Below are 72,089 nucleotides of genomic sequence, written 5' to 3'. Positions count from 1 at the left end.
ATTCATGCAGTAGGGGACAATCTACCCATACAGTTTAAGTAGCATGGGAAAAAGAATAAAGGTGTGCTCTGTGTGCATCTTACTGCATTTATCCTAGCAGAAAGTCAGTACCCTGAAAACATTGCTGTTAATCTGGTGATGCTGGTAATCATTTTAGTTATAATTTTGACTGAAGGAAAAAATACCAATTTTCATGGTGATGTCAGTGTATAGTTCCAGAGAAACAGAAATCACTCCAGCAATTTCATATAGAAAGAGATGTAATAAGGGTAACTATGTGCTTGTCAAATCACTGGAGAGCTGGAAGAGCAGTCTCTAAACTGAGCCTCCAGAAATAACTCCCAGGAGATAACCATCAAGCTGATTTGCTAGGGGAGCTATATCTTCTGTCCCAGTCCTAAACGTGTGAAATCAGGAGTATGCCATGGAAACTTTTGGATTCTTGAACACACTGCTATAGTTGCAATCTGAGGATGGAGAAGCCACTGTCATCCTTGCGGCTACTAACTCATAACACTCATAAAGCTGGGCATTGGATATTGGAATGCTATTGCAGAAAAACCCATCGCTTGCATGGTCCTGCTTACCAAGCAGCGACAAACATCATAGCAGGCAGGTGGCCCTAGTCTCACTCAAAGCTATTTAATTGGAAGTATGTCACTTACAATCAGAAAGTTAGCTACGAAGGAGTCAGAGAAATCTAATTTTGAGCTTTTCAGCCTCTGCAATACAGGAAAGTAGTATAGAAGGTGTTCGGAATGGTTGCTAAAAGCTAGGGTTTTATATCCATCACTATGGTCCCATGCATATAAAAAGACACATTATGCCAGTGGCCCCAGCCTCTGTCAAAGACCAAACACTAGATTCAGCTGGGCTTCTCAAAAATCAACTATATGGAGGTATAATATGCATATGATAAAATGCACCTATCTTAAGTGTACAATTCAGTGAGTTTGACAGATATGATGTAAATGTAATCACCACCATAATCAAGATATGAAATCTTTCCGTCATTCCAAAAAGTTCCTTTGTGTTCCTTTGCAGGCAATCCCCTCATTTCTCCCACTCCAAGAAACCAGAGATCTGATTCATGTCACTATTGACTAGTTTTTTCTGTTCTAGAATTTCATATAAATGAAAGCCTACAGTAATATGCAGCTGTTTTTAATATTTGACAATAGTTTCTTCTCTCTAGCCAAGAATCTAGCGTGGCACAGTGGATTAAGGAAGGTCTTTGAAATAAGGCAAACTCAGAGCTGAATCCCAGCTTTCTACCTACAAACTTTGACCTTGTACAAGTTGCATGTGCTGAGCCCAGATTTCTTATCCGTAAAATGGTCATTTAAAGCAAAAACATCTGTGAGGTTTAGAACTAATGTATGAAAAGCACACAATTGGCACTACGTAAATAGTAACTATCATTATTCTTCTTGATGACAGCCTATCATTTTCTGTTTATGCTAGTTTTCCAGTCAAATTCACGAAAACTATAGTGCTTCTATGGAGCATTTTATTTCTGACTTACATGCATTGCTGCCACAGCAGTAATTAGAAGTTATTCTCTGGAGTATCAGATTGCCTAGGTTCACATGTGGATTCTACCACTTGCTATTTGACCTCATGCAAATTCTGAATCTTTCTGAGCCTGTTTTCTCTTCCGTAAAATGGGAATAATAATAATACCTAGGATTGGTGTGGAAATTAAATGAGATAATACATATTACCTTAGTGAGTGCTCCATAAAGGTTAACTATTATTAATATCATTATTATTGCACATTGACATTTCACTAAGATCCCACAAAGTGCACTGTGTCTCTTTACCTTCACTCAAGCTCCTTTCCCCAGAAGTATCTCTCTCTGTTTGGCCAACTAAAGTCTCTCATTTCAGCCTCTGGGGACTTCTTCCTCCTATGAAATACACTTGTATCCTCTCATTTGACACTTATCCCACACTTTCTATTATCATTGAACCATAGAATGTTTGAGATGGAAAAAAATGATTCACTCAAACCTGTCATTTTACAGCTGGTGTAACAGAGGTCCCATTAGGATAAATTATTTCCCAAGGCCATATCTTTAAAACATAGACCAGGTCAGAACTTGGTCTCCTAACTCTCAGTCTCTATGTCTACAACGTGATTTAAAGTACTTAACAGAATTCCTGCACATAATTCTCAGTAGTTTACTGGCTTCTTGCATGAATTCTTAAAATATACTGTGCTCAGTTAGTAATTTTTAGAGCCAAATCCAAGAACTTTGCTTGTCATAGTGCCTAAGCTCTTGTCATTCTCCAAGATTAAAGAAACGATACTCAGACCTGTCAAAATATAATCACAAAGCTTATCAGGAAAATCATCTGAAAATAAGTCATGCATATTGTATGATGTGAGAAGGATATACTACATAGCAGGAGATGCTGTGTAGATTTTATGTAGTAGACATAAATTCCTGCTTTAGTTCTTTTAGAGATTAGCCAAAAATATAAGAAGGCTGCTATGTAATTGCAAGGAAAACACTTTTTATCATTAGTCTTTGGGTAAATGCTTTAAAAATAAATTTCAATATCTTTAGCCCAATAAGATAAAGGTCTGTATACTATACCCATACAAAGTAAACACAACTAGATAAAAAGTAAAATACAGGCGAAACCAATCTTGTATTTGTATGCAAGATAGCAGTTACATAGCTTTTCCAGGGCTGAGGAACTGAGTGTTGTCTCTGAGAGTTATGTTTATGTCCACAGGCCACTGTGGACTTTGGTGGGGAATAAATAAGGAAGTCCAGCATGCATATTCTGGGAAAGAAGAAGAAAAGAGGAAGAACATGGGAAAGGTAGGAGAGAAATCTCCTTTTGTAAAAAGAAAGTAGAAGAGCAATCTCATTTCTCCCAACTTTTCTCTCACAATTTTTAGAATGCTGTGTGTCAGGGGTTCCCAAGACCACCCCTCATTTCCAATGATTTGGTAAAAGGATTCAAATAATTTAGCATATATTTGTACTTATGGCTGATATTATTACCGTGAAAAGTTAGAAAGCCAAATCAAAAAAGGGAAAAGGCACATGAGGCAAAGCCAGGAGAAAACCAGGCACAAGCTTCCAAGGGTTCTTTCATAGTGGAGTGGCTTAATTCCTTCAGCAATGAGTTGTGGCAACACATGCAAAGTGCTTTCTACTGGGCCAGCTCAGAAGAGACTTGGTGTCCAAGGTTTCTTTTATTGAAGGCTTGTCAAATAGGAACCCTCTTCCTACCATATACCAAAATTCCAGGCTCCCCTCCCAGGGAGGTGTACACCATAAACATACTGTTTACACAAACGGTATAGCCATAGTGAGTCACCTTTGTTATTTAGGCAAATTTTTAAAGGTGTGCAGGAAACTTTTTACCAGCCAAGTTCCCAGATGCCAGCTAAGGGCTGATCTTGTAAGTGGGCCTTTCTAAGGACAGCAGGCTCAGGCCTGCTATGTTAACTATTCTGCTCACACTATTTTCTTCATTCCAGCATTCAGAGAGACATAAGAATGACAACTGACATAATCTCATTTAAGATAACTCATCTGTAGCACAGACAGGCTGACTAGCTTGTTTTAAGTCATATCTAGTTAGTTGGCTAGGATAGTTCACCTGGGACCATAGGTGTGAACCCTTGGTTCTGGCTGTTAGTTGGATTCCTTGGTTCTTCTCTACTTCATGTTCACAGAGGTAGCCAAGATGCTGCCAGACAACTTCTTCTCACATGTCTGATGTCTTGGTTGGGATGGCTGGAATAGCTAGGCCTAGTGCCATGTCTATGCAGATTTACCAGGGGGATATCTTGGGCTTCCCTATACATGGTGGTCCCAGATACCTGGAGTTCTTACATAATGGTTAGTTTCCCCTAGAGCAAGCATTCTAAGAGACACACTGGAAGTCCTAGAGGATCACTTGTCACATTCTATTAGTAAAGCAAAGTACTAAGACTCGCTCCAGATTCAAAGTGAGGAGAATTAAACTCAATAGCAGGAATAGCAAATGATTTGCAACCATCTGTAATATATTGCAATAAATAATGTATCTGAATAGCTTCACATATATCCATTTCTATTATTCTAGTTATGTACTTTGCATGTTTTATTTCTCTTACTGGATTGTACATTCCTTAAGACTAAGAAGCCAGTCTGCCTCAGTGTTCATTTCCCTACAGTGTTTAACAGTAGTTCGCTCAAAGCACACATTGAATAATTATTTGTTGAATAACTGAATATTATTAAATGCTACTTCATGCCAAGCACTATACTAAGCTCTTTAATATTTTCTTTAACCCTTACAACCTTGAGAGGTAGGTATTGTTATTATTCCCATTTTCATGTGAGAAACTGAGGCACAAAGTGGTTAAGTTATTTGCCTAAGGGCACATGGGTAGTGTCAGGATTTGAACTCAGACTGCCTCTAGAGCATATGCTAAATCATCAGACTCTCCTGCTTTCATCACAGGCTGCACTTTACACAAAGAGAAATCCTCGAAGAATTCAAATTATGGTACTGATCTATGCAAATATTGGAGAGGTCTTAGATCCTTTATTTAGTTTATTTAATTCCTTTTTCTATTTACTTTTTGGAGAAGTGGAGTGTAAGTATGAAGAGAATGACAAAGAATGGTAATAGACCTAAAAGGCATTCTAATGGGTAAAGCCATGTTATGTAATCTTAAATATTATGTAATTTTGAGGCATTTGTAATCTTGAAAAACTGTTTTTTTAAAAAAAATTGTGAAATTAACACAAAAGATGAGATTTTTTTTCTTTTTTTTCTTTTCTTTTTTTTTTTATTATACTTTAAGTTTTAGGGTACATGTGCACAACGTGCAGGTTAGTTACATATGTATACATGTGCCATGTTGGTGTGCTGCACCCTTTAACTCGTCATTTAACATTAGGTATATCTCCTAATGCTATCCCTCCCCTCTCCCCCCACCCCACAACAGACCCCGCTGTGTGATGTTCCCCTTCCTGTGTCCATGTGTTCTCATTGTTCAATTCCCACCTATGAGTGAGAACATGCAGTGTTTGTTTTTTTGTCCTTGGGATAGTTTGCTGAGAATGATGGTTTCCAGCTTCATCCATGTCCCTACAAAGGACATGAACTCATCCTTTTTTATGGCTGCATAGTATTCCATGGTGTATATGTGCCACGTTTTCTTAATCCAGTCTATCATTGTTGGACATTTGGGTTGGTTCCAAGTCTTTGCTATTGTGAATAGTGCCGCAATAAACATACGTGTGCACGTGTCTTTATAGCAGCATGATTTATAACCCTTTGGGTATATACCCAGTAATGGGATGGCTGGGTCAAATGGTATTTCTAGTTCTAGATCCCTGAGGAATCGCCACACTGACTTCCACAATGGTTGAACTAGTTTACAGTCCCACCAACAGTGTAAAAGTGTTCCTATTTCTCCACATCCTCTCCAGCACCTGTTGTTTCCTGACTTTTTAATGATCACCATTCTAACTGGTGTGAGATGGTATCTCATTGTGGTTTTGATTTGCATTTCTCTGATGACCAGTGATGATGAGCATTTTTTCAAGTGAAAAGATGAGTTTTTTAAAAAGTACCTGAAAAAATAAGGAAATACTCTATCGTGTTATATGGGCTTTGGATTATATTTGATCCTGAACAACTGATCATTTTTATTTTTAAAGTTATATGTGGTAAGATATAGAGTCTAAGGGTTAAAAATCTGACTTCTGATATATCTGTCATTGGAAAAATAATTAGGATTAGAAACTTTTTTCTTTGATGGCCGGGCGTGGTGGCTCATGTCTGTAATCCCAGCACTTTGGGAGGCTGAGGCAGGTGGATCACTTGAGGTCAGGAGTTTGAGACCAGCCTGACCAACATGGTGAAACACTGTCTCTACTAAAAATACTAAAAATACAAAAATTAGCCTGTGTGGTGGCGGGCACCTGTAATCCCAGCTACTCAGGTGGCTGAGGCAGAAAAATCGCTTGAACCCGGGAGGCGGAGGTTGCAGTGAGCTGAGATGGCGCCACTGCACTCCAGCCTGGGTGACGAAGCTAGACTCCATCTCAAAAAGATGAACAACAACAATAACAACAACAACAACAACAACAAAACTCTTTTCTTTGAAATAGTAATGGTAAGTGATTAAGTCCGCACCAAGGCAGCAATGTTACAGAAGATCCTTCCCTGGGAGAGTAGATATTTCCGATTGGAAACATTGAAGGGGAATGCAGAGTATCTGAAAGTAGAGGGAGGGAGGGGCAAGAGAGAACCCTAAACTAAAGAGGAGGACAAGCTTGAGGAAGGGGGAGGTTAAATCATGAAAGTTTTCCATGGGAAGTTTTCCCTGTGATGGTGACTGGGGCCAAAAGGACTATCAGATAGGTTCTGCTATGAATAACAGAAAACATAGGATGATAAAGGTTGGCACACATTGGAAATTTATTTTTCAGTTTGGACACAACATGGACACAACAACCTGTCTGGAGGAGAGCAGTCCAGAGCATTTTAGGAGACCTATCTTTTTCTACCCCATTGCTCTGTACTGTGGACTGACACAAGCCCATTTGGTCCCATACAACTCTTAGGGTGTTTTTGGTAGAATATACTAGATTTGAGATGAAAGTATCAGCTGCTTCTTCAAGCTTGCTATCAGGCTGTACGGAAAGCAAGTCACAGAACAAATTCTGCCACAAAAGCAATCATTTATAACAAAACATTTAATTATAAGAAAGCATAAGAATAGTTTAGTATTTTCTTTCAATTGAAGGTAGCCTTGGCTCTCCTTCCTCCAATCTCTAATCTCACCTGACATGAAAAATTGAAACAAGGCAGTTATGACAACATTCCAGAAGCAGGAATCTCTTATCTGTGTAGTCAGCATCAGGGAGCTAAAAAGCCCTTAAAACCAAATACTGAACCCAGGATCATTTAGAGATTAAGCCACGGGCATTTTTCCTAAAGGTACAGACCATAGGCCACAGGTCACACTGGATTCTTTTATTCTACTCCTGCAAAGGTGGAGAGTGTCTCTAAAATATTTTCGCTAACCTTATACCTTAAATATAATTAATTTAGCCAATGACAATTCCTATCTAGCATTCATTAGTAGATTGTTAATTTTATTCACCCTTAAAAGCCCATTTCTGAAATTCACTGAGAATGTTAGCAAAGACCCAGATATGAATGACAGAAACAGTCACTTCTATGATATAGGCTTTTTAATTAGAACATTAATGCCACCTCTGGAGTGCAAACTTTCAGCTGAAATTTTAGCTGACTGCCCTTGGGTTGTAACTTAACCTGAATTGGACAAACAAAATATCTTAATATAATTGCCATCCTAAAACATGGCTTGTACACATGCTTCTGCTTAGATCCCATTGGCAGCAACTTGGTAACGTGGCCACATCCAGCTTCAAAGGAAGCTGGGAAATGCCAACTTTATTCTAGGAAGCTACGTGCCCAGAGATGATATGTATTACTACCAAGGGAGAAGAAATGAACAAGTATTTTGCGAACCTTGGAAGGTTTCCTGTGCAGAGGGACTCACCATAGTTGCTCAACACTTTCACTTGCATTGCAATAAATAAATCCTACTCCACCCTCAGACTATGGGAAACTTTCCAGGTATGAAAAATACTCTTATGTATTCCCAGAAATGGGTTAGAGTTGGGGTAATTGCTTAATGGTAGATAGATGTATTAAGGCAAAAATTTCCATCAATTATCCTATATTCTAGGTTAAAATGCCAACTCTGCATTTTAACAAGATTGCCAGATGATTACTAAGTGCAGAAAAATTTGAGAAGCACTGTTTTTGGATGCTTCCCTCTCTTTCCTCAACATATATATACTTGAACATCCTGTGGTTGAGGCCAAAGTGTTTCCCTCAGCAGGGCAACTGTAATCTAGAACACAGAAGTAAGTCTGGGAGAATCCACGAACAAGTGGTACATTGTAATTTAGATAATCAGTTACTCAACATTTCATGCAGATTAGATTATCTTATGAAAAAAGCAATTCGTGTATTTTTTGGACTGTAATAAGGAAATAATAAAAAGAATATATTAAAAGTGGATCTAGCTGGAGAATAAAACTCTAGATAATTTCTTTTTCCAACTTTGTCATACTTTTCAAAAATTTCTTTTATGAACGTAAACTATTTTAAAGTGGAAAAAATTGTTGTTATGAAAACACATTTGTTTTAGCTTTAGCAATCAGTTAGATAGTCGAATAAAAAATAAATCTCTCACTGGTTTGGAAGTTAACAGCTATGGAGTGGGACATTATGAATCCACCCAAGACAAGCTTCTGCCATTGCCAAAGTAAACTGCTTATTCACAGGAGATGAGACGTGCTTATTTTGGAGCACTCTTCTTAATTGCCAACTTTTGCAACTCAAAAATTTTAATGTCATTTCCAAACATTGCTTTAAAAGTATTTTCAAATTGAAACTTGGCACGGAAGTTTAATATAATTTTCTTCTGGTAATCGAAGTGATTCGATTCAACCACATTTATTGGACAGCTGAAAGTTGCATAACTCTGAATCTTTTTTTGTTTTTTCATTTTGGAGGGAACACACAAAGGAATTAAAAGACATGGTCCCTACATTTGGGAACTCACTTTGGAGGACTTTTGTAAAATTATTTTGTAACCCTCTTTCAAAATTAAGATTTGTTTAAGTGTGTTTAAATAATTTTATCCTGGTTGGATATTTTTATAATTCTATATATTCTTTTAAAAACCTATAATATATCTGATTGATCTGATGTAAAAACAAGAAGAAATTCTAGCTTCAAAGGCCAAAATGCATATAAAGGTCATAATTTCACAATAGCAACTATAGAAACACATTGAAGGCATTGGGTCTTTCTCCTGTTGCTTCTGGAGAAAGAAGAAGAAGGATAAATGAAGGAAACGGAGGACGCATGGCATTTCCCTAATCCATTTTTTGTAGCAACTCTGACAGGCGAGCTTGCAATGGAAAATTTGTGCCTGATCCTTGATTCTTGAAACAAATTTCCCCAAAATAAACTTTTACTTTAGTGATGGGATTAAACTCAGTAAAAACAGTCAAGGATTAGTGAAGAAGATTCCATATTCTATCAGAGGATTTGTAAAAAATTCTAATTCTTTGACACTTTAATTTGTGGAATGGGCCAGGTGTGGTGGTTCACACCTGTAATCCTAGCACTTTGGGAGAAAGAGGTGGGTGGATCACCTGAGGTCAGGAGTTTGAGACCAGCCTGGCCAACATGGTGAAACCTTGTCTCTCCTAAAAATACAAAAGTTAGCTGGGTGTGGTGGCATGCACCTGTAATCCCAGCTACTCAGGGAGGCTGAGGCAGGAGAAGCACTTGAATCCAGGAAGTGGAGGTTGCAGTGAGCCAAGATTGTGCCACTGCACTCCAGCCTGGGCGAGAGAGCAAGACTGTCTCAAAAAAAAAAAAAAAAACCAAAAACTGGAATAATTAGTATAGATGTTAATTTTTATGCACAGTTTTGTTAATAAAGAATTCTTTCCCTTTTGAAAAACAAAAACAGGAAATTAAAATCATAAAATTAAAAGTTGAAAGGTTTTTTTATTGGTTGGAAAGAATTAGGAACTCACTCAAACTAGCTTAGAAAAGATGATTAATTTCAATGTTACAGATATATCACAGAACTGTGTGAAACTGGGCCTCATACAAACTAGAAAGCTGTTTAGAACCAATATTAATTGTCTCTCACTTAATCTCAGCTTCTTTTTCCACAACTATACCACTTTCATCTCTCTAAAAATCAATTTCATTTGCTTACTCATCAGCTTGCAGATGGCTTCCTCCACCACTAAGCTGACTTTGCCACTCCAGTGTCCAACCCTGACTCGTAACAATCTCTGTATTTTATAGTTTAAAATAATGATGGAGGGAATCTGATTGATGCAGATCATCTGTTCTAGTCAAGCCATACCAATCAGAGGTCTCTGATAAACCAACAGATTGGCTGCCCCTTTGGAGCAGATACCTGACCTAATCATCCATGGCTCGGGGAAGAAGAGGTAGCATGTAATGTGTTGGACTGCTTATTCTTCTGGGTATATATTTACTTTAGGTAAAAGAAAGGAATAAATAATGTACTTGACGTTGGGCTTAGCAAACTTATTATCTATGAGGTGAAGCTAAAGAAGACAATGCACATGAAAGAATTATATAAGTTGACTAAATGGCCCAATGAATAATAATATGACAAAAAGTACCAAGGGTGAGAATCCAATATGATCCATAGTGATACCATATTATGACAATATGGAATGTTGAAAAGCTGAAGGATTATCAGATACACCAAAAAAGAAAAAAAAGTATGCGTTCATAAATAATGAATAACCAGTTACAGATAAAAATTAACATTAAATTATCTAAAGAATTCTGATTCAAGATGGCTGATGAAACACATGCTTAGGAATAAAATTATATAAAGAATAAGAACAAAAATAAAATATATAAAGAATAAAAACAAAAATAAAATTATATAAATAATAAAAATAAAGTATATAAAGAAAAAAACAAAAACAGCACAATAAAAAGAATGAGGGAATAATTGGTAGACAAGAGATTGCAATACATTTCTGGAAGTTTTCTTAAAATTGATGAAGCTGAGTAGAGACAGCCATAGCCAAGGGAGCACCATGAAGCTGACTGTCCTGGCAAACACCCAGAAAGGCTGTAGTAGATAGAGTGGGAAATGGGTTTGAGAAATTGGACTGAAAGGATTTGCAGGCAGCCATTTGCCCCAAGCCAAAAATTAGAGGGTTTAAATAATCTTAAGACATTGCCCAGGAAAAAACTGGGCAGATGGCAAGGGAAAGCACTCTTAGAGTAAATACCTCTTAAGTCTGGCATTTAAAGGTTCCCAGAGTTACAGCTGGCTTCATGCCTGCACACACACACACACACACACACACACACACACACACAATTGAAGCCTGTCATTAACCAGTCCTGACTATGCCCACAAAGCTCCCAGAAAATCTTTATATGGGCCATATTCTTTTTAAAGGGCTTCATTTTGGCATAATTTTAGATTTACAGAAAAGTTGGAAGAAAAGTACAAAGAATTCCCATATACAGTATACCTAAGTTTCTGAAATATTGACATTTTAACATATGTACTTTATCGTTTTCTCTCCATAGATAGATAGAGAGATAGATGGATGAATAGATAGATATGCAATTTATTTTTGTGGAACCATTTCAGAGTTGTAGACATGATGCCCCTTTATACTTAGATATTCCAGTGCTTATTTCTTAAAAACATTCTCTTGTGTAATTAGAGGAAGAATATCAAATGCAGGAAATTAATACTGATATAATACTATTATCTAAATATAGACCTTATTCAGATTTTGCTGATTATTTAAAAAGTCCTTTTTAGGAAAGGAAATTTCTAGATCATGTTGCATTCAGTTGTCTTATGTCTTTAATCTCCTTTAATGGGGCCCAATCTCCTAGTCTTTGTGCTTCATGGTATTAATATTTGAGATGACAAGTCAATTATTTTGTAGAATGTCCCTTAGTTTGAGTTTGTCTAACGTTTCCTCATGATTAAATTCAGGTCATGCACTTTTGGCAGGAAGACCACTGAAGTCAGTGTTTTCCTCAGTGCGTATCTTGTGATAAGACATGTAATGTAAATTTACCCCATTATTGTCTCATTCTTAGTGTGAGCAGTAACCAAGGATCAATAAACATCAGATGAAAGTCTGTAACATGAAAAGGAAAACCCAAGATAAACCAACGGGAAAAATGTGACATCAAAGGAAAGAATTCAGAGAACAGAAGTATACTTCAAAATAGGACAGACTTTCCAACTAGTGACTTCTGAGATTTGAAAAGCTATTGCATACACAAAACAAGAAAATACATGCTATGAAAAAGAAATAACTCTTAGAAAATGAAATTATAATTGCAGAAATTTTTTAAAAAAAGTTTTAAAGATGAAATCAAGGCACTCACCTGGAAAATAAAAAGAGAGAGGGATCAAAAGATAACAGATACAATACATAACAGATCACTGTGAGAATTCTGTATTAGGAATGGATTTGACTGCATACAACAGAAAAATCACAAAATGATAGAAGATTGAAAAGACATAAGTTTTTCACTCACATAAAAGAAAATTTTGAGGTGGATGGGTGACTTCAGTGAGGCATTAGGATCACCAGGCTCTTACCTTCCCATTCTATCATCTACCAAATGGTTTGTTTCATTCTTGTGTTTAAGACAGGGTTTTGCTTTCTTGCCTAGGCTGGACTGCAGCAGCGTGACCATAGCTCACTGTAGTCTTGACCTCCTTGGCTCAAGCGATCCTCCCACCTCAGCCTCCTAAGTGGCTGGGACTACAGGCACAAGTCACCACGTCCAGGTAATATTTTTATTTTTTGTAGAGAGGGTCTCACTATGTTACCCAGGCTGATCTCAAACTCCTGGGCTCAAGCGATCCTCCCACCTCGGCCTCTCAGAGCGCTGGGAATACAGGCTGAGCTACCACTCCCCGCCCTAAATGGTTTCCATGTGCATGGCAACCTCATGGTTCAAGATGGCTGCTGGAACTGCATCCTTTAAGTCTCAATCCAGACGAGAAAAAGAAGCGAAGTCAGGGTGACGTGGGGAAAGGCCCTTCTAAGCTGTGGGAGCTAACTTTAAGAAGCTTTTCATTAATTCCGTTTATATCTCACTGGCCAAACTTAGCTGCAAGGAAAGTTGGGAAATGTAGTCCTTTATTCTGGGCAGCAATATCATGTTAAAACGATCAAGATGTGCTTATTAAGGAAGGGAGTGTTGATATTCAGCTAGGCAGCTAGCAGATTCTGCCACAGTGTTTACTATGCAAAATAATTTCCAGTGTGGGAGATATAAATCATTAAATTAAAAGTGTTTAACAAATACCAAACAGGACATATTTTTATATGCATAGTCATAGTATAACTATTAATAGTTTGAAATTTTAGAAATCTAAGGACTTTTACAAAACGGTGTAATTCCAAATAAAACAGAATGTGTTAAACAAATATATAAAGGATGCTCAACCTTGTTAAAAAATTAGAGGCCTGGCCTGCAAATGAAAACAAAAGTGAAATATTTCTCAGGATCAGCTTGGAAAAATCAAGATATTGAAAATATCCCTTGTCAGTGAAGGTTTTGAGGAAGAGTTTTCTCATCACCTGTTGGTATACGTATAAATAAATTTAGCTTTGGGGGATGAAATTTTGGCAGCATTTATTTTAAAAAGTGGTTTTCTATTGCTGCTGTAACAAATTACCACAAACGTGGTGGCTTAAAACAACACATATTTAAAGACACACACAAACTTATTAATTTAAGATCTGTAGGTCAGAAGTCTGGTACGAGTCTCACTGGATTAAAATCAAAGGGTCATCAGGACTGTGTTCTTTTCTGGAAACTCTATGATCTAGTCCTAGGATCTAGGGTTTCTAGGCTCTAGAATCCGTTTCCAGCTTATTCTGGTTGCTAGCAGAATTCAGTTGCTTGCAGATAATATGTAAATCCAAATTGCCTGTGGTCCTGCTGACTATCAGCTGAGGGCAATTCTATCATTTAGAAACTGCCTGTACTTTTGGCTCATGGTTACAGTCTTTTCTCTTCAAAGTCAGCAATGACAGCTCCAGTCCCTCTCTCGATTCAAATCTCCTCCTTCTGTTTCAAGTTTGATCCAGACAGGAAAGTTGTCTACTTTCAAGGATTTGTGTGATTAAATTGAATGCACCCAGGCAATCCAAACTAATCTCGCCATCTCAAGGTCGGTAACCTTAATTATGCCGGTCAAATCTCTTTTGCTGTGTAAGCTAGCAAACTCACAGGTGCTGGGAATTAGGACATGGACATCTTTGAGGGGTGTGAGGAGGAGGCGCATTATTCGGCCCACTACAGTGAAATATACACATTCCCTTTTATCTAGCAATTATACACATAAACCCAACTCACATACTCTAAAACCTGAGATGAGCGAGAGGGGAACAGAAGACTTAATTACCAGCATCACACTTCTCATCAGCATCATGAAATGCTAAGAAAAATATGGAGCAAGGCTTTCAAAGTTCTGGGAAAAATAATTTAAAATACAGGTTGCGATGCTATTGTTTTAAATAGTAATTTATATAGTAATTTAAAATACAGGTTGCTATGCTATGCTATTGTTTGGCTAACCAAACAATCAATAGGAGGAAAAAGGCATTTCAAATATTTAAGTATTAGAAATTTTATCTCCAATATACCCTTTTAAAAAATGTTCCTTGAGGATGGATTTCAGCAATGACAGAATAATTTAAGAAAGAGAAAGGTAGGGGACGCTGGAGCAGTCGCTCCAACCCAGGGGAGCAGGGCGTTGAGGCCTCAGGACATTTGCTGGCAGCAGCAGGAAGAGCAATAGCCTACATTGGAGCAGGAGGATTGAGGACTCCAGATGGGAGCTGTTTGGGCGAAGACTGAGGTGGATTGGCCTGGTTTATCATCGAGAGCTTGAAAAACTTTAGGATATAAGAAAGGTACAGAATACGTGGTACAAAATGAAAAGTCATGTCCTGTTTAAAGCAATTGGTGAGGGGTAAAACAAAGAAACAAAAAAACCCACAAATTTTTGAAATTTTTTAGCTGGAACAAGGAATAGTCTGTTTTCAGCAATACTGCAGTCATGGCACTGACCCTGTAAAGAACAATTCCTCCACATAAGCCCGGTCCCAACCTGGATATGTCTATATGTAATGGCTTCATGTGAGGAAAGATCTTGAAGGGTGTGTACTGTGATGTTAATAGTGACTGTAGTTAGAGATGGGATTCTGAGTGATTTTTTTCTTTCTGTTTATCTGTATTTTCTAAGTTTTTGAAAGTAATCCTATATTTTATTATTTGCAATCTAGATTGTGTCATTGTCTTTTAAAACAGTGTAAAGAAAATAGTGATATTATTATGGGGGGGAACCATGGGCTTCAGAGATAGAAGATGCCTTCAAGTCCTGACTGTAGTACTTAATGAGCAGATCACGCTATATTCTTTTAAGATCTTGCAGGACCAGCTAAGAGGCCAAAAGCTTTAAAAGGAACCTGAGGCAGACATTCAAATTTGCTGGGCCCTAATGTGAGAGGAACTTGCTAGGCATGGGAGACTGAGGGAGGAACAAGATACAGTGCCTAGCCTGAAGATACTCCAAGTCAGAATGGGAGCTAACCAGGAAATCTGTCATCACTTCACAGTAGCAACGGCTGTGCTTAGTGTAAAACACGGAGTGCCCTGGTACTCCAGCAGAGCCCTCCTCAAACTAGGCAGGGTCCAGTGTGGTTTCTCATAAGAGATGACCTACGACAGATGTATTCTGAAAGACGACTAGTCATAAGCTGGATGGAGGACCTAGGAACAGGCATTCCCGGCAGGGCAAAAGGCATTAGCTGGCTTCCATTCTTCCTCTTTCTCTGGGCTGATTCTGGCATTGAAACCTCACTACAAATATTTGTTCTCCTCCTTTGCCACTGCCGTGCATGTGTGTTACTTGGGCTAATATTTGCTTTTGTAGAAGACTGCACTTAACAATGCTTAATGGTGTGTATTGTGTAGATGGCCTGAAAGATTGTGGATTACCTGAGTTTTCCTGTTTCCTTTTGAATCTTAGAAAACATCGAGAGAATTCTCTTCTGCTCTTATACATTTTCTTCATGCACTGAACAACTTGAGTCTGTAAAAATAACTCAAATGATGCAATATCTCATTTCTAATTTCTTGGCAATAACCAAGGAGAATCTTTCTGATTGTTAGTGTGGAAAGGGGGAGGCATAGCATGTTGTGCACCAAAATAAAATTGGGTCTGGGGTTATCTTTTGAGGTGACCTCTGGTGTTTTTCAATTATAGAAACAGCTACATGTTTCTGTGGATACAGAGATCCTGGTTAGACTACTCAAAGTGATGAGAGGCTCAGGAGTAACTACAATATGCAATTTTATTGTTTGTGAATTAATATGTTAAAAATTAGTAGCAGATTTGTTTTCCTTCACAGTTTTCACACAATTTACGAAAAAAAGCTAATTGTAGCTTATGTTTCCTTATGTGGTTTATATATTCACTCTTTGGTCCTGAGAATCCTAAAGACAAGTTTTGCACCTGCAGGCTTTGCTTTATGTTATGGAAAAGCTCTCTGGAGTGCTGGAGGGAAGGAAGTTGTCTCTCTTCCAGCTTAAGCGTAATGAAGGAGCAGAGGAAGGGTCTTCCGCAGGGATGAGCCCTTGTGCAAAGCCAGCAGGGCTTGGTTTGTTCAAGGAACGGCAAGTGATTGGATGACTGGCTTGCAGCTGGGTGGGGTTGGGTGAGGGATGAGGCTGAAGAGATGGCTTGGTAGTCATGCAACCGAAGTGCAGGTTCAATCATTCGCCGCTTGCCGAGTCCAATTAATAAGAACAAGGTCTGATATAAAAGAAAGTGACTTTTTATTCCAAAACTAGCTTAGGGGAAGAAGTACAGGCTTCCGTCCTTAAGTATACTGCTTCACCTTTGGAGCAGAAAGTGGGCACTTTTAAAAGGCAAAGGAGGACACAAGCAGGTGAGGGGTTTTGTGCTAGCTTGGTGCCTTATCTATCAGGCTGTCAAGCTGGTGTCTTCATGGGCAGAAATGAGTTGTAATGGTGGCCAAAAACTCTGGCGGGCATACTTTGGATTGTAAATTGACTGTTATCTCTCGGGGCAACCTCCTGGTGGGTAAGAGTTCCATTCTGGAGCTTCTAAGCACACAGTTAGATGAATTTGCCCTGTGAGGAATATCTGCTGAAGAGGAGGTAAAGGCTATAATTGCATTTCTAAAGAGCTAAGTAGGAAGTGGGAAAAAGGAAAAAGAGAAGAGACAGAAAAAATAATTAAACTATCCCTTAGAAAAATGGGAGTATTCAGTGACAGTATGGGGCAGATCACAAAGGGTCCTATGTTCTCCTTGTATGCTACCCTACCCAACCTCTAGGCTCTTCTTCCTCCACTATCTCCTGTATATTGATCTTCCCAGAGTATAGATCTGATCATGTTGTTTTCCACTTCAAACAAAATAGAAGATAACACTTCACTAGCTCCTTGTTGCCCAATGAATAAGTAACAAATTCTTTAGATAAGTTTTGAAACTTTTTTCCTACTTTCTTCTACCAATCTTATTCTTTGGCTAATTTAGTCATTTTCCAAATGCTCCTTACTTTTTCAAACCTCTGTGCTTTTGCTTTTGTGCCATTCTGCCATTCCTTTTTTTCTAGAATGCTCATTCCCTGTCTCTACCTAGGAAGACTTGTCCACCTTTGAGGGCCTAATGCAAATGTGATTTTCTTACTGGGTGAGATCTGAGGGTGAGGTGGGTCCTGCCTTTAATCCCTGTGCTTTGGGGAGGATCACTGGAGCCCAGGAGTTCGATGTTCCAGTGAGCTATGAATATACCACTGCACTCCAGCCTGGGCAACAGAGCCAGATCCCTGTCTCAAAGAAAAAAAAAAGAAAAAGAAAAAAAGTAAAAAAAAGAAAAGAAATGTGATTTCCTTCATCCAGTTGTACTGTCATTCCAGGTAGAAGTGACTTTTATCTATACTTGGCTAAGCTTAATATTTAAAAATTTTAAGTATAATTTACATGTACTTCCTTACATACTTACCTAAATGTAAGCATACAGGTTGAAGAAGTTTCACAAACTGAACACACTGGAATAATCAAGAATCAGAACACTACTAGCACCCCAGAAACCCTTTCTCCACTCACTACTCCCACCTAAGGGTAACTACAACTCACACTTTGGGGTATAGATTAATTTTGAACTTTATAAAAGTGGAATTATAACATGTGTACTCTCTTGCATCTTTCTCCTAACATTATGTTAGCTTCTTTCTCCTAACATTATGTTAATGAAATTCATATTGTTATAGTTATTTGTGAATGCTTCATTCTTGTGGTGGTACAGTATTCCATTGTGTGCATACTATCACAATCTAGTTATGCATCTGTCGATTGGCATTTTGCTACATTTAACATTCTGATGTATGTCTTTTGGTGAAAGTATGTATGCACTTTTGTTGTGTATAGAGGTAAGAGTAGAGTTGTTGGGTCATAGGGTATGCATATGTAGATACTGCCACACAGTTTTCCCAAGTGATTATATCAATTTACATACCCACCATTAATGTACAAGAATTCCAGTTGTTCAACATCCTCACTATTACTTGAAATCACTAAACTGGCTGGATGTGGTGGCTTACACCTATAATTCTAGCACTTTGGGAGGCTGCGGTGGGAGAATTGCTTGAGGCCACGAGTTCGAGACCATCCTGGGCAACATAGTGAGACCCTGTTTCTACATTAAAAATGTTTAAAAACAAAAAAAATTTAAAAATTAGAAAAATCTTTAATCTATTTTTTTTTTTTTTTTTTTTTAATACAGAGTCTTACTCTGTCACCCAGGCTGGAGTGCAGTGGCGTGATCTCGGCTCACTGCAAGCTCCGCCTCCCGGGCTCATGCCATTCTCCTGCCTCAGCCTCCCGAGTAGCTGGGACTACAGGTGCCCACCACCACACCCAGCTAATTTTTTGTACTTTTAGTAGAGACGGGGTTTCACCGTGTTAGCCAGGATGGTCTTGATCTCCTGACCTTGTGATCCGTCCACCTTGGCCTCCCAAAGTGCTGGGATTACAGGCGTGAGCCACCGTGCCCGGCCTTTAATCTATTTTATTTTTCTGATTCTGATGGCATTGCACTGTGGTTTTAATTTGCATTTCTTTGATTATGACCTAGAGTCCTTGTTTTTTAAAAACATTCATGTACCCTTTATTATTCTATAATGTCTTCTATTATGGATATTTATGTACATGTCTGAGAGCAGAGATTAAATCTTGAATATATTTGTACACTTCAGGTCATCTAACTTTTGTATAGTTAGTAATCGATAAGTATTTATTGAATAAATAATCATTATTACCACTAATTAAGTATTTCTTTTGTGCCAGGTACTATAATTAGCATTTTATATACATCGTTATATTTGTTTGACACCCAAATGCTTTTAGATAGCTAAAAGTATTCCCCTTTTCCAGATAAGGAAATTAAAGCTCAGAGAGTTTAAGTGATTAAGTTTTTCTACTAGGTTTTCAACTAGTGAATGAAGGAGCTAAAATTTAAAGTTTTATCTCTTTTACTCCACATTCTATGCTCTTAATTACCATGCAAAAAGGGAGCATGAAAGAAAATTTGAGTTTATTTTTTTTTAAGTGTCTGGTTGCAAGAAACAGAAACCAATTTGAAATGGCCTAAACAAAGAAGGGAGAATTTATTACAAGAATTTAAGGGCCATATGAAGAGGGCAGTATTTAGGGAACAAGAAAGAAGGGGATCAGTTTTGGAAAGCCATTAGGAATCTGGGATATATTCTCTTTCCATCTTTGATCTCTCCATTTCTGCCTTGTGTCCATGTTACTATTCTCCTCTTGCTTTAGCTTTCTCTGCTGATCTGCCCTTATGACAGAATACAGCAACTCCACAGCTCCCAAGCATACAAATTGCACCTAACAGCCATGAAAATAGACTGGCTGGCTTTCCTTTGGTCTGGATTCCACATTCCTGAGAAGAAAAATGATTAGCTCAAACTAGGTCAAATTTTCCAATTAACTATATCCAGATGAGTAGGGACTTACAGACTACCAATAGGATTCCTAGAAGCCCAAGCTATTACTTGGGGAGCCATTTCCAGAGAAGGGAATGGCTCATGGGTTCAGTAGACCCTTCTAAAAGCATCTATCCCAGAGTTCCCATCCAGGCAATGCAGAGGCCCAGAGCAACGTATAAAGGAGGGTTGTCTTTCTTCCTGTGAACTCTGAAAATTTGGCACAGGTCTCAGTTAATTTAAAAGTTTATTTTGCCAAGATTGAGGATGTCCCCATGACACAGCCTCAGGAGGTCCTGACAACATGTGCTCAAGGTGGCTGGGGTACAGCTTAGTTTTATATATTTTAGGGAGACACGAGACATCAATCAATATATATAAGAAGTACAGTCAATATATGTAAAAAGACAGGTGAGACAGGAAGGGTTGCATTATTTTGAGTTTCTGCTTAGTCTTTCCAAAAGAGGCAATCAGCTATGCAATCTCAGTGAGCAGAGGGGTGACTTTGAATAGAATGGGAGGCAGATTTGCCCTAAGCAGTTCCCAGCATAACTTTTTCCCTTTAGCTTAGTGATTTGGGGGCCTCAAGATTTGTTTTCCTTTCACATTTACCCTCTTTTCTTTTTAAAAATATTTTGGAGATGGCATTTAACTAGAAAATTAGTCTCTGGTCTCAGGTTTCACCTGATCTTTCATGGCTAGGATGGTTTATTCCTAGAAGAGCAAATAGTGGAAGAAGAAGGGAGAAAAACAACAAACAAAAGAACACTCCTGGAAAATCAATATAGGCCCCACTACTCTGAAGTCTATAAATCAGTAGCAGGTATGAAAGTGGCTTATGTATGTAAATAGGTGGCTGTAATTTTCTTCTGAACTTTAAGTTGTCTAGTTTCAGTTTGCAGGGCTTTAAGAAAGCACAGCTTGGTTTTCAGTGACTCCCAGTTAGGAAAAATTGAAAAAAAAAAGAAGGAAAAAAAAGAAAAAAAAAATTGAAAACATTATTTTGAAGACTTGTAGTCAAGAGAAAATTAGAATTTAGCCCAAACTGTAGAAATAATAAAAATTGAAAAACATTAGACAAGACTAGACTCTAACAACAGGTGTACAATTGTTTTTGAAACAATTTTTCTCTCTCCAGTTTCCCATTTTTGCTAAAGACAAATCATGGTAGGATTGGTTTGCTTTATTATACTTGGCCTAATTACTTATATACAGTGCAAAAAAAAATTATTTTTACATAGGCTTTATATTGGCTTTGATGGAACCTTGTTCCATAGAAGGAATCCCAGATAAGATGTTTTTAAAGCAGAGCCCAGCCATGGATTTGTGCCATCAAATATCTGTGAGTTGGGTGAATTTTCTGTCCTCTTGAGGTTCCAAGATAAACCGGGGGCTTCTGTGCCTGTTAGAAGTGACATTCTTTACTTACCACAGATCAGAAACCCTTTACAGGGACTGTGTACACAAAATATGAGGCCAATTTTTTCAAGGGCTTTATTGGCTCCATAAGTCAAGTTTGATTCCTTAAACGAAAGCACACCATTCCAGTCAAAGCCTTGGTAAAATAAGCAGTTTCTCCAACTGTGGTCTGTTATTAATGAAAACAGATTCTTATTGCACTTATGCAAATAACTGTATTGCTATAAGTTAAGAATACTTGAAAATAGTTTCCAAATTCTGGAGAAATCAGTTAAAGAGAAACAAATATGCTCCAAACTTTGTTTATGGGAGTATACTAAATTGTTAAAAGCTGCCAATAGCTCAAAAGAAAAGTTTTAAGACTCTGAAAAGCAAAACAAAAGATCAGCAACATTCTAAGCAAAAAGTCAAAAAGATCAGTTCAGTCCATGCAGTTAATTCCTGTTCTGCTTGATACTCATGAATATTTTATAGCTCTCCATGAGTCCTGAAAGTTTTTCCTCTATTCTGATGTCACAATCTCCAAAGTTATCAGAAACCTGCATTCAAGAGCACCTGTTAGAGTTTTGTAGCTGATTATAAAACCACCTTCTAAAGAGGACCAAAACAAGACAAAAATTGTCCATGGATGACAAAAAGTTTTAGGACAGCCATAGTCAAAAACGCAATTGCAAAGGACATTTGTTACCTCTGCGGCACACAATAATTTTAACATAACAATTATGATTATTACTGATAATGTACACTGAGTTATATAGAATTATAGGAATTTCCCATAATTTTGGAACACATACTAATAACATTTTAAAAATGCAGCCCTCAAAAAACCAACACCATTTCATATTTGACAATGCTTCCTATATAATTTTTGTACCAAATAAGCCAAATTATGTTATTTTCTGAACTTTAGGGAATCTAATATGTTAAAGCTTTAATTAGGTCAGAAAAAGACATAATTTATAATTTGATTTTGGAAAGTTTGTCAAATATCAAAGGTTTTAAACATTTGATATCACAAAATAGGATCACAGGTCATTGTAAAATAAGTCATTCATTTAAACAAAGTGATAACTTCCAGACTTTAAAAAAAAGGCAAGAATCTTTATTCTTTGAGAAGAGACTTAATTTTCCAAACAATAAGCCCTAATAAAAACAGCATGAATCCAATTAAATTTGTTTTTCAAAATTTTATAAATAATCTATAAAATTTTTAATCTTGACCATAAGATATAGCTTCCATAGCACTTTATAATCTTTATGACCTTCACTAAGGAGTTGGTTAATGCTTTGAGAAAACTTTGTGAATCTGACACAGGGGCCCATATGCTGGTCTTGCATCAGTGTGCCTTTGACATTAATGATTCATCTATAAAGAAGTTTAACTTATTTTATCTTTCAAAATTGGCCCTTACAATATCGCGTGTGTGCCCATCTCTTCTGTGATAGTCCCTGGGCCTTGAGGAGTTGAAATAGCTTTAATTTCTTGCCCTGTGTCGCAGAAATGCAGTTTATTTTGACTGGCATCTTCTACAGGGCCTGAAGATGAGGCTTTAATTGCTGTTGGTGTTTAAGATTTAGCAGGACTTTGTGTCCTTTTTAGATCCAGGAGTCAAAACCCTGTAACTCAATGTCACAACGACTTTAAAAGAACATACAGGAAAATACATGGATATAATAACCTTAAAAAAAATTTTTTTTTTAATCTCAGGTTTTTTTCCCTAAGCAAACCAGAACTTAATATTTGGACTTTCTGATTTGTCCTGAATATGCCTCCTTTTTAAACAACCAGTCATTTTTTTTTAGGACTAAAGTTTACCATATAAGATTCTTTCTCATATAAAATTATTTCTCTTGAAGCTTTCTTACCACACACACACAAAAATACCTCTTTATTTTTATAACGTTACATCTCTTTTTATTTCATGGTTCCTTTTACCTTGTTTTATATAAACCTTTAAATAAGCTTCGAATTAGACAAAAATTTTTCACCTTTTTTTTTTAAAAAGTCACACTTTTTTTTGCAAGAGTATTTTCCTACAATATATATTTATTGGAAAATACCCAAATAATGAAATATATATTATTTAATTTAATATAACTTTATATTCTAAATTATGAAATTATGACCGGTTTTCTACAAGTATTTATCCCATTACATTTATCTATTTTATTTTGTCTACCTAGATTATTTATGAAAACTGTGATAGTCATGAATTTAAAGTTATGAAACTGCCATTGCAAAATTATGTATAACTGAGACAGTGAAAATAAGATCTGACCTAAGTGACTCCAACCTGCTCTTAACCTCCAAGCTATCCTTGTTCATGCCTAGGCATAGGCCAAACTAACTTCGGGAGCAACTTAGTTTATAGTTTAGCTTTGAAACAAAAATGATAACAGTCCTTTCCCAAAACAAACTTCCTTATTGCCTGTGGACTAGACTGCCTAAAGCCACAGGATTAGAAATTATGGTAATCTTACTAAATTCAAGATGCAGCTATTTTCATTAAACCCATATCAATGTCTTACTTATTAAAAATTACACAAACAAAAATCATTCTGTGTTGGACTGGTTTTATAGTTTCGTAATCCCATGCCAAATTTTGACACCTTATAGCATTTGGCAGGGATAAGTATGGAATTGCTTGATCAATAAATGCAAAACAAAAACTGTATGCTGGCAATTCTTAAGACATTTCTAATATTACTTTACCAATAATTTTAAAGCTAGCTTATTTGTTAAAGATTTTATTTAAGTTACATAAACTTGAAAAAGCATTTGACTAGTCTTTTTTTTTAGTATCTGATTTAAGAGCTTTTATTTTCCTTTAAGCCAATTAATTAGAGCTCTTTTATATATTTTTAGTAGTGAAACATTTTGTACACAGCACATAAATACATACAAAGATGTATTAGGCATGCCGAGGGAAGTACATTTTATAGATTTATAAAGACCCCGCTCTTTTTTTTTCCTATCTTAGACTTTCAGATTCTTGATAGCCTGTTTCACAACCCTAGGCAGTTGTCAGCTAAACAGCCTTAAATTTGCACACTAAAGGAAACAACTCAGGTGAAAATCAAATAGCAAAATTTACATCATAAGGTACAGAGAGAAAGAGTCTGGTGGTCCTAGAGGGAGACGTTTTTTATTTTATTTTGAGCCAAATGAAACATAAAATTAAACTACACTCTTTCTTAAAAACCTAAGAGTAGCCTCTGTTGCAATAACTATTTTAGTAAAAAAGAAAAAAAAATCAGGTGAAAACAGAATTCAGTCAACTGAGAAGAAAAAGAAAAAAAAACTTCTGCTCAAAAAAAAAAAAGACAAGGTCTTAGGAGAGAAAAACAAACAAAAAGCAAAAACTTGAAGGCCTTTCAAATACAAAGATGCATACATGCACACATACATACACACATCTTGGATGGCCTTTTAATTAAGTTGATTTTTAACATTGAGCTCCTTTAAAAAAATTTTTTAAATCTTATTACCATATTTCAACTAGGACAAAATGCTGCTAAACTAACAATGATCACACAAAAATATACTATTTCTGAGCGCTCTAAGTATTAAGAAGAAATTAACACCAGCTGGTTGTTAAATACTAACTTTAGTCATTTAAAAGGAGTTTGCAAGATAGAATCCCAAACCAGTTTCCCACCTAGTGATGGGTCTCAGGCTGTAGACTGCTCTCTACCACCCTAGAAGCAGGAAAAAACAACAATAACAAAAAACCAAGCTCATCTTCTCTGTTGTCAGCGAGCTCAAACTCCATGAAGGAGTTACCTGCCTTTCAACGTCATGGAAGCAAGAAAACTTGCCTTCCTTGTGTTGGGAGCAAGTAAAACTCAAAAGAAAAAGAGGAGTTGTACAGCAAAATAAAGTTGGGGTCATGACTGAATTTGGGGAAATCAGGGATTCTCTCAGACCTTAGCAAATTGTTCTTTCGGTTTGAGCCATAAAGTTAGCTCCTGCTGGTATCAAGCACCAATAGGAGACTTGTCAAAGGTCAGGGCCATCTCCACTAAGAATCCCTCCATGGTTACCAAAATGTGAACCCTGAAAATTTGAGTAGAAAGCTTATTTTGCCAAGGTTGAGGATGTGCCTGTGACGCAGCCTCAGAAAGTCCTGACCTTGTGCCTAAGGTGATGTAGCACAGCTTAGTTTTATACATTTTAGGAGACATGAGGCTTCAGTCAATATATGTAAGAAGTACATTGGTTCGGTCTGGAAAGGCAGGACAACTTGAAGTGAAGGTAGGAAGACTTGAAGCAGGGAGGGGGCTCCCAGGTCGCAGATAGGTGACGGAGGGAGGGTTACACTCTTTTGAGTCTTTCCAAGGGAGGCAATCAGATATGCATCTATCTCAGTGAGCAGAGGAGTGACTTTGAACTGAATGGAAGGCAAGTTTGCCCTAAGCAGTTCCCAGCTTGACTTTTCCCTTTAGCTTAGTGATTTGGGGACCCCAACTTTTATTTTCCTTTCACATCCCCAACCCTTCTACTTCATGTTTTCTATTTGTTTGTTTTGGTTTTAAACACACAAATTGAGAAGTATATTTTTTTCTGATTTTAAAGTTTGAGCGAGCATAGGAAACCTTCTTAGGTACTAGAAATATTCTATATTTTAATCAGTGTGATGGTTACGGGAGTGCATGTACATGCAAAAATTTTTTAAAATTAAGGGAACATCAACAAATTAGGATCAAATTGTGATCGCTGATTCCAGTCCTATCCCAACAGTCAGTGTAAAACAGAAACTTACTTGAAGACGTTTTCACAGTAAATTTTTGCCAGGCTGGAGACTAGATTAGTGAATTGAATGTAACCTAATCTGGAGGTTCTCAGAGAAGCAAACTTATCATTTGCAACACGGGGCCTGTTTTTCTGCATTAATCATCACTCTGGGTTTACTTGATAGGAAAAAGGCCTTCCTGGGGGAAGATAAATGAGGGTGTGTTTCTTCCCAAGGCAAGGCTCTGAATGAACGGCTGATATTGGTGAGTCCTTTTTAATTTTCTTCAAATACCACGTTTGTGCTTTATTTAATCCACTTTTGTTTCGTTTTGTTTTTTGAGACAAGTTCTGGCTCTGTCACCCAGTGGCACAATCAGCCAACTGGAGCCTCGACCTCCTGGTGAGCGATCTTCTCACCTCAGTCCCCCAAGTAGCTGGGACTACAGGCTGGTACCACCGCATCTGGCTATTCCACTGTCATTTTGGGGGGCATGTTGAAGCCTAGAAGCTGGGCATGGTGGCGTGTGCCTGTGGTCCCAGCTACTCGGGAGGCTGAGGTGGGAGAATCGCTTAAGCCCGGGAGGTCAAAGCTGCATTGAGCTGTGATCGCGCCACTGCACTCCAACCTGGGAGACAAAGCCACCAGACCGTCAAAAAAAAGGCCGGGCGCGGTGGCTCACGCTGTAATCCTAGCCTTTGGGAGGTCGAGGCGGACGGATTGCCTGAGCTCAGGACTTCTAGACTAGCCTGGGCAATACGGTGAAACCCCATCTCTACTAAAATACAAAAAATTAGCCGAGTGTGGTGGTGCATGCCTATAATCCCAGCTTCTCCGGAGGCTGAGGTAGGAGAATTGCTTGAACCCGGGAGGCAGAGGTTGCAGTGAGCAGAGATCGCGCCACTGCACTCCAGCCTGCGGGACAGAGCGAGACCCTGTCTCCAAATACATAAATAAATAAATAAATAAATAAATAAATAAATAAATAAATACAAATAAAATAAAATTTAAAAGGCGAAGTCTAATAAAAGTGTAAGATTTTAGAAATGCAATGGATCTAGAAGTTTCTTAAAATGGGACAGTACGGTGTCGTTGCTGTCGTTTGTTTCAAAGCAATACTGCCACCTATTGGTATAAAAAGACAGCTTTATCTCAATGTTTTTTCTGAAAGTCTTAATGCTGGAATGAGGCCCAGATAACCATGGGCGAAAATTAAACTGATGTTAATTCAGTATTGACACTCTGCCTGTCCCTCCCAAACTTCCCCTAAAGACACAGCTCACAGGAGTCTTAAAATTATGCCATAAAATAAAATAGACGAAAGAGTATTACCAGTACCTTAGAAAGCTGGAATGGTTGACCTCTGTATTTGCTTAAGAGAAACTTCCACTTTCATTGCCTCATTGTTCACTTTCATTCCACGTAAGATTTTAAGATCAAAAAATACTTTTTCGGCTGGGCGAGATGGCTCACTCCTGTAATCCCAGCACTTTGGGAGGCGGTCGGATCGCTTCAGCCCAGGACTTCTAGACCAGCCTGGGCAACATGGTGAAACCCCGTCTCTACAAACAACACAAAAGAAAAATTAGCAGGGCGTGGTGGTGCCCGCCTGTGGTCCCAGCTACTCATGGAGGCAGAGGCGGGAGGATCGCTTGAACCCGGGGGCTGCACTGAGCCATGATTGTGCCACTGCATTCCAGCCTGAGCTACAAAGCAAGACCTTGTCTCAAAAAAAAAAAAAAAGCTAATAATAATAATAATAAATATAAATAAATAAATAATTTCAAAAACAAAAAACCCTAATTTTTCCATTTTTATGGTAGAAAATTGTCTTAGTAAATCTCTCACTTAATAAAAGAAATGTGTATCATTATGTTTTGTATATTTATTTGGCAAATCCTACCTTATTAATTGACTTCCATCATTCAGTTTTATATTTTTTATTGCTGAATGTAATAAAGTTTTATTTTACCATGCAAATAAATGCTTTACAAAATAACAATTAAGGCTGGTCTGAAGGCAGTGAGTTATCTCAATTGATTGTTCATAGTTACAGATTGAACTTGTTGTTCCACTCTTCCCAGCCTTCTCTCTATTGCACTTGACTAGTCTAAGTTTTTTTCTTAATTTAAAAAGTAACAAGGGAAAATACTTTTTTCTGATAAAATACCAAACTTTACGTTAACTATAACACTAATTATGTAACAGAGACCATAAATAAAAATAACATAGGAAATGTGTTCTGTGGGCATATGACAATTTTCTGTTTTAGTGCATTTTTCTCTTGTTTGTTTATTAATTTGTCAAGCATTTAATAGGAAGCTACTGTATGTCAGCACTATGCTTGAAGCTGGGATTACAAAGATTAATGAGACACAGCCCCTGCTCATTGACATGTCCCATTGTAGGTGGGTAAGACAGATACCAAGACAGATCATTATAATACTTTGTAGAGAGTATAATTATAAAAATGTTCTGAAGACATGGGAGAGGTATCCCAATCCTGAGAGAGAAATGGAGAGGAGGGCAGCTTGCTTTCAGGGAAGCTGAGTCTTAAATTATGTGTAGGTGTTGGCTTAGCAAAGGATAGAGGTTGGGGGTGATGGGAGGGCTGGTGTGGACTCTGAAGTGTTTGTAAGATTTCCAGCTATAGCAGGAACTGGAAATGGAAGTCAGAAACAAAAGCATAGGTAAGAGTGTGAGATACAGACTTAGGACGTCACTCAGAAAGACTGTGTAGTAAGAGAAGACTCGTGGGCTGGGGATGAACACCTGAGTAGGCAGAGAGAGGTTGGCTCACAAACAACCAGCAGCAGCAAAAACCAAAGATTCCCAAAGAAAACCAAGCAAATTCAGCCATGGAATCCAGGGGCACTCATCCACAGCCTTTGGACCAAGTTGGCCCAAATTTTCATTTTGTTTCCCTCACCAGTGTTTACAATATTTTTAAAAAATAGTTGCCAACAGTTAAGAATTGAGAGGTATCTCAAGAAATCTGCATTTCTAGCTTCCTTTGAAATATACAAGGGATAAAATGTTAGGTTGAGAGGAACATGAGCAGGTCTGTAGATACTAGAGGAGGGCTCAGTAGAGAAGGTGAGGTTGAAGGTAAAGGAAAACAAGAAAAAGATTGATGAAGCCAATTGCAGAGGGAGCAGGAGGGAGTAGGTTCCCAGTGGTGGTGAGGACAGGAAGAACTTGCCCTCTGAGACTTGGGCAGAGGAGGCAGGCAACTTTGTAATGTGTATGAGTAGGATGATATAGGATGTTTTACTGACACTGCCAATTTTGTGAATAAAGTATGAGATGAGGTGGTCAACTGAGAGCCATTGAGAAGTGGGATGAAGAACCTGGTCAAAGACAAATAGGAAGGTTGACAAATTGCTCAGGGCTAGGCTGAGATTGAAAAGCACAAATGAATTGTATAGTAACTTTGTGCCAGTGTGCACTTGCAGCAGCAACACCAGAGTTTAGAATCAGAAAAGGTAGGTTGTAAAATTGATCATAGGTTTTGATCTTTCTGGTGAGGTAGTAATTTAGAATGAAGGGGTCTGGGCAGTGTAATGGAAGAAGAGAGGCTAAGAGGATCCTGTTAGACCTTAAAGAAAGAACAAGTCAAGGAATTAGCAGTCTCTGTGAACAGATGGTTTGAAGGTAGAGACAGCAGAAAGGATAGGGGATAATCTGAGACCGGACAACTGGAGTTAGGATTTCTGAATTGGGGCATTTGGAGGATATTAAGATCCAAGATCAGCTCCTTGGATTAGGAGGCTGAAATGCAATGAAGCAAAGGAGATTCAGGAATTACAAAGCAATATTGCTCAGTGGCTATCTAAATAGAGGTTGAAATCTCTCAGGATTTGTGGTGGAGAAGATTTCTACGCAATGATGGACAGTGATCTGAAGGCAGTAGATGACAGCAGTGAAGAGGAGTAAAAGGGCGGTATACTTAGATGACATGAACATTAACAAGAAGAGGGCAGGGACACCAACACTCATCGCAGGCTTGCAGATGCCTGCCGGGTAGTCCTGCTGAGCATGCATGCCTCCGTTGCCAAGGAGACCCATTCATTGCTATCTCCACATACAAGGCAAGCTGGGGCCTGCTGTTCAAGATACTGAGGAGTCTGCTGTTTATCTCTAACCCTCATCTTAATCCACACAAGCCCTGCTGTGAGCTCTCCTGTGACATAGCCCTGTCCACAGAGAATGTCAGCTTTTGCTGCCTGCCCGTGGGCTACCTGCTTCTTTTTGCCTGTCTCTGACTCTGTTCAAGTTGCAGCTCTAGCCACTAATGGACTGTTCTATCTCCTCTTTCTTCTGCCAGCAAGGTGATTGCAATGCCTGTTCAAATGTGTCTCTGGAGAAGAGCCAGGTGTCTTAAATGACACTGCTACAGCCTGAAGGGTCTGTAAAAATTGAGCTGTGGCAAAATTCGTTTGGAATCTCATGTTAGGGATGGTGCAAGCTGTGAACAGTTAGTGATCACTCTCCTCCCAGCTCTGCCCTGGCCTCAAACCAGGACTATCCAAGGGGAGGATCACTATCAATGGAGAAATCGAAGACAACCATAATAATGAGGCCTAATGAAAGAAGCCAAATATACTATATGTAGTTTATTTAAACTGTACATGGTATGCAATTTTTACAGTATTGTTTGCCATTTTTGTTAAATGTAATAAACTCTCCTTTTCTTCTAGAAATTGAAGCTTTACTTTTGGCACAACATATAAGCAGACACTTATGTTCTAGAGAGAGGGACAAATGGCAAACAGGAGTTAAAATTGAAGATGCCAGCACCCAGGGCTGTGCTATGCCCTTATCTCTTGCGCCTTGGAACAGAAGCTGAGTCAGCACTATTTCTCAGTTGCCTGTAGCAAGGGAGCTTCCCCATCAGCTGTTTAAAGACAAATAGAAAGGAAGAGAAAGGAAGCCTGCATTCCCTTGGGCTCCCTCTGCATGTTTTAGGCATGAGTCAGCTCCCAGGGCTGCCATTTGTCCCTCCATTAACAGCTAAGTTCCCTATGTCTCCAGACAGACAGCTCTCGAAATAGCCAATGCCTGGGCAAATGACCTGCAAGTGGGAGGGGACAGTCAGAGAATGCCAGTTCTTGTTGATCCTGTGGGGTGGGAGTGGGGATGGACAGCTTTCAGCCCTCAGTTAAGATAGGAAGTGGAAGAGAACATTCTCCCCTGGTTCTCACTTTAGAGAGAAGAATCAATCCTTATGGCATTAACATTTTGGATTTTTTGGTTTTAACACGTCTCAAACCTATCCACTCAATATACCTCATTTTACGCCAGGGAAATTTTTAACATGTCATCTCAGCCAACCTACATTCACCTAGCAATACTTAGATAAATGTTATGGTATACACAGACAAGAAACTAGAACACAAAGCTAGGAAATTTTTTCATTTTCATTTTGTAATGTCTATTCTCTGCAATATGGAAAAAATTGCACCAGTTAGGTTTTCAGCCTAAAGCAGTGATTTGAAAACTTTATGTAAGAATCCGCTGAAAGTTTTTAAAAAGTTCTAATGCCAGGCCTCCCCCAAGCCAATCCTGTTAAAATCTATGGGGGTAAGCATCAATATTTCTAGATTTCCCCAGGTATTTCCCATGAACAGCCAAGGCAGAGAACCACTAATGAGTATCGTTTACCCAAGTAATGACAGACAGGTGTCTCCATTGAATTCTTGGTGTATTCATTGCCATTATCAGTTAGCCCTCTAAGAGGGTTGATTTGATTATCATGATGGTATTTATGGAGCCTAATACAATCATAATCATCGTGAAGCAAGCTAGGACAAGAGTCATGTGGGAGGCAGAGGTTTCATGAACCAGAGGGGAACTTCTATCTGTCACCAAACCTGAAGGAGCCCAAAGCATTGATCAAAGTCAGAGGTACTGGGCCCTGAATTCAGAGAAATGGAGGATGGAAGCAAAAGTAGTGGATCTGGTATAAATGGGGAGTAAGCCAGGGAAATTTTCTTGAATCATTTATCTCTGCAACTAGATCTTGTGGGCCAGATGCAATAGGATACTTGGGAGGGCCTGCTGTGTTTAAACAAAGAGGAACAACAGTAAATAGACTCCCAAATTCTTTTAGTCCCTGACGTGATGATTTTTAGAATGATTTTTTTTCTAGTCAAGAGATTATTATCCTTTTGTCAACAGAACAATCACATTCATTCATCAAATGTGTTGAGTGCTTTTTCTGTGCTAGGTGTATCACTAGTTGCTAAGGATACAGAGATTAAATAAGAGACAATCTTATATCTGTCAGAATCCATAACCTAGATGTGGAAAAGGATGCATAAATTGAAATCTTTTAAATAAAATGTGGCAAAAAACTATGCCAGATCAAAGTTCCATGGATATAGTGTTAACTTTAACGATATTAAAGTTCATTGATTTCATTTTTCTTCTTCCATTTTCTATACTCTGGACTTGTGTTTTTTGCATATGATGTAAACTCATACTCTATGGGTTTGCCTTGTTTTTGTCATTTGGGAGAGGCACAGAGTGAGCTATAGGAAAGCTATGAAGGGGCTTGAAACTCACACCGTTATGATCAATTAGTGCAGTTTCAAAAAGCCCGGTCTTGAACATGCTTAGCTGGCTTGTCTTCTTAGCTCTTATGTAATCTTTAAGTCACTTAACTTCCTGAAGAAGAATTGAGTTTTCTTGTTGACCTGTAAAAATAGCAAAATTTATGACTTAATTGCAGAAAACTCCAGACTCTGACATTTGAAAGACTTATTTTTCCTACACGTGTAAATCAAGGTTACCTGCTCTGAATTTTGTAGCCTTAGTATTCTAATAGGGTTCTTGTACAATTTTTGCTAAATAAAGCATTCAGACTCCATGACCGTTCAAAGCCATCTCTGATGGTAGTTGTACACCTTTGCCAAATATTAACCCATAAATATGGTCTCATTTTGTTTAACAAGAGAGAATAATGCATCTCCCTAAGTTTTGAACTCATTAATTCCCCAGGCATTCTATCTAAAAAGCATACTTATTTTTTTCTTTGATAAGTCACATGCCTGTGTCTGTCAGTTCAATAATTTATATAGAACAGGGAGTTTTAAGCATGGTTATTTCACTGTTGATGATCATCAATAAATTCATCACATTGTGGGGGAATTTTCCTAAAATTGCTTATATCTTGTCTTGATTATTTCTTACTTTGTGACTCAATGATTGGGAACCAGCTGTGAAAGTTGATCACACAAATTGGGTCATTCTTGTTATACTCAACTAAATCAGAGTTGAGGAACCAGGGGGAAAATGCACTCAGGGCATATCATATTGCTCCAAGAATGTAATTCTCTGCAAACCTGGCTGCCGAAACTGCCTGTTTTAACGTGAACCAGTTTTAATATAATAGCTACAGAAACAGCCTGCTGTAACTCTACAACTAGTTTCAGCCACCACCATCGTTCACCAACCAGTGCTTGCCAGCTATACAAAACCTTACTAGTGCCCATGAAATTACTTTCAAAATAATATGTAACATTTGCCCTTTTTATAAAAGCCTCCAACCTTCTCTTTTTTCTTCGGACATACTAAAGGCCAGCCAGTCTGTGGGTATGTGCTGAATCCAATCTTTGCTTCCCAAATAAAATGTTTTAAATTTAGAGATTAGTCTTTATATTTTATTTGACTTCAACACAGCTATGGGCTGATCTGTAGAACTCAATATAGAAATCTACTGTCCTGGTCAAGACTGGTGAAATACTGTCTTTACAAATCATATCTGTGTTAATTTTGAATCTGCAAGTGAGTAAAATAGGAATTTGCTCTCTCATCTCTTGGAAATTTGATCCAAATCTATAGACATTGTGGTCAGAGAACAGTGAATGCATGAAGAGAATGGTCCCATAAAGTTGAGATCGAGGAGCCATTTTTTGCCGTGAGCTTTCTAACGAGTAAGAAAAACTTGTCTTTAGAGAGAGACTGAAGAGTAGAGCAGACAGTACAGAGGTGAGGAGAGGAGAGGCTGTGTGACTCCGGAGAAATGAACGGGGAAAACCTCCTTGAACCTCACTCTAGTTTTCCAAGTCTTGTGAAGCCAGGCTGGGCTTTTGGCTCTGTGCAATTCCTCTGTATCTTCTCAATAAACCCTTTGTATTCGTGTTTACTCAATGGGGATTCTATTCCATTCGCTAAAATAAGCCTGAAATTAAACCTGTTGTTTCATTGCATCTGCTTCATTCATAACTCTTATATTCTTTGCAGTTTTTTTTTCCAGACACCATTCTCCTATGGCCTTTTCCTATGGTTTCTCTCTCCTTTCCTTGGACAAAGTAGTTCCAGTTGCAGTTTTGACATAATAGAGGGACAGAAGGCCTTCCAGTCTATTCTGGAGGCATCTGGCACTGCTAGCTCACCTGGGGTCAGGCAGGGCTGCTGCCAGCCCATGATGTGCCTTTGTGTGTACTTTTAAAAGGTACCCCTTCCTCTAGGTGGACTGAGGCCCACACAGAGCATAGGGCTTTCAGGCAGAGCACAGGCTGAATTCAGCCACTCTTCTTCCTTGACTGGGCACCCTTGACAGGTATAATCTTCACAATCTTATGTGGTGACCGAGTCATGGACCCATACATATCCTCCAGGCAGTTGAGAAAGAAAAAAAAAAATCCACAAATTAGAGAAAGTGACCCCAGCAGAGTCAATGTAGTTGCAAATGTCAGGCTAACAGGAAACAGCAAAAGCAATATATGTCCTCCTTCTTCTCTAAGTGCTCTGGCTGGTGGCCTTAAAAATATAGATTTTCTTTCTTTTCCAATAAAGAAAAATTAAGGCCGGGCGCAGTGGCTCGCACCTGTAATCCCAGCACTTTGGGAGGTCAAGGTGGGCGGATCACAAGGTCAGGAGTTCGAGACCAGCCTGGCCAAAATGGTGAAACCCCGTCTCTACTAAAATACAAAAATTAGCTGGAAGTGGTGGTGTGCGCCTATAATCCCAGCTACTCAGGAGGCTGAGGCAGGAGAATTGCTTGAACCCAGGAGGTGGAGGTTGCAGTGAGCTGAGATCACGCCACTGCACTCCAGCCTGGGTGACAGAGTGAGACTCTGTCTCAAAAAAAGAAAAAGTAAAATACAAAAAGGAAGGAGAAAAGAATGACCTGCAGCTCCATCACCTAGGAACAATTTAAATACAGCTGTTATATGTGACTCTTTATTGCCTATCAAAAAAAGCTGCAAATTCCTTAGTGTGGGAGAGATACTCATTATAATCTGATCCCCATTCTGCTCTCCCACATCAGTCTCTCTCCTGTCACTCTCTCTTTGTAGACTCTTCAGTGCTGTTTTGTTTCAAAGCGAGGCTTTCATTTTTCAGCTCCTTTTTCTCACTCAAGTTTACCTTTTATGCCTGTGTACATTTTTGCTGTCTGTCTGTTTATATGCAGAAGTTTTATAACACCTGTTGGAGTTTTAGGAGATTGTAATTAATAATTTCCTGTTTCCTCATTTGAGTTAAAAATCAATGTCAGATATATGTAGAGATCAGGCATACAGAAAGCGGAATATTACCTGAATTGGAAGAGATCTCGAACTTCAGGCCGTGTACGCTAGGCAGGACTCGCTCTCCAGGTCTAGGGGAAGTCCACTCCAGAAGGAGTTGAGCTGTAGGGTTGATACATTTATGCAGAATCACTGCTTTACATCCACTGAGAAAGAGACGGGAATCTTCTTACTGTTTGCAGGCTTTAAAAAAAAAATGAGCATCATGTGTTAGTCTACCTTGCATTGCTATAAAGGAATGCCTGAGGCTGGGTAATTTATAAAGAGGTTTATTTGGCTCATAGTTCTGTATAAGAAGCATGATAACAGCATCTGCTTCGGGAGGGCCTCAGGAAGCTTCCATTCATAGTGGAAGGCAAAGGGGAAGTGGACATATCATATGGCAGGAGAGAGGTAGCAAGAGAGGGAGGAGGAGGTCCCAGCCTCCTTTAAATAACCTAGCTCTCGTGTGAACTGCCAGAATGAGAGCTCACTCATTACCACTGGGATGGCACCAAGCCATTGATGAAAGATTTGCCCCCGTGACCCAAACACCTCTCACTAGGCTCATCTGCAACATTGGAGGTCACATTTGAACATGAGAGTTGGAGGAGACACACACCCAAATTATATCACATCAGTAGGTGGCAATGAGGTCTGACTCAAGGACATGTGTAAACAAAGCTGAGACTTTCCTCAATATTTGTGGAGAGAAAAGCTAGAATGTGGGGGCATCCTGCTAATTTTTCAGGTAGAATCTCAGAGTCGTTGTAATTACGGTGTTAAAGGAAATGTGGTAAGCAGAAGAGAGATGGTCTATGAGAGAAACTTACTATTATATAAACATTCATACTTAAACATATGTTAAAATTATGACAAGATATAAAACATAAACCAGCACTATATAAACAGATTGTTTCATAAAAACAACTCTAGGAATGTGTTTGATTCTTTTACTGTATATTTTTAAGGCATTTTTGTTTTGATATATTACAAACAAATAAATTATAGAGAATAATATAAATGACTCCCATATACTTATTACACAGCTTGATTGAAGCTCCTGTGTGAAATTTTAAAAATATAGTTTAAATATAAAATGCAGCTTCAAAAAAATTCCCAAACTCATCAACAATTCATGTTCCTCCAAATACACTTTGGGGATCGTGAGCATTGGGTTATGTGGCCAGCAGCCTCTGCGAGGACTCCCAGTGATGCCCGCTGCCTGGCATTTACACCTTTGCATAACCTCCCCACCTTCAGTGTGGGCTGAGGCTTTTGAAAGCGAAGTCTTATTGGAACACAGCTACACCCATTTGTTTACATGTTGCCCACTGCTACAATGGCAAAGTTGAGTTGTTTCAACAGAGACATACATGGCCAGCAGAGCCTAATATATTTACTCTCTGGCCCTTTGCAGAAAAGGTTTTGCTGACCTTTCTAACTCATCATTCCTAATGGCTAGCCATGGCTTCCCAGGAGCTCATTAAGCTATTAAAACGCCAGTGAATCTGTATATTCTACAAGCTTAACTGCCGTGTGAATGAATATGGCTCAAATATAAATTTTCAAATATACGTTGTCAAAAACAAAATACAAATTAATTTCAAAGCATTAGAGGATTTATGGTAGCTTTTAATCTTTATGTATTTTTTTCAGCTAGGGGATAAATCAAAATAACAATTTATATAATTTATATCACATGGAGTCCCGTGAAATGCTTTTGCATTATGTGCTTCATTTTTTTTTCTTTTAATGATTGTAAACCATTGATCTAGTTAGACTCTATGGGCCAAGATTACCTTAATGAAACATAGATATCTTAGTCAATTTAAATATTTGAGATTAGTTATACCATGTATGTGGTCATTGATTCCCAGGGCCAAATTCTATTTTACACTAAATATGATGGGTGAAAAATAATAGCTTGAGACCATTAAGATGCAACACTAATAATAATAATTTCCTGAACACTTAGCTTGTGCCAGACACTGTCCTAAGTGTTTTTCATGAATTTACTCCTTTAATCATCGTAACATCATGTGGAGTTATCAGGACATAAAGCCACACGTTAGATTCAGGTTTAGACACTTATTAATGTTTTAATTTTACAATTTAAAATATTATAGGCCGGGCACAGTGGTCCACACCTGTAATCCCAGCACTTTGGGAGGCTGAGGTGGGCAGATCACTTGAGCCCAGGAGTTCCAGACCAGCCTGGGTAACATGATGAGACCCTGTCTCTACAAAAAATAAAAAATTAGCCAGGTGTGGTGTTGTGCACCTGTAGTCCCAGCTACTCAGGAGGCTGAGGCAGGAGGATCCCTTGAGCCTGGGAAGTCAAGGCTGCAGTGAGCAGTAATACTGTCATTGCACTCCAGCCTGGGTGACAGAGTGAGACCATGTCTCTAAAAAATAATAATTTTGTTTAAAAATTAAAAACAATTTGTCTTATTAGCTTATATAAAAGGGACCACATTAATCTTAGTTGTTATCTCAAAAAAAAAACAAAATTGTTCTCTCTTGTGATGGCGTTTTGGAGAACCGAAAGAAGAGAAAAAGAAAAAATCACACCTTAACTGGCATACATTTTATTAATATGATTTAGCAAAGTTCGACAACAGAAGAGTCCTCATTTTTTTAATAGTGAAAAGAAGGAAATCACACAAGAGGAAAACTGCCATGACTTATACAGAGGAGTTACAGAGTTAAATTTATTCATATCATATTAGGTTTGTTTGGTGGTGGTTGTTGTTGTTTTTGAGACAGGGTCTCACTCTGTCACCCATGCTGGAGTGCAATGGTGCAATCTCAGCTCACTGCAGCCTCGACTTCTCAGCTCACACAATCTTCCCACTTCAGCCTCCCAAGTAGCTGGGACCACAGGTGCACACCACCATACCTGGCTAATTTTTGTATTTTTTGTATAGATAGGGTTTTGCCATGTAGCCCAGGCTGGTCTGGAACTCCCGGGCTCAGATGATCTACCCACCTTGGCCTCTCAAAGGGCTTAGATTACAGGCATGAGCCACCATGCCTGGCCAGTTTTGCCTTTACTTAATCAAGTTTTAGTACCATTTCCATTTCATCACCTACTCAAAATAAGATATTTACATCAACTGTTTATCAATAAAGTATCTGTAGTTTCTACATCACTCTTTTGCCTTCAAGTTTCCTTAGCTGATTCCTTTTTAACCAAGAATGGACAAAAAACAAACAAACAAAAAACCCCAGAAATATAATTTTTTAGCTCCTCTTTTTTTTTCTGTAAGAAAAGGAAGGTGTGTTTTAAAATTCCATAATAGTTACTGATATTTTCTTAATTTTTCCAGAAGTGAGAAGCTGAGGCAAGAGGAGGCCAAGTAACTTGTATAAAGTTGTATGATCACCAAGAAGCAGAAATCAGAGTAGGCTCTTGACCTATGCTGCCTCTTATCATGTACAGGAAGATTTTATTCTGAACCCTTAAGGATATAGCTAAGAGATTTTTTAATGTTACCATCGAGACTTCAATGTCAGGTTTGAGGAGGAAATCAAGAAGAGATATTTCATAATAAATGGTACAACTGCAATAAAATTGCAGTTGCATCCTGTAGTAAAATTAGAGTATACGAATTATTTTCCATTCTGGTTTTGGCTGCTTATCCTTTAGTCATTCTTTCCAGGGCCATTCTGTGTAGGTTAGTCTTCCTCAGCGAAAGCAGAGGGTCGTGGTGGGGAAAACATAGGCTCTATATTCAGATAGACTTGGGGGTAGGTGGGAGTCCTGGATCCACACTTAATACTTCTGTATCATTTACAAGTGATTCATTTGGCATCTGTTTCTTTGATTTGTAATGTGGAGAGATACCTATTTCTGAAAGTTGTTTGAAATTTAAATGGGATTGTGGTCCTGACTGTTAATAAATACTTATTTCCCTTCGTTTAGTGCTGTGCTTCAAAGTCACCTATGCTTATTAAGTACACTCATGCTTGGGTGTACGTTATGTTGTACGAGTTTGTCATAAGGAGTATTTTTTCTTCCTCGACTAAAGGAGTCTTTTGAGAACTACTTGCTTAGGGCATAGAACTTGAGGGCTGGAAGTATCAGCTTGAATCATATGAAATAGCTGATTTTTGACGATTTTTGAACCAAACAAATCCCATTTTCATCTGGGCCAATATTATACCTTAGGAAAACACAAAAGAGGGTAGCTATATGGTCAAATGTCATACTACTAGCTAATTATAAAACTGTACATAAAACTTGGTGGTCTTGGCTTCTGGCTAATATACATATAGATTTTATTTAAGAATGGTCTTATTGCCAATCAAGTACCAATAAGGTGTTGCATTGAATATTTGCAAACCTGCTTAGTGCTTGGCTCCTCTGCTGGGTGTCAGTTATAAAAAGGTGAAGAAGAGCTTGGAGCTGTTTGTGAGCCACAGATCTGAGCACAGCCACAATATTCCAAGGCCCAGATGTCAGCTCTATTGGATGTTCTAAGTGCTGTAGGTGCAACCAGGAAGGAGTGATTAGTTTCCCTAGGAACAAATGGGAAGGACTGGTTCATTCTATTAATACTTTACATGTGATGAGTCTTGCTCTAGCTAAGCCCTCTTATCATGTATCTCATTCAGCAAATATTCGTGGAGCACCATCTGTATGACAAACATTGTGGAATGTTGGTAGTGGGATAATAAAAATGAACATTTATAGAATACTTAGACTATGCCAGGTACCATTCTATGGACTTCACAGATATTAATTAATTGAATTTCCACAATAACCCTAAGAAAGTAATATCATATTGTCATCATATCATTTTTATACATGAGAAACTGTTAAGTAACATGGCCAAAATTATATAGCTGGTAAGTAGGGAAGGCAGCATGTAAGCCAGGAAGGCTGCCTCTATAGCATGTGCTCATAACTGTGCTATGGGACCTATTTACTTAAAAAGGTGAATAATGTCATTCTCAAAGTATATAGAGCTAGGGAGAGAGGTATGATGAAAGGGAGATAATAATCATTATGACGAATCTTTTCATTAAAAAGTTGAAGTGAAGACACCTCTCTTTTCACAAAACATTAAAGTAACTTCTCAAAAACCTGACCTGGAGTGTGGCCCTTTCAAGAGACAGCCTGGGGAGTCAGAGAGCCAGGTCCTTGTCCTTCCAGGGAGCTTTAAAGCAGGAAGATGCTTAAACTCATCAAAAAGTTAAATGTAGAGTTCCCACATGACCCAGAAATTATTTTCCTAGGTATGTAGCCAAGAGAAACAAAAATATGCATTCACACAAAACTTACACATAAATGTTCATAGTAGTATTATTCGTAATCATCAAAAATTAGCATGTGCCTATCAATAGATACATGGATAAACAAAATTAGCATCTACATACAATGAAATATCATTTAGTCTTGAAAAGGAATGAGGGGGCTGGCAAGATGGCCAAATAGGAACAGCTGCGATCTGCAGCTCCAAGCGAGATCAATGCAGTTGGCAGGTGATTTCTGCGTTTCCAACTGAGGTACACAGCTCATCTCACTGAGACTGGTTAGACAGTGGGTGCAGCCCATGGAGGGTAAGCAGAAGCAGGGTGGGCCATCACCTCACCTGGGAAGTGCAAGGGGTCCAGGAACTCCCTCCCCTAGCCAAGGGAAGCCATGAGGGACTATGCCATGTGGAACAGTGCATTCAGGCGCAGATACTACACTTTTTTCACTGTCTTCGCAACCTGCAGACCAGGAGATTCCCTCAGGTGCCTGCCTACACCACAAGGGCCCTGGGTTTCAAGCACAAAACTGGGCGGCCCTTTGGGCAGACACCAAGGTAGCTGCAGGAGTTTTTTTCATACCCCAGTGGGGCCTGGAACACCAGCGAGACCGAACCATTCACTTCCCTGGAAAAAGGGCTGAAGCCAGGGAGCCAAGTGGTCTAGCTCAGTGGACCCCACCCCCATGGAGCCCAGCAAGCTAAGACCCACTGGCTTGAAATTCTCACTGCCAGCACAGCAGTCTACAGTTGACCTGGGATGCTCCAGCTTGGTGGAGGAAGGGGTGTCTGCCATTACTGAGGCTTGAGTAGGTGATTTTCCTCTCACAGTGTAAACAAAACTGCTGTGAAGTTCAAACTGGGTGGAGCCCACTGCAGCTCAGCAAAGCTGCTGTAGTCAGAATACCTCTCTAGATTCCTCCTTTCTGGGCAGGGCTCCTGAAAGAAAGGCAGCAGCCCCAGTCAAAGGCTTATAGATAAAACTCCCATCTCCCTGGGACAGAGCACCTGGGGAAGGTGCAGCTGTGGGCGCAGCTTCAGCAGACTTAAACATTCCTGCCTTTTGGCTCTGAAGAGAACAGCGTATCCCCCAGCAAAGTGCTCAAACTCTGCTGAGGGACAGAATGCCTCCTCAAGTAGGTCTCCGACCCCCATGCCTCCCAACTGGGAGACATCTCCCTGCAGGAGTCGACAGACACCTCATACAAGAGAGCTCCAGCTGACATCTGGCGGGTGCCCCTCTGGGATGAAGCTTCCAGAGGAAGGAACAGGCAGCAATATTTGCTGTTCTGCAGCCTCCGCTGATGATACCCAGGCAAACTGTGTCTGGAGGGGACTTCCAGCAAACTCTAGCAGACCTGCAGCAGAGGGGCCCGGCTGTTAGAAGGAAAACTAACAGAAAGGAATAGCATCAACATCAACAAGAACTTGCACACAAAAACCCCATCTGAAGGTCACTAGCATCAAAGACCAACAGTAGATAAATCCATGAAGATGAGGAAAAACCAGGGTAAAAAGCTGAATATTCCAAAAACCAGAATGCCTCTTCTCCTCTAAAGGATCACAACTCCTTGCCAGCAAGGGAAGTAAACTGGATGGAGAATGAGTTTGACGAATTGACAGAAGGAGACTTCAGAAGGTGGGTAATAAGAAACTCCTCTGAGCTAAAGGGGCAAGTTCTAACCCAATGCAAGGAAGCTAAGAACCTTGAAAAAATGTTAGAAGAATTGCTAACTAGAATAACCAGTTTGGAGAAGAACATAAATGACCTGATGGAGCTGAAAAACACAGCATGAGAACTTCGTGAAGCATAAACAAGTATGAATAGCTGAATCAATCAAACAGAAGAAAAGTATCAGAGATTGAAGATCAACTTAATGAAATAAAGCATGAAGACAAAATTAGAAAGAAAAAAAATGAAAAGGAATGAATGAAGCATCCAAGAAATATGGGACTATGTGAAAAGACCAAACCTACATTTGATTGGTGTACTTGAAAGTGATGGGGAGAATGGAACCAAGTTGGAAAACACTCTTCAGGATATCATCCAGGAGAACTTCCCCAACCTAGCAAGACAGGCCAACGTTCAAGTTCAGGAAATACAGAGGATACCACAAAGATACTCCTTGAGAAGAGCAACCCCAAGACACATAATCCTCAGATTCATCAAGGTTAAAGTGAAGGAAAAAATGTTAAGGGCAGCCAGAGAGAAAGGTTGGGTTACCCACAAAGGGAAGCCCATCAGACTAACAGCAGATCTCTCTGCAGAAACCCTACAAGCCAGAAGAGAGTGGGGGCCAATATTCGACATTCTTAAAGAAAACAATTTTCAACCCAGAACTGCATATCCAGCCAAACTAAGCTTCATAAGTGAAGGAGAAATGAAATACTTTACAAACAAGCAAATGCTGAGAGGTTTTATCACCACCAGGCCTGCCTTACAAGAGCTCCTGAAGGAAACAGTAAACATGGAAAAGAAAAACCGGTACCAGCCACTGCAAAAACATACCAAATTGTAAGGACCACTGACACTATGAAGAAACTGCATCAACTAATGGGCAGTATAACCAGCTAGCATCATAATGACAGGATCAAATTCACACATAACAGTGTTAACCTTAAATGTAAATGGACTAAATGCCCCAATTAAAAGACACAGACTGGAAAATTGGATAACGAGTCAAGACTCATCAGTGTGCTGTATTCAGGAGACCCATATCACATGCAAGGACACACATGGGCTGAAAATAAAGGGATGGAGGAATATTTACCAAGCAAATGGAAGAGAAAAAGGCAGGGGTTGCCATCCTAGTCTCTGATAAAACAGACTTTAAACCAACAAAGATCAAAAAAGATAAAGAAGGGCATTACATAATGGTAAAGGGATCAATGCAACAAGAAGAGCTAACTATACTAAATATATATGCACCCAATACAGGAGCACCCAGATTCACAAAGCAAGTTCTCTACAAAACTCTCCACCCCAAATCAACAGAATATACATTCTTCTCAGTACCACATTGCACTTATGCTGAAATTGACCACATAATTGGAAGTAAAAAATGCCTCAGCAAGTACAAAATCATGGAGATCATAACAGTCTCTCAGACCACAGTTCATTCAAATTAGAACTCAGGATTAAGAAACTCACTCAAAACCACACAACTACATGGAAACTGAACAACCTGCTCCTGAATGACTACTGGATAAATAACGAAATTAAGGTGGAAATAAATAAGTTCTTTGATACCAATGAGAACAAAGACACAACGTACCAGAATCTCTGGGACACAGGTAAAGCAGTGTTTTGAGGGAAATTTATAGCACCAAAAGCCCATAGGAGAAAGTGAGAAAGATCTAAAATCGACACCCTAGCATAACAATTAAAAGAACAAATTTTGTTCTTTTGCAAAGAGCAAACAAATTCAAAAGCTAGCAGAAGACCAAAAATAACTAAGATCAGAGCAGCACTGAAGAAGATAGAGACATGAAAAATCCTTAAAAAATCAGTGAATCCAGGAGCTGATTTTTTGAAAAGATTAACAAAATAGACCACTAGCCAGACTAATAAAGAAGAAAAGAGAGAAGAATCAAATAGACACAATAAAAATAATAAAGGGGATCTCACCACTGATCCCACAGAAATACGAACTACCATCAGAGAATACTATAAACACCTTTATGCAAATAAACTAGAAAATCTAGAGGAAATGGATAAATTACTGGACATATACACCCTCTCCAGACTAAACCAGGAAGAAGTCAAATCTCTGAATAGACCAATAACAAGTTCTGAAATTGAGGCAGTAACTAATAGCCTACCAACAAAAAAAAGCCCAGGACCAGACAGATTCACAGCCGAACTCTACCAGAGATACAAAGAGGAGCCAGTACCATTCCTTCTGAAACTATTCCAAACAATAGAAAAAGAGGGACTCCTCCCTAACTCATTTTATGAGGCCAGCATGATCCTGATACCAAAACCTGGCAGAGATACAACAAAAAAAGAGAATTTCAGGCCAATATCCCTGATGAACATTGATGTGAAAATCCTCAATTAAATACTGGCAAACTGAATCCAGCAGCACATCAAAAAACTTACCCACCACGATCAAGTTGGCTTCATTACTAGGATGCAAGGCTAGTTCAACATACACAAATCAATAAACATAATTCAACACATAAACAGAACCAACAACAAAAACCACATGATTATCTCAATAGATGCAGAAAAGGTCTTCGATAAAATTCAACACACCTTCATGCTAAAAACTCTCAGTAAACTAGGTACTGATGGAATGTATCTCAAAATAATAAGAGCTATTTATGACAAACCCACAGCCAATATCATACTGAAAAGGCAAAACCTGGAAGCATTCCCTTTGAAAACCGGCACAAGACAAGGTTGTCTCACCACTTGTTTTGTCTATTCCTGTTTATTTACAATGCTCCATACATAACCATTCTCAAATGTTTAACATCTTTTTGTTTGTATTCTTGCATAATGTGTACCATTTTGTGTGCTAAATTTCTAATATGTAGAAATTTATGTAAACGTTTCTAAGTTATGTATCTCATCTTTTATTTATGCCTGGTTTGCTACTTTGGAAGGAATGAGGAGCTATCAGAGCCCTGCAATGAACATTCATTTATTACATTTTTAATGAAATGGCTACTATGTGCACCTCTGTAATAAGGAGGAAGGCAGTATGACAATGTGGCAGAGAGCTCTGGCTCTGGGTTCTGAATGCCAGGGTTCGAATTCTCACTCCTCCATTTACTAGCTTCTTGGGCTTGGACAGATTACTTGGGCCTGTTTGCTTTTGATTTAATCACCTGTAAAGTGTGAATACTTTCTCTTTTTTTTTCTTTTTTCCTGAGACGAAGTCTCACTCTGTCGCCAGGCTGGAGTGCAGTGGCGCGATCTTGACTCACTGCAACCTCCACCTCTAGGTTCAAGCAATTCTCCTGCCTCAGCCTCCTGAGTAGCTGGGACTACAGGCATGCACCACCATGCCCAGCTAATTTTTGTATTTTAATAGAGATGGGGTTTCGCCATGTTGGCCAGGCTGGTCTCAAACTCCTGACCTCAGGTGATCTGCCCGCCTCGGCCTCTCAAAGTGCTGGGATTACAGGCATAAGCCACTGCACCCAGCCAAGTGTGAATTCTTTAGCACACATCTCAGAGGCGGTTATAAGGATTAAATATCCAGGGGGGAGAGGATGATATTACTCCCAATATCGCAGGGGGTGTAAATACCTTTTTCTATCTGTCCTGATCTCCTTGCTCATAGGCTGTCACATGGAATCTTCGGGGGAGCTGTTCTTCATATTTTCCAGCCCCAATACCCTTTTTACAAAATTGGGTAGCTGTTAATACATTGACACTTGGGCACAGAGTTGGCATTCAATAAGTAGCTGTTAAGTAAATGAATCAAAAGAAGTGCAAGATACAAGATACATGGTCCCTTCTGTCAAAGAGTTTATAAATCAAGTATGAATGATAATACCTGAAACTACTTTAAAAAATCTATGTAAAGGGCCGGGCGCTATGGCTCATGCCTGTAATCCCAGCAGTTTGGGAGGTCGAGGCAGGTGGATCACCTGAGGTCAGGAGTTCAGGCATGTTGAAACCCCATCTCTACTAAAAATACAAAAAGTAACTGGGTGTGGTGGTGCACTCCTGTAATCCTAGCTACTCAGGAAGCTGAGGCAGGGGAATCACTTGAACCCGGAAGGCAAAGTTTGCAGTGAGCTGAGCTCATGCCACTGCACTCCAACCTGGATGGCAGAGTGAAGAAACTCTGTCACAAAAAAACAAAAAACAAAACAAATCTATGTAAACACCATGATATGTGACATGTCAGGGTAAGAGGAACAACTAATAAATTTTGTAGACATTCAGTAAATGGAGAGAAAGGTTTTTGGAGATGAGGAGCTTGAGCTAGACCTTGTATGTGTGCTATTAGAAGCTTTCTGGGCTGGACACATATAAAAACTGCCCTTTGATGCTAATAGTATTAAAATTCTGTCTCCTCAGAAGCAGACTGCCTATTGCTTTCGCTTTTAAAGAGATTTAGATCCAAGCATTCCATTATGCAAGCCATAGAAAGACCGTTTTATGTGAAGATGCACTTTGATTGCACTTTCCTCTATCTACATTTTATTGTAGTTAGTTGTTTAGAGCTCTCTCTGTGTAGACTGTGAGATCCTTGAAGTCCTTAAGGGAAGGGACCTTGCTTGCCCTCTTTATCCCCTGCATACTTTGCGTAAAGGAGGCACTCCATAAATGTTTACTGAATAAATGCTACCCTCCTAATGGGTAAGAATGTGTCATATTATTCTTTGTTTTCTTATGTGCACTGAAACGAATTGTTTCTTGAGATTGGTTCTTAGAATATTTATTCAGTTTTCACTGATTCTTTTGCTACAGGTTAGCTAACCATGTAGCAGATGCTTGAGTTTCACCTTTCTCCAGTCCAGCAGAATTATATTTTGATGACCTCCATTTTGATGCTTGTAGACCAGCTTTAATCCAAAGATTGATCTTTAGGTAACAGATGGAGAGTGATAAGGATAACTTCTGTGAAGACAAACCCATGCACACATTCTGTTGTCTGAATAATATTTAAATGAATCCTTCTGCTCCCAAGCCATCAACTTGCCCCTTAACACACATCTTTCTAGAGCCCAAATTTGAGCTCCTTGTAAAAGATCTTTGCCCTTTTCACTCTCCAGGCCTTCCTAATTAACGTCTTCTCAGAGTTTACCTTCTCTCTGTCTTAATCATTAGTTAAAAGAAAAAGTGGCTGGTGTAGCATCTGGGGATACATTGCCACACCCATTTCCTTCTCTATGATCAGGATTTCCAATTTCCAAGCCTGATGGGCTCTCCCAGCTGGAACAGGATCTACAGGTCTTTGATCTGGAAACTAAGACTAGAGAAGTCTTAAGAGATGACTTCTCAGGTGAGGAAGGCAGAATCAATCAGATGGAATTAGTAGGGAAGTAAAGTTCAATTGTTTAAGCCAAGTTGTAGCTGCTTTGGCACTCAGAATGAAGAGTTCTGTGTGTGTCCCAGCATGGAGAGTTATTTTCTTTTTCCTTCAGTTAGGTTGACCCTTTCCATTTGTTTAGGACCTGTGCACATGTTGTACTGGACCGCTAATCAAGTTGCTTATCTAAAATTCTTTCCAACTGTTTCCCTATTATCTCCTTATCTGGTGTCTTCTTACTTTGCTGAAGATGTCCGCTGTTTTACCTCACTGCTCCTGTTCATGCCCTTCCTTCTGCTGTTGAGATTTTGTGCCTGTTTTTCAGCGTAAATAAACTTTTCTTGTCCTTGTAGATATTACATTGTTCAGTTTTCTCATCTGAGTTTTCTTTTCCTAAGCACAGGGTACAGGTTACATTTGTATCTTCTATTTATATATTGTATCAGATGGAGAGACCAGAGAACAAGCTGTTGATTCCTAAGGAGAAAATTTCAGAAGAAGTACATTCATACAAAGTGATAGTAGGAAGACTCAAACACAATATTACCTAAGTTCCTGAGACTAGAGAAGTGTATAAGTCTGAGGACAGATTAGAAAGGCTTCAGGAAATTCTAAGGAAATTCCTGTACCTGGAGAGTTTAGGCAAATAACAATCAGCAAAGAAGCCTTCACCAGTGAGAAGAACAATGAACGTAATAAACCTGAAAAAAGCTTCAGTCTGGACTCTACTATTGATGCAGATCAGAAAGTTCTTAGAATACAGAACACTGATGATAATGATAAGAACGACATGAGCTTCAACCAGAATTCAGCCTCTGGTAAACATGAACACATAAATCTAACACAGGATTTTCAGAGTAGTAAATGTAAGGAAAGCTTAATGGATCTCTCCCTCCTTAATAAATGGGACAGCATCCCTAACACTGAGGAATCCTATAAATGTGATGTATGTGAGAAAGTTTTCCATCAGAGCTCAGCCCTTACTAGACATCAGAGAATCCATACTAGAGAGAAGCCCTACAAATGTAAAGAATGTGAAAAGCGTTTCAGTCAGAGCTCAAGTCTTAGTCGACATAAAAGAATACACACTAGAGAAAAACCTTACAAATGTGAAGCATCTGATAAATCCTGTAGTCCAAGCTCAGGCATAATTCAACACGAGAAAATTCACACCAGAGCCAAAGCTTACACATGTAGCAGTTGTGAAAGAATCTTCAGTCATAGTGTCCACCTTACTCAACATCAGAAAATTCACAAAGAGATGCCCTGTAAGTGTACTATATCTGGCCGTGACTTCTGCCATCCTTCATATCTGCTTGAACATCAGAGGGTCCACCATGAAGAGAAATCCTATGAATATGATGAATATGGGTTGGCCTATATTAAACAAGGAATTCATTTCAGAGAGAAGCCCTATACATGTAATGAATGTAGAAAAGACTTCAGATTGAATTCACATCTTATTCAGCATCAAAAAATTCACACAGGAATGAAACTGCATGAATGTAATGAATATGGAAAAGCTTTCAGTCAAACCTCATGCCTTATTCGCCATCAAATAATGTATAGGAAAGAGAAATCATATAAATGTAACGAGTATGAGGGCAGTTTCAGTCATAGCTCAGAACTTATCCTGCAACAAGGTGTCCTCACCAGACAGAAAGTCTTTGATTGTGATGTACGGAAAAAGAACTCCAGTCAGAGAGCACACCTGGTTCAATATCAGAGCATTCATACCAAAGAGAACTCATGAATATAACGAGGGTGAGAAGACATTTAGTCTAGTCAAATTCAGGCTTCATTCAACATCCGAGAGTTCACACCAGGGAGAAATCATGTACGTACTGCATGTGGTAAAGCCTTCAGTCGTAGCTCAAACGTTACTCAGCATCAGATAATTCAATTTTCATGCTATTAATAATTTCATACCTTAGTCACATTTGGAGAATTCATATGGGAATAAAATTCCATTACTGCAATGAATGTGAAAAAGCCATCAGTCAAAGAAACTACCTTGTTTAGTATCAAATTCATGCCATGCAAAAAGATTATGAATGTAATAAATGTGTAGGTGCACGAGGAGATTCAGTCATAACCCAACGCTCATTCAACATCAAAGAATCTATATCTAAGAGAAGTTATTTGAGTGTAGTGAATGGCAAATCTTTCAATAGGAGTTTAACTAGTCTTTTTTGTATCAGAATATCCATAGTAGACAAGAATTTGATGTAATGCAAATGGAAAACTTGACAGCACATGTCAGGCTTTACCCAACATCAAAATAGTGGAAAGAAAATTGTTGATTATTTATTTATGAAATTGTTAATACATAGTCCCTAACTTTATCATTGCACAAGAATCTAGTGGTGACTTGGTAAATGCAGTGCCATTTTCTCATGGCATTCCTTTATTTAATATGTGTTCTAAGTAGGTACATTTATTTTCATTTTTATTATAATAATTTTGATATTAAAAAGAACAGAGATGGGGTCTCACTTTGTTGCCCAGGCTGGTCTCGAACTCCTGGCCTCAAGTGATCTTCTCACCTTGTCCTCCCAAAGTGCTGGAGTTACAGGCATCAGTCACTGTGCTAGGCCTATTTTATTTATAGAACTAATTCAAGCTGTTTTTATTTTAATATGCCCTATAAACATTTTTATTTTTCTTGAAATTGGTTCTTAGTGTTCACAACTTCCATAAGATACTGCGAATGCACCAGTATTAAAACACATCAACATAAGTAGCTCATTTAGCTTTTTCTGCTGTTCTTGGCCCAAGTTCTCTCCAAAACCAACTCTTAGGCCTACTCTTTACTAGGGACCCTATGTTATTGCTTTACAGCCACAACACTTGGATGCCTGTTTATTGATTTCTCCATGCTCTTAAGCACCTTTAGAAGATTTAGAAGATTCCTAGTTTTAAGTGTCTCACCAGCAAGTATTCCATACCTAGTTGATGTTGCTGGTCTGATGTCTTATTTCCTAAAGTGAGGCATCTTTTTTAAAAAAGAATTGGATTTAAAATATATCCAGTCCAATACAAGTATGAATATAAGTAAGTGTTCTCTCTTCTGAGTTTGTAGCAGGCAGCCAAACATTTTCAAATGATGCCCAAGATTTTAGTTGCCTTGTGTGCATCCACAGCCTGCAAAGAGAGATGATAAGGACATCAGGGAGCCAACAAGACTCCTGGTAAGCTCACTACATACATCCAGTGCCTGTTCTGCATGCCTAAGCTTAGAGTTCTTTCATATACCTCTAAGGCCAGCAAAATGCTCAGGCCTGCTTTTGGTAGGGTAAACGTAAAGAACATACACAGGCTGGGTGCGGTGGCTAACATCTGTAATCCCAGCACTTTGGGAGGTTGAGGCGGGTGGATCACGAGGTCAAGAGATGGAGACCATTCTGGCCAACATGGTGAAACCCTGTCTCTGTTAAAAATATAAAAATTAGCCAGGCGTGGTGGCACGTGCCTGTAGTGTCAGCTACTCAGGAGGCTGAGGCAGGAGAATCGCTTGATCCTGGCAGGCGGAGGTTGCAGTGAGCCGAGATCGCCACTGCACTCCAGCTGGCCAAGACTCCATCTCAAAACAAAACAAAACAAAACAAAAACATACAAAAAAAAATCAGCATCATAAGGGAATGTAGCCTTTCAACAGAGATGATGCTGTTCTTAACGTTAATCTCAGAGACGGTATTTCAAGAGAGTGGCAGGTCTGTTCCTGGTAAAATTTTAACCATTAGGATTGCAGATAAATATTTGAATTCTCCCCCACCCCCACACCAACCAGTCTTCCCTCATCAATCCAGGACAGTATTTGAAGTGTGGGGGCTTTGTGTTAGTTGCTTATCCATTATCCCATTTTCATATTTTAATAGTCTGCATGCCATATAAAAGAACATGGCTTTTTGATTGATAAAAGGGATTATAGATGTTGGCTCAAGTTCAGGGCCACCATCATATACCTAACAAGAGCTCATGCTTCTTTAGGTAATGTCAAAGCATTTTGTATTTTTCCATCTTAAGCTTTATAACATTTTGTGAATAAGACAAGTGTTATTTAAAATTCTAGTTGTCAATCCAGGCTTTCATAGTTCAGATGTTATAATATTTGCTAGGGACCCTCAACAAATATATAAAAATATATTGCTCACTCTATAATCCTCCTTTACAAAAAGTGTCACAGAGGGAGTCCACCCACAGTGATATTAGGGGCAACATCATCATCTCCTTTGGATATTACGCATAATGTCACAGAGGTGACATATTGTCACCTCATTATGTGACATAATGTCACATAATGTCCGCCCATGGGGATATTTGTGGCAATATAATTATCTCTCATGAATATTATGAATAATGTCACAAAGGGTGACCACCCACGGTGATATTAGTGGCAATGTCATCATACACCATGGATATTATGAATAATGTCACTAAGGGTGTACACCCCCTGTGATATTAGGAATAATATAGTCTTCTTTTTTGGATATTACGAATAATAATATCACCAAGGATGTACACCTTTGTGACATTAGAAGGAATATAATCTCCTTCCTTGGATATTATGAATAATAGTATCACCGAGGGTGTACATTCCGTGGGATATTACAAGTAACATCATCTACTCCCTTGGATATTACAAACAATAGCATCACAGAGGGTGTAACCATGCAATATTAGGAGTAACATCATCTCCTCCCTCGGATATTACAAATAATAGCATCACAGAGGGTGTACATCCCATGTGATATTAGAAGGAACATGATCTCCTCCCATGGATATTATGAATAATAGCATCACAAAGGGTGTACGTCCCATGCGATATTAGGAGTAACATTATATCTTTCCTTGTATATTACAAATAATAGTATCACAGAGAATATACACCCTGTTCAATATTAGGAGTAACGTCATCTCCTTTTCTAAATATTATGAATAATAGTATCACAGAGGGTGTACACCCCATGCGATATTAGCAGTAACATCATCTCCTTTCTGAGACATTATGAATAATAGTATCATGAAGGGTGTACACCCTGTGCGATATTAGGAGTAACATCATATTCTCCCTTAAATATTATGAATAATAGTATCACAGAGGGTGTACACCCCATGCGATATTAGAAGTAACATAACCTCTTTCCTTAAATATCACGAATAATAGTATCACAGAGGGTGTACACCCTGTGCAATATTAGAAGTAACATCATCACCTCCCTTGGGTATTATGAAGAATAGTATCACCAAGGGTGTACACCCCATGCGCTATTAGAAGTAACATCATCTCCTCCCGTGGATATTCTGAATAGTATCATAGAGGGTGTAAACCCTCTGTGATATTAGAAGTAATATCATCTCCTCTGTTGGATATTACAAATAGTATCACAGAGGGTGTACACTCCCTGCATTATTAGGAGTAATTCCTCTCCTCCATTGGATGTTATGAATATTATCACAGAGGGTGTACACCCAGCACGATATTAGGAGTAATATCATCTCCTCATTTGGATATTACAAAGAGTATCACAGAGAGTGTACACCCCCTGCGATACTGGGAGCAGTATAATTTCCTCCCTTGGATATTATGAATAATATTACAGAGGGTGTACACACAAAGTGTGTACGATGTTAGGAGTAATATCATCTCCTCCCTTGGATATTAGGAATAATATCACAAAAAGTGTACACCCACTACTACATTAGGAGTAATATCTCCTTCCTTGGATATTACCAATAATATCACAAAGGGTGTACGACCACTGAGACATTAGGGGTAATATCATCTCCTTCCTTGGATATTACAAATATAATCACAGAGGGTGTACACACAGGGTGTGTAGGATATTGGGAGTAATATCACCTCCTTCCTTGCATATTACAAATAATATCACAGAGGGTGTACATCCACTGCGATATTAGAAGTAATGTCATCTCCTTTTTTGGATATTATGAATAATATCACAGAGGGTGTGCACCCACTGCGATATCAGGAGTAATGTCATCTCCTCCCGTGGATATTGTTACGAATAATATCACAGAGGGTGTATGCCCACTGCGGTATTAGGAGTAATGTCATATCCTCCCTTGCTCATCATTACAAATAATATCACAGAGGATTTACACCCACTGCGATATTAGGAGTAATGTCATCTCCTCCCGTGGACTTTATTATGAATAATATCACAAAGGGTGTATGTCCACTGCGATATTAGGAGTAATGTCATCTCCTCCCTTGGACATCATTACGAACAATATCAGAGAGGGTTTAAGCCTACTGCAATATTAAGAGAAATGTCATCTACTTTTTGGACATCATTACGAATAATATCACGGAGGGTGTATGCCCACTGCGATATTATAAACCTCCTGAGATATTGGGAGTAATGTAATCTCCTGCCTTGGACATGATTATGAATTATATAATGGAGTGTGTATGCACACTGAGGTATTAGAAGTAATGTTTTCTCCTCCCTTGGACATCATTACGAATAATATCGCAAAGGGTGTACGTTCACTGCGATATTAGAAGTAATGTCATCTCCTTTCTTGAAAATGATTACAAGAAATATCACGGAGGGTGTACGCCCCCTGAGATATTAGAAGTAAAATTATCTCCCCCCTGGAATGTTACAAAGAACATCACAGAGGGTGTACACCCCCAGCCATAATAGAAGTAATATCATCTCCCCCCTGGGATATTACCAAGAACATTACAGAGGGTGTACATCCCCTGCGATATTAGGAGTAACATCATCTCTTCCTGGGATATTAGGAAGAATATCACAGAGGGTGTACACACTCTACGATATTAGGAGTAACATTATCTCCCCCCTTGGATATTTCAAAGACTATCACAGAGGGTGTACACCCCCTGCAATATTAGAAGTAATGTCATTGCCCCCTGGGATATTGCGAAAAGTATCACGGAGAGTGTACACGATGTAAGGAGTAACATCATTTCTTCCCTGAGATGTTACAAAGAATATCACAGAGGGTGTACACCCCCTGCGATATTTGGAGTAACATCATCTACCCCCTTGGATATTATGAAAAATATCACAGGGGATGTACACCCCCTGCGAAATTAATCATTTCTCCCCTTGGATATTACCAAGCATATCACAGAGAGTGTACACTTTCTGCTATGTTCGTAGTAACATCGTCTCCCCCCTTGGATATTACAAAGAATGTTACAGAGAGTGTACACCCCCTGCGATATTAGGAGTAACATCATCTCCCCGCTCGGATCATACGAAGAATTTCACAGAGGGTGTACACCCCCTGCTATATTAGGAGTAACATCATTTCCCCCCTTGGATATTAGGAAGAATATCACAGAGGTTTTAACCCCCTGCAATATTAGGAGTAACATCATCTCCAATTTTGGATATCACGAAGAGTATCACAGAAGGTGTACACCCCCTGCGTTATTAAGAGTAACATCATCTCCCTTCATGGATATTTTGAAGAATATCACAGAGGGTGTACACACAGGGTGTTTACAATATTATAAGTAATGTCATCTCCCCACTGGGATATTAAGAATAATATCGCAGAGGGTGTACACCCCCTGCGATATTATTAGGATTAATATCATCTCCCTTCTGGGATATTACAAAGAATCTCACAGTGAAGGTACACCCCCCTGCGATATTATGAGGAGTAATGTCATCTCCCCCGGGGATATTATGAAAAATCTCGCAGTTGGGGTACACACACTGCGATATTATTAAGAGTAATATCATCCCCTCCCCCTGGGATATTACAAATAATCTCGCAGAGGGGGTACACCCCCAGCGATATTAGAAGTAATATCATCTCCCCCTTGAGATATTACAAAGAATATCACAGAGGGTGTACACCCCCTGTGATATTGGTAATAACACCATCTCCCCAATTGGATATTATGAGCAAAATCATAGATGGGGTACATCCCCTTTGATATTGGGTGTAACATCATCTCCCTTCTTGAATATTACGAACAATATGACAGAGGAAGTCCACCCCCTGAAATATTGGGAGTAACATCATCTCCTCCCTTGTATATTATGAACAATATCACAGAAGGGTCCACCCTGTGTGATATTGGGTGAACGTCATTTCCCTCTTGGATATTATGAACCATATCACAGAGTGCGTACACTTCCTTAGATATTGGGAGTAACGTCATCTCCTCTATTGGATAGTACGAACCATATCACAGAGGGGATACACAACCTGCGATATTGGGAGTAACGTCATTCCCCTCCTTGGATATTATGAACCATATCACAGAGGGTGTACACCTTCTGCAACACTGGGAGTAGTATCATCTCCCCCCTTGGATATTATGAACCATGTCACAGAGGGTGTACACCCCCTGCAACACTGGGAGTAGTATCATCTCCCCCCTTGGATATTATGAACCATGTCACAGAGGGTGTACACCCCCTGCAACACTGGGAGTAGTATCATCTCCCCCCTTGGATATTATGAACAATGTCACAGAGGGTGTACACCCCCTGTGACATTGGGTGTAATATCATCTCCCCCCTTGGATATTACAAACAATATCACAGAGAGTGTACACCCCCTGCAACACTGGGAGTAGTATCATCTCCCCCCTTGGATATTATGAACAATGTCACAGAGGGTGTACACCCCCTGTGACATTGGGTGTAGTATCATCTCCCCCCTTGGATATTATGAACAGTGTCACAGAGGGTGTACACCCTCTGCAACATTGGGAGTAGTATCATCTCCCCCCTTGGATATTATGAACAGTGTCACAGAGGGTGTACAACCCCTGTGACATTTGGGGGTAGTATTGTCTCCCCTTTTAGATATTACAAACAATATCACAGAGGATGTACATGCTCTGCGACATTGGGAGTAGTATCATTTCCCCCCTTGGGTATTAAGAACATTATCACAGAGGGTGTACACCCCCTGCAACATTGGGAGTAGTATCATCTCCCCACCTTGGATATTACAAACAATATTACAGAGAGTGTATACACACGGTGTTATGATATGGGGAGTAGTATCATATCCTTCCTTCAATATTATGAACAATATCACAAGGGGGTACACCTGCTGCGATACTGGGAGTAATGTCATCTCCTCCATTGGATATTGCAAATGATATAGAGGGGTACACCCCCTGCGATAATGGGTGTTATGACATCTCCCACCTTGGATATTATGAAGAATATCACAGAGGGGGTACACCTCCTGCAATACTGGGAGTAACATCATCATCCCCCTTGGATATTACCAAAAATATCACAAAGGGTGTACACCCCAGGCAACATTGACAGTTATATCATCTCCCAACTTGGATATTACAAACAATATCACACAGGGTGTACACCCCATGTGACATTGGGAGTTATATCATCTCCCACCTTGGATATTAAGAACAATATCACAGAGGGTGTACACCCCATGCGACACTGTAACATCATTCCCCCCTTGGATATTAAGAACAATAACAGAGAGGGTGTACATCCTCTGTGATTTTGTACAAACAATATCACAGAGGATGTACGTCCCCTGAGACATTGGAAGTAGTATCGTCTCCCGCCTTGGATAATACAAACAATAACAGAGAGGGTGTACACCCCCTGCGGCATTGGGAGTAATATTATATCCACCCTTGGAATGTACACCCATGTGACATTGGGAGTAATATCATTCCCCCCTCTTAAATATTATGAACAATAACACAGAGGGTATACACCCCTTGCGACATTGGGAGTAATATTATCTCCCCCCATGGATATTACAAACAATATCACAGAGGGTGTACACCCAATGCGACATTGGGAGTAATATTATCTTTTCCCTTGGATATCACAAATCAATATCACAGAGGAAGTACATCCCCTATGACTTTGGAAGTAGTATCATCTCACCTCTTGGATATTATGAACAATAACACAGAGGGTGTACACCCCCTGCGACACTGGAAGTAGTATCATCTCCCCCTTGGATGTTATGAACAATATCACAGAAGGTGTACACCCCCTGCGACACTGGGAGTAGTATTATCTCCCATCTTGGGTATCACACACAATATCACAGAGGTTGTACACCTCCTGCGACATCGGGGGTAGTATCATCGTCCCCCTTGATTATTACGAACAGTATCACAGAGGGTGTCCAACAACTGTGACATTGGGATTTGTGTCATCTCCCCGTTTGGATAATACGTACAATATCACAGAGGGTGTGCATCCTCGGCAACATTGGGAGTAGTATTATTTTCCCCTTGTATAGTACAAACAATAGCACAGAGAGTGTACACCCCCTGCGACATTGGGTGTAGTATCATCTCCCCCCTTGAGTATTAGGAACAATATCACAGAGGGTGTATGCCACCTGCGACACTGAGAGTAGTATCATCGTCCACCTTTGATATTACAAACAGTATCGCAGAGGGGGTACACCCCCTGCGATCCTGGGAGTAACGTCATCTCACCCCGTGGATATTATGAACAATATCAGAGAGAAGGTACACTCTCTGAGATACTGGGAGTAACGTCATCTTTCCCCTTAGATATTACAAACAATATCACAGGGTACGCCTGCTGCAATACTGGAAGTAACGTCATCTACCACATGGGATATTATGAACAATATTACAGAGGGGGCACAGTTTCTGCGATACTGGGGGTAACGTCATCTCCCTCCTTGGATATTACGAACAACATCTAAAAGGGGGTACACCCCCTGAAATGCTGGGAGTAAAGTCATCTCCCCCCTTGAATATCATGAACAACAATACAGAGGGGGTACACGCCCTTCGATACTGGGAGCAACGTCATCTCCCGCATTGGATATTACGAACAATATCACAGAGGATGTATACCTTCTGTGATACTGGGAGAAGCGTCATCTACCCTTGGGATATTAGAAACAATTTCACACAGGGTGTACACCCCCCGCGATACTGGGATTAAAGTCATCTCCCTCCTTGGATATTATGAACAATATCACAGAGAGTGCATACACAGGGTGTTTACGATCTTGGGAGTAATATCATCTTCCCCCTTGGATATGAAAAACAGTATCACAGAGGTTGTACATCCCCTGCGACTCTGGGAGTAATATGATCTCCGCCCTTAGATATTACGAACATTATGAGTTAGGGTGTACACCTCCTGCGACACTGAAAGTAACATCATCTGCCACCTTGGATATCATGAACAATATCACATAGAACGTAAATTCCATGTGACATTGGGAGTTATGTCATCTCTACTCTTGGATATTATGAACAATATAACAGGGCGGTGAACAAAACCTGTGATATTGAGAGTAATATCATCCTCTCCCCCTATGAATATTACTAACAATATCACAAGGGGGTGTACACCCCCTACGAAATTGGGAGTGATACCATCCTCTTCCACTATGGATATTACAAACAGTATCAGAAGAAGGTGTACACTCCCTGCGATATTGGCAGTAATATCATTCTCTCCCCCTCTGGATATGATGAACCATATGGCAGGGGGGTGTCTCAGGGGGCGTACCTCCTCTGTGATATGGTCCTCTGTGATATGTGTATATTCCTCTGCGATATTGAGAGTAATATTATCCTTCCCCCCCCCGTATATTACGAACAATATCACAGGGGGTGTATGACCTTTGCGATATTGGGATTAATATCAACCTCTTCTTCCCTTGATATTATGAAAAATATCACAGGGAAATGTATACCACCTGCGATGCTGACAGTAATATCAACCTCTGCTCCCGTGGATATTACTAACAATATCACAGGAGAATGTATACCCCATGCAATATTGGGAGTAATATCATTTTATCCTCACCCGGATATTATGAACAATATCACAGGGGGGTGTACACTGCCTGCGATATTAAAAGTAATATCATCCTCTCCCCTTCTGGATATTAGGAACAATATCACAAAAGGAGTGTACATTCTTTGCAATATTCAGAGTAGTATCATCCTGTTTTTCCCTGAATATTCGGAGAAATATCACAGGTTGAGTGTACACCCACTGCTATACTGGGAGAAACATTATACTATACCAGCTGGAAATTAAGAGCAATATCACGGGGTTGGGGGGGTGGAGAAGAGCCACTGCAATGTTAGAAGTAATATCATTCTCTCCCCTACTAGTTTATTAGGAACAATATCACAGGGGGTTGTACACTCTCTGCGGTATTGAAAGTAATATCATTATCTCTTCATTTAGATATTAGGAACAACATCACAGGAAGGGTGTACTTCCCCTGCACTATTGGAAGTAGTATCATTCTTCTTCTCGATGTTACGAATAATATCACAGGCGGTGTGTACACCCCTTGTTATATTGGGAGTAATATCATCTTCTATCCACGTGGATTTTCAAAACAATATCACATGGGTGGTGTACATTCCATCAATATTGGTAGTAATATCATCTTCTCGCCTCCTGGATATAAGAAATAGCATTACAGGCGGTGTGTACACCCCTTGCAATATTGGGAGTAATATCACCTCTCCCCATGTGGTTATTAGGGACAAAATCACAGGGTGGGTGTACACTTCCTACGTTATTGGGAGTAATATTATCTACTCACCCCCTGGATATCAGGAACCATATCACAGAAGGGGTGTAAACCCCCTGCGATATTGTCAGTAATATCCTTTTCCACCCTGTATATTAGAAACAATACCAGAAAGGAGGTGTACACCCACTGCGATATTGGGAGTAATATCAGCCGCTTTCCCGCTGGATATCAGGAACAATATCAAAAGGGGTGTGTCACCCCCTGCGATATTGGGAGTAATATCAGCCTCTACCCCTCTCCATATTAGGAACAATGTACAGAGACAATATATCCCCTGCGATATTGGGAATAATATTATTCTCTTTTCCCTGTACATTAGGAACTATATCACAGCAAATATGTACACCTCCTGCAATATTGGGATTAATGTTATCCTCTCCCCACTGAATACTAGGAACAATATCAGACAAGGATGTATGCACCCTGTGATATGGCCACCAATATCATCGGCTCCTTCCCTGGATATTAGGAACAATATCAAAAGGTGTGTACGCCCCCTGCGCTATTGGGAGTAATACTATTCTCTCTTCCCCTGGATATTAGAAATAATATCACAGGTGAAGTGTACACCCAACCCCCTGCGATAATGGGGGTAATATCATCCTTTTTTAACCTTGATATTAGGAGCAATATCACAGGGGTCGTGTACACGTTCTTCAATACTGAAAGTTATATCCTCTTCTCCCCCCGAAAATAGTAGGAAAAATATCAAAGAAGCTGTGTACACCACTTGCGATATTGAGAGTAATATCATTCCCTCACCTAAATATTAGAAACAATATCACCGGGGGGGTGAACATCACCAGCGACATTGGGAGTAATATAGTTTTCTACCCCCATCGATATTGAGAACGATATCACAGGGGCGGTGTACACCCTCTGCGAGATTGGGAGTAATATCATCCTCACCCCCCACTTGATACTAGGAACAATATCACAGGCGGATTATACACCCACTGAAACATTGGGAGTAATATCATCCTTTCTCCCATGGATATTAGAAACAATATCTCATGCAGGATGTACCGCGCATTCTGTTTTGACAATAGTATCAATTTCTTCATTGCCGGAAAAAAGAAACAATATAACAGGTGTGGTGTACACACCCTGTGATATTGCCAATATCACTGACTCCCCCCGGGATATTAGGAACAATATCAAAAAGGGGTGTATCCCCCAGCGATATGGGGATTAATATCATGCTCTCCCCCTGGATATTAGGAACAATATCAAAGAGGGGGTGTCCACCCCTTGCGATATTGACAGTAATATCATCCTCTCCCTCCCTGGATTTTAAGAACAATACCACAGAGTTGGTGTACACCCACTGCGATATTGGGAGTAATGTGATACTCTACCCCCTGGATATTAAAATAAATATCACAGAGGGGGTGTACAACCCCCACGATATGGCCAGTAGTATCATCGTCTCCCACACTGGATATTAGCACCAATATCACAGGGGTGTGTACACCTCCTGCGCTATTTTGAGTAATATCATCCTCTCTTCCCCTGGCTATTAGGAATAATATCACAGGTTGGGTGTACAACTCCTGCAATATGGGCAGTAACGTCATCCTCTACCAACCTGGATATTGGAAACAAAATAACAGGCGGGGTGTACACCTCCTGCGATATTGGGAGTAATATCTTGCTCTCCTCCACTTGATATTAGAAAAAATATCCCAAGAAGGGTGTACACCCTCTGAGATATTGAGAGTAATATCATCCTTTCCCCACGTAAATATTAGGAACAATATCACGGGGGGGGTGTACACCTCCAAAGACATTGGGAGTAATATCATCCTCTCCCTCCCTGGATATTAGGAACAATATCAAAGGGGTCTTTTACACCCACTGTGATATTAGGAGTAACATCTTTCAAATCCCCCCTGGATTTTAGATACAATATTATGGAGGGTGAGTACACCCCCTGTCATACTGTGAGTCATATGACTTCTCTTCCCCTGAATATTAGAAACGATATCACAGGGAGTGTGTCCCCTGTGATATTGAAATTATCATTCTCTGCCCCACTGAATAGTAAAAACAATATCACAGGGGTGTTTTCCACCCCTGAGATATGGACAGTAATACCATTGTCTCCCCCCGTAAATATTAAGAACAGTATCACAAGTGGGGTGTACACCCCCTGCGATATTGAGAGTGTATCATCCTCTCTACCTTTGGATATTAGGAACAATATCGCAGGGGGGGTGCACACCCCCTGCGATATTGGGTACAATGTTATCCTCTCCTCCCCGGATATTAGGAACAATATCCTGGCGTGTCGAGGGGTACAACCCCTTCAATGTCGGGAGTAATAACATCCTTTCCCTTCTGGACATTAAGGACAATATCACTGGGTGGGTATACAGCCCTGAGATATTGGGAGTAATATCATCCTCTCCCACCTAGGATATTAGGAACAATATCACAGGAGGGGTGTACAGCCCCAGCGATATTGGCATTAATATCATCCTCTCCCCTTCTCGATATTAGGCACAATGTCCCAGGGTGGGTGTACAGCCCCTGCAATATTAGGTGTAATATCATTGTCTGCCAACATGGATATTGAGGACACTGTTATGGGAGGGTGTACACCTCCTTCGATATTGGGAGTAATATCACCCTCTCCCCATGGATTGTAGGAAATATATCGAAAGGGTTTTACAATTTGTGCCATATTGGGAGTAATATCATCCTCTCACCACTTAGATATTAGGAACTATATCACGGGACGCTGTACAGTTCTTGTGATATTGGGAGTAATATCATCCTCTCCCATCATAGATATTAAGAACACTATCACAGGTGTACACCCCCTGTGATATTGAGAGTAATATTATGCTCTCCCCTTCTGGCTATTAGGAACAACATCACAGAAGGGTGCACAGTCCCTGCGATGTTGGCAGTAATATCACACCCTCCCCGCCCAGATATCAGAAATAATAATACTATTTATTAATAATTAATAATTGATTTTTAATTATTAATTCTAATTAAGTTGTAATTATGAATAATAAACAAATTATTAGTTATTTATTATTAATAATCATTGTTACAATAACATTGATATTATTAATATTGATTATAAATATTAATAAACATGACAATCATACCAATTAACATTATCAATTATGTTAATAATCATAATGTTAATAAAAATTAGTATTAATGATTAACGTTAGTTGATGGTGCTATCAATAACAAAATAATGAGTAAGTAATATTAATTACTGTTACTATTAATTAATATCATATTAGAAAAAAATCAATTCATATTAATATTGATCATTAATATTAAGAAGCTAGGATTAATCATTAATAATGTTATTACTCCTAATACCGCAGGGGGTCTACACCCCCTGGTGATATTGTTTCTAATATCCAGGGAGAGAGGGCATGATATTCGTTTCAGTGTCGCAGTAGGTGTACAGCAACCCTGTGATATTGATCCTAATATTCATGGATTAGAGTATGACATTACTCCCAATATAGCAGTGGGTGTACATCCACCCGGTGATATTGCTTTTAATATTCACGGAAGAAGAGAATGATATTACTCCCAATATCACAGGGAGTGTACACCTCTTCTGTGATACTGTTTCAGGTATCCGGAGGGGGAAGAGGATGATAATACTTCCAGTATCGCAGGCTGTGTACACCCACCCTGTGACACTGTTCGTAATATCCAGGAAGGGAGAGGATGCTATTACTCCACACCTAGCAGGAGGTGTACACCCACCCTGGGATATTGTTCCTAATATCCATGGAGGTGAGAGGCTGATATGACTCCCAATATCGCAGGGGGTGTACATCCACCCTGTGATGTTCTTAATATTCAAAGGCTGAGAGGTTGATATTACTCCCAATATCGCAGAAAGTGTATACCCCCGTGTGATATTGTTCCTAATATACAGAAGAGGAGAAGAGGCTATTACTCCCCATATCGCAGGAGGTGTACACCCGCTCTGTGATTTTTTTTAATATGCAGGAGGGGAGAGGATGTTATTCCCAATATCGCAAATGGTGTACACCTCCCGTGATATTGTCCTCAATATTCAAAGACGGAGAGGATGATATTACTCCCAATATCGCAGGAAGTGTACACCCCCCAGTGATATTGTTCCTATCACCCAGGAGGGAAGAGGATGATATTACTGTCAATATCGCAGGGGGCGTACACGCCCCCGGTGATACTGTTCCTAATTTCAACGTGGGATAGGATGATATTACTCCCAATGTCGCAGGGGTTATACACACTCCTTTGATATTGTAACTAATATCCAGGCGGGGAGAGGATGATATTACTCCCTATATTGCAGAGGATGTACACGCATCTTTGATATTGTTCGTAATTTCTAGAGGGGGAGATGACATTACTCACAATATCGTAAACAACGTGGTGTGTCCACGTGGATCGTAATATCCAGGGAGGGAGACAGGGTGATATTACTCCCTATATGGCGAGGTGTGTCCACCCCGCCTGTCATATTGTTTCATATATCCAAGGGGGAGAGGTTGATATTACTACCAATATCGAAGAAGTGTACACGCCCCCTGCGATATTGTTCCTAATATCTACGTTGGGAGAGGATGATATTACTCCCAATATCGCAGGGGGTGTACACTTCGCCTGTGATGTTATTTCTACTATCCGGAATAAGAGAGAATGATATTACTCCCAATAGTGCAGGGGGTGTACACCCCCATGTGATATTGTTCTTACTAGCTAAAGGAAGAGAAGATAATATTATTCCTTATACTGCAGGAGGTGTACACCCACCTGTGATATTGTTCCGAATATCCAGGGAGGGAGAGCATGACATTACTCCCAATATCGCTGTGGGTGTACACCCACCCTGTGATATTGCTCCTAATATCCAGGGGGCAGAGTATGACATTACTGACAATATAACAGTGGGTGTACATCCACCCAGGAATATTGCTCCTAATATTCAGGGAAGGAGAAAATAATAATACTCCCAATATCGAAGAGAGTGTACAACCCTTCTGTGATATTGTTCCTAATATCCGGAGGTGGAGAGGATGATATTACTTTCAATATTGCAGGCTCTGTACCCCCACCCTGTGATATTGTTCCTAATATCCAGGAAGGGAGAGGATGATATTACTCCCCATATACTAGGAGGTGTACACCCACGCTGGGATATTGTTCCTAACATCAAGAGAAGGGGGAGAGCCTGATATTACTCCCAATATGGCAGGGGGTGTACATGCCCCCTGTGATATTGTTCTTAACGTTCAAAGGAGGAGACGATGACATTACTCCAGATATCAGAGAAAGTGTAAACCCCGTGCGACACAGTTGCTAATATCCAGAAGGGGAGAAGAGGATATTACTCCCAATATCGCAGAAGGTGTACACCCACTCTGTGATATATTTCCTAATATGCCGGGGGGGAGAGGATAATATTATTCCCAGTATCGCAGGAGATGTACACCCCCGTGTGAGAGTGTCTTTGATATTCCAAAGCAGAGGGAATGGAATTACTCCCAATATTGGAAAAAGTGTGCACCCCCAAGTGACATTGTTCCCATGATCCAGGAGAGAAGAGGATAATATTACTTTGAACATCGCAGGTGTACACACACCCAGTGATATTGTTCCTAATTTCAACGTGGGAGAGGATGATATGACATGCATTATCATAGAGAGTAAAAACACCCCTGTGATATTGTTGTTAATATCCAGTGAGGGAGAGGATGATATTGTTCCCAATACGGCAGAGGTTGTACACCCGTCTGTGAAATAGTTCGTAATTTGCTGAAGGGGACATGATTTACTCACAATATCATAAACACGGTGTAGGTCCACCGTGGATCGTAATAGTCAGGTGGGGAGAGGGGGTTGCTACTACTCCCCGCATCACGGTGGGGTGTGCACCCCTCTGCGATGTGGATCGTAGTAGCCAGCGGGGGAAAAGGGGGTTGCTACTACTCCTCATATCGCTGGGGGTAACAATATGTCAGTGTGGTGTACACCCCCCGTGATATAGGGAGTAATATTATCCTCTCCACCACTGAATATCCCGAAGAATATCGCAGGGGGGCACACACACACACACACGGCGATATGATTAGTAACATCATCTCCTCCCCCGGGTATAATGCAAAGAATATCACCGGGGTTTTTACACATCCTGCGATATGGGGAGTAGCATCATTCTCTCCCTCCTTGGATATTATGAACAATATCCCAGACAGCTGTATATTCCCTCCGATATAGGGAGGAAAATCACCCTCTCCTCCCCTTGATTTTACAGACAATATCACAGAGCGGTATACACCCCTGCGATATGAGGAGTAGCATCATCCTCTCCACCCTGGACATTATGGACAATATTGCTGGAGGGTGTACAGCCCCTGCGATATGGGGAGTAACAGCGTCCTTACCCCCTGGTTATTATGGACAGTATCGCAGTAGGGTGTACACCTCCTGCGATATGGAGAGATACATCATCGTCTCCCTTTCTGGATATTATGGACAAAATCGCAGGTGTGTGTACACCTTCTCTCCACCCCCGGACTTTACACACAATATCGCAGGGGTGTGCCCCTGGATTTGGGGAGTTGCATCATCCTCTCCCCCTCCCTAGATATTACGGACAATACCAGAGTGAGGTGTACATCCCCTTTGATATGGGGAGAAATATCATCCTCTCCCCTCTTGGATGTTACAAACAATATCACAGGGGTGTGTACCCCCTGCGATATGGGGAGTAATATTATTCTCTCCCTCTCTGGATGTTACAGTCCATATCTTAAGGGGGCTTCCATTCCCTGCGACGTGGGGAGTAATGTCTTCCTCTCCCGCTCTGGATGTTATGGACAATATCACAGAAAGGAGTACACACCCTGCGATATGGGGAGTAATATAATCCTTTCCTTCCCTAGATGTTACGAACAAAACACCGGAGGGCATACACCTCCTGCAATATGGGGAGTAATATCGTCACCTCCACCCCTGGATGTTACAGACAATGTCACAGGTGGGGTGAATACCACCTGCAATATGCGGAGTAATGTCACCCTCTCCCACTCTAGATGTTATGGACAATATCACAGGAGTGTGTACACTCCCTGCGATATGGGGAGTAATATCAGCCACTCCCCCCTCCCCGGATGTTAGGGACAATATCATAGTGGGTGTACACACCCTGCAATATGTGGAGTAATATCTTCCTCTCCACACTTGATGTTGTGGACAATGTCACAGGGAGGTGTACACCCCCTGTGAAATTGGGAGTAATATCATCCTCTCCCCCCTAAATATTATGAAGAATATCTAGGGGGGGTGTACACCCCCGGCGATATTGGGAGAAATATCATGCTCTCCTCCCGTGGATATTATGAACAAAATTACAGAAAGGTGAAGAAACCCTGTGATATGGGGAGTAATATCTTCCTCTCCACCCTGATGTTACAGACAATATCACAGACGGGTGTACACCCCCTGCAATATTGGGAGAAATATCATCCTCTCCCCCCGTGGATGTTACAAACAAAATTACAGAAAGGTGAAGAAACCCTGCGATATGGGGAGTAATATCTTCTTCTCTATCCTTGATATTACGGACAATATCACAGACGGGTGTACAGCCCCTGCGATATTGAGAGTAATATTATCCTCTCCCCCTCTGGATATTATGACCAGTATCACAGGAAGGTGCACACTGCCTGCAATAATCGCAGTAATATCATCCTCTGTCCCCCTGGATATTACGAACAATATCACAGGGGGATGTACCCCCCTGCGATATGGGGAGTGATATCCTTTCCCTCTCTGGATAGTACGAAAAATATCACCGGGGGATGTACCCCCCTGCGATATGGGGAGTGATATCCTTTCCCTCTCTGGATAGTACAAACAATATCACCGTGGGGTGTGTACCCCCTGCATTACGGGGAGTGATGTCATCCTCTCCCCCGCCGGATATTACAGACAATATCACAAGGAAGTGTATACCCCCTGCAATATGGTAAGTAATTTTATCTTCTTCCCCCCTGAATATTACAAACAATATGATGGTGGGTTGTTCGCCGCCTGCAATATGGGGAGTAGTATCTTCCTCTCCCCCCCCCCGGATATCATGAACAATATCACAGATGGTGTATACCCAGGGTGTTTACGATATTGGTAGTAATATTATCTCTGCCTCTGCAATATTGGGAGTAATATCTTCCTCTCGTAATATCCAGTTTGTGCAAAGGCTTTCAAGGGTGAAGTAGCTTGTTGTGGGTGAGTTTGCCAATGCTGCTGAAGTGCAATAAGCAAGGAAGAGCACAGAGACACCAGGTCAGATAAGCACTATTCAACAGAACTTGTGATGATAGACGTGTTCTGAATCTGTGCTGGCTAATATGGTAGCCACTAGCCACATGTGGCTATTTAAATTTAAGTTGATATAAATTAAATAAAATCTAACATTTAGCTTTTCTATTACACCAGCTTCATTGCAAATTCTCAGTAGTCACATGTGGCTAGTGGCAGTTGTATTGGATGACATGGTGTCAGAAGATTAGCAGGAACCAGGTAGGTGAGGCTTTGCTCACCAAGGTAAATCTTGTGAATTATTTGCTAATTGTGAAGGGTTTGAATTAGGGGACTACTGTAGTTTATTTACATGATAAAACATCTCTGAGGCTGCTGGGAAGAGAGCTGAGGCAGGGAGGAAATCAAGAGAAGAGATAGGGAGGCCAGTTGTAGCCATTGTAGTTGCCTGGGAGTCAGGTGAGGGTAGCCTGGATTAGTGTGACAGTAGTGGAGCAGAAAAGTGGATATATTTGGGATTTATTTTGGTGATAGGTCCAAGAGAGGCTGCTGATGAACTCAACAACCTCTGTTAGACCTATCACCAAATATCAACAAATATTTCACATATCACATGTGAGATGTGATGGAAAGAAATAAATCATGGATAACTCCAAAATTTTCATTTCAGGAAAATTCTTTCATTATATGTATTAATACCATTAATCAGGCTCTATCCATTTTGAAGATGGCTTACATTCTCTTTCTCTCTCCCAGTTATCAATCCATTTCCATGATTAAAGTTACAGCACTTCAGGATTGCATGGTCCCGCTAGTGGGTTCTGCCTCTCCCTTTACACCTTCGTGGACGTTGCTGTTTTCCAGGCCAACAGTGAATTTTTCACGGCCAAATAAAATGGCTAATTCTTAGTTTCAGTCCTACTTAATCTCTGCCCCATGTGTGGCTGTTGATTCACTCCTTCCTCCATTGGCTCCCAGGCCACTCTCCTGATTCTCTTCCTGCCTCTCCCATGTGCCTTCTCATCAGTCTCTCTGCCTGCTCCTCCTCCACCCCCTCCCAGTGCTGGCATCCTCAAGTGTGCTCAGTTTTCCACCTCTCTTGCACAACTAGGATAATCAGAGCCATTCTATTGTCTACATTTCTCATATACATTCTGCAGGCTCACAAATCTATACGCAAATAGCACCAGCCATTTCTGAGTCAGGAATTTTGCTAATTGATTTCTATACATGATCTCACTGAACACTTCCAGGAACTCTGTGGGGTAGGTATGACTATTCCAATTGTCAGATGAGGAAGCTAAAGCTCAGGAATGTGCAAGGCTTTGCCCAGGCTCGAAGAATTAAACATGGCAGAGCTCAGATTTACAGCCAAACCCACGTGGCTCCTCAGCTATGGTCGCTGCTGTCCGTAGCAGATGGATGGTTTGAGCGGTCAACACATGTATGTAGAACGGGCTTTTGAAAATAGGCATAAAAAAGCTTTTTATCACCTACTTCTTTCTGTGTAAATACCACAAACAAGTAAACAATAACAAAACCAAAACACCTCTTTTCTTTGTATTCCTTACTTGGTTTGTTGAAACATCTTTATCTTTTACTTCCTCTCTACCTTCCCACATTCAGTTGGTTTCCAAGTCCTGCAGGAGGTACCTCAGATGTGCTCTTTACCTAAAGGAACTCATAGAGTTTGAGAACCACTGTAGACTGCATGAGGATCACCTAGAACACTTGTTAAATCCTAGGGCACTGGGCCGCATTCCCAGAGTTTCTGATTCAGGAGGTCTGGGCTGGGGCCTTAAAATGTGCATGTCTGAAAGTTTCCAGATGATGCTTCTGCTCTGGGGACCACACTCTGAGAACCTGTGGTCTAGGGTGAGTTACAGATCTCTAATATCACCAAGTACAGGGCGCCAGCTGGAATAGCAGCTCTACAGGAGTGACAAGCACAGCAGAAGAAAAGAAAGGAGGGATTTGCTTTGTCTGCGATAAAAAGTAAGGCTTTGGGAGGTTTGCCTTCAATTGTTCTGGTTCTTCCAATTTGCCTCATTATTCGCTAATTCAATACAATCAATTTATGGTGTAGAAATGCTAATTTTGGGCTACATAGGATTTTGTATTTGAAAACAACTAACAGTTTAAGGGAGGAGGAAATAAGATACAGAAGCAAACAATGCAATAATTTGATTTTTTTCCCTAAACGAGGAGTAAATGATTACAGAAGTCCCCTGATTTATAGTGGCAAAAAACTCGCAACCATCAAGCAGCTGGGCATGGGAACTGTTGGGAAAAACTCAAACTGTGTGTTTTCCTCTGCTCTCATACCACACATCAATAATCATCAACACGAAAGACTTCTGTGACCCCAAAATATGTGGATATTTCTCCCCCCTAGCAAACAAGCAATCAATTCTGCAGCAGACACCAGCTGGGTGTCCTTCAATTCAGTTCCAACACTATCTACCTGGAGATCATGTCAGATTCCACAGGTGAAGGGCTCAGTCCTCAACATTGCTCCACCGTCTCAGGCACCAGTTGCAAGTTCAGGCCTCTAGAACTCCTGACTGACCGGCTTCAAGTTGGGGTTCTCACAATCCCCTCTTTGGGTTTAATTAATTTGCTAGATTGGCTCACCAGACTCAGGAAACACTTACTTTTGTTTATTGGTTTATTTATTTATTTATTTTGAGATGGAGTCTTGCTCTGTCACCCAGGCTGGAGTGCAGTGGCGCGATCTCGGCTCACTGCAAGCTCCACCTCCCAGGTTCACGCTATTCTCCTGCCTCAGCCTCCCAAGTAGCTGGGACTACAGGTGCCCACCACCACACCTGGCTAATTTTTTCTATTTTTAGTAGAGACGGGGTTTCACCGTGTTAGCCAGGATGGCCTTGATCTCCTGACCTCGTGATCAACCCGCCTCAGCCTCCCAAAGTGCTGGGATTACAGGCGTGAGCCACTGCGCCCGGCCTTTTATTGGTTTATTTTAAAGGATTTTCCTTTTTCTTTTAAGACAGGGTCTTGCGCATGTGCCCAGGATGGAGTGTCGCAGTATGATCGTAGCTCATTGTAACCCTAAACTCTTGGGCTCCAGTGATCCTCCTGCCTCAGCCTCCCAAATAGGTAAGACTACAGGCTCATGCCACCATGCCTGGATAATTTCTTTTATTTTTCATAGAGACGGAGTCTTACTATGTTGGCTGGGCTGGTCTCGAACTCTTGGGCTCATATGACCCTCCCACCTCGGCCTTCCAAAGCGTTACTGGGATTATAGGTGGGAGCCACAACACCTGGCCTATTTTAAAAGATACAAATAAGCAGCTAGAGAAGAGGTACCTAGGGTGAGGTCTGCAAGGGTCCCAAGCACGGGAGTTTCTGCCTTGTGGAGTTGGGGTGTTCCATCTTCCTGGCACATGAATAAATTCTTGTTCACCTTCCTGTCAGCCTGCATGTGTTCAGCTCTCTGAAATCTGCCCTTTTGGGTTTTTATGGAGGCTTTATTACATAGGCATGATTGATTAAACTATTGGCCATTGGTGATCAACTTGACCCTCAGCCTCTCTCCCCTCCCCGGAAGGTTGGGGGGTGGGGCTGAAAGTCCCAACCCTGTGATCATGCCTTTGTCTTTTTAGTGGCCAG

At 40.0% G+C, this 72,089-nt stretch overlaps 1 pseudogene; it reads left to right on the top strand.

Moving 5' to 3' along the window:
- Positions 1-29,232: 29,232 nt before the first annotated feature.
- LOC100978312 (zinc finger protein 655-like) lies at positions 29,233-51,656 on the top strand (annotated as a pseudogene).
- Positions 51,657-72,089: the final 20,433 nt, after the last annotated feature.

Source organism: Pan paniscus, chromosome 6 (assembly GCF_029289425.2).
Source record: "Pan paniscus chromosome 6, NHGRI_mPanPan1-v2.0_pri, whole genome shotgun sequence".
Lineage (NCBI taxonomy): Eukaryota > Metazoa > Chordata > Mammalia > Primates > Hominidae > Pan > Pan paniscus.
The sequence above is the reverse complement of the archived record's forward strand: the minus strand, read 5'-3'. Positions and strand labels throughout refer to the sequence as shown.